Consider the following 70,099-nt stretch of genomic DNA (forward strand, 5'->3'; position numbering starts at 1 on the left):
AGACCCTTCATCGACAGCTCTCTCCATCCCACCCTTCCCCAGATGTCCATCGCTTCCAGAGAAGGAAGTGGGATCGGTCCAGCTTGAGTCACCCTGACTGCACCCATGCTGACTTGCAGTGACCACTTCCTTTTTAAAGTGCCAACAAAAGGTTTTTAAAAAAATAAGAATTGCATAGGTATATGTAAAATCTTGCCTAGAACACAGGGTACTAGTGTTAGAAATGACGGGCGGTGTCGTTAAGAAAGTAGTCAGACACTGCAAATTGTCTCGGCAAGGCAAAACCTTTACTCCGAATCAGAAGAGCGCCCTGCGGCAGTCAGAGCAGCCAGCACGTGCTACAGGGGGGTTTCTCACTTCTTATCCCTAACACAGACCTAAGGCTGTGTCTCATTCCACTGGCCGGGATTTCGACTGCACAATCTTGTTCTTACCCGACTGGCTAAGGGGTGTTGTGAAGACACAAAGGAAGAGAGGGTAGGGGGCTTTTAGTGTAATAAACGTTTAAAGTTAGTCAAGCACAGTGAGGTATGTGGAAGTGTGTCACTTCCTGACGCTTTGGCAGAAAAGATCCAGCCAAGGTTATCTCCCCCTACACTGGCCACTCTGAAGTTCATGGAATCGACCTTCTTTCCCCGTCTCTGTTTGGGAAGCTGGTTGCTGTTTGCTCGTCTTCAATATTCCACAGCTTCTCTGCTTCCCACGAGTCTGCAACAATCGTCAGTCTCTGCGGTGCATTGTCTCAGCTGCTAGCAAGGACTTCATCCAAGCCAAGGGACTGAAATGCCACCCATCTTGGCCTTTGATTTCTTCCTATCTGTGGACATTGTGCCCTCTCTAGCCTGTAGTGGACAGAGAAGGAACAAATAAAAATTGGAGACCAAATGTTCTGCTCGCTCTCTCCTGCCTGTCTGGTTAACGCTCATCTTTCGTTCATGAATTCACTCATTTATACATTCTTTTATTCTGCAAATATTTATGGAATATGCACTATGAATTGAAGACTGGAGATCCAGCCATGACGAGATGCACAGGATCTCCTCTGAGTTTAAGCAAACAGTAGGCCTTTGGCACTTCCTCAAACCAAACCAGTGCTTTCACCATCATTCATTACTTGGAAAGCAACACTGCAGAAATTTAGAGAATACTTAAGCAAAAAGACATCATCAAAAATCCTCTGTCACCCCATGATAACATTTTTAGATGTATCATCATTTTTCTCTATGCATTCTTCTAGCTTGGATTATACCAAAAACATAATAATTTTATACCCCATGGTTTGACATATTGTGAACAGCTTCATCTCATTATAAAATTCTTATATGTAATTTAAAATAATTTTTAACAAAAATGGTGTATGACTTTTAACAGAATTTTTAAGAACATTAAAGAAGAGAAAAAAGTTTGACTTTTTACCATTATTAATATTTTGATGTGTAATTTTCCAGTCATGTTTGTATATGTAATCATTGTGTGTATTATACATATACAACTAAACAAGGAATGGGGCCATATTAATGTTCTTTTCTCTAACTTGGTTTTTATAGTTTTATAATTATTTTGATTTGATAGTGGGTAGATATCAAATATGGATTAAGAATAAAGGGTAACAATACTGCAGGCATCCCCGTACCCACCGCCCCGTGTGGTCCCTTCTTCCTTAGAGTGGTCTCCGTCCTGAATATTATTTGTGTTAATATTACGCTCTTGCTTTTCGTATAGTTTCACCACATATATTTGAATCTTAATATATTTTCAGCTTTGTATACTTTTTGAACTTTATATAAATGAAATCATTGTATATATTCTTCTAAGCTTTTTTCCTCTTGCAACATTATGCTCATGAGATTTTACCCATCTTACTGTGTGTCGCTGTAGTGTATGTGCTTTGCTTTTATTCCTGGTAATATTTCAGTGTGTGAATATACAATGATTTACTTTCCATTTGCCCCCTTTTATTTGTGTTAATGCCGACACTGTTGCTGAGGCTCCCTGCACACGTTTACTGCTGTGTGCGTGCAAGGGTGGCTGGGGGCTGCACCTAGCAGTGGGAGCACCCACTCCCTGGCCAGGCACACCTTTGCCACACGAGATGGCAACAGGATTTTCCAAAGCAGGAGGACAAATTCACACTCCCTGCAGCAGTGTGTGCATATCAGTTGTTCCACATCCTCTCTCATATTAATACTTCTCAAATTTTGTATTAGTTAAATTTGGAGACAGAGAGACAGGGAGACAGAGAGACAGAGAGGGAGGAAGGGAGGAAGGAATGAAGGGAATAATGAAAACTGTATTATTTTCACAGCCAGAACCCAGAACTGGGTACTCATAGTTAATAAATATGTGCTGGTTTGATGAATTTCTTACACCGTCTGCCTTAGAACCAGCTCACGCAGCCCCAGAAATGAGTCGGTCTCTGCCACTGAAGGGAAAAGAGTCAGGGGTGGCAAGAGGCCACGTAGCTCCTCAGAACACTTAGTAAGTGACACAGTTAACAATCAACGAGGAATTCCCACATTAAGATAGCATACATACATTTAAAATAAACTTAAAGAGAGCTCAGAGTATGTCTGGAAGCAGTTTCTGAGGTCACAGGGACTGTTGCCTGTTTCGGGTCCCTGTGCCCAATCTGCTCACATCCCTAGCACTTTCCTTGCTAAGTCCAGACCGATCAGGGGTTTAATTCCAGTTGCTGATGTATTCCTGGACCCACATCTTGCTGGGGGTGGCACGGACCTTTCCTGTCTCTTATGTGGCGGAAGAAGCAATGGCAAGAGGGAGAAATATATTCAAAAGGAACAATTTGGTAGCAGAATGTCTGTAGCTTCTCTGGTCTCTCTCTGCTCAGATCTCAGAGTCAGTCTCTTTTCAGACCCAGTAATAATCCCCTAAATTCCAAAACCTAGTTTTTTTTTTAATGGCTCATGGGGTCCTTTTCAGGTCGACTTCCCTCTGCTAGCCTTTCCTTTCTTCTCTTCTGCGTGGAGGTAGCTCTTCCTCTGCTCTGGGTCTATGTGGAAAACATCCCAGGGACCTATCCCTATGTCCTGCACACCTGATGGGGGCCCAAGGGACTTGGCCTCCCAGGTTGCCCCCACCCACCTGTCCGTGCCTGTGGGGTGTGCTCTATTCCATGTCTCTTTCTTTCCCCAGGAGGGCCACACGTCCATGCACCAGGCTGAGAGCATTAGTTGCTGGTCTCTAATAGCAAATTTGTGAAGGATCTCCTGGGAAATCAGCAAGGGTTTATCAATTTTATCAGTCTTCACAAATGACCAATGTTTGACTTTGCTGATTTTCTCTTTTCTTGGTCTGTTTTCTGCTTCATGGATTACCAGTCTTACTATTTTCTTCCTTCTACTTCCTTTGAGTGTGATTTGCTCACCTTTCCTAGCCTCTTAAGTTTGAAGCTTTATTCATTTCACACCTTTCTTCTTTTCAAATACAAGCATTGGAAACTATAAATTCTCTTCTGAATGCTGCTTTATCTTCAAAATGCCACAGGTTTTTTTGTTTTGTTTTGTTTTGTTTTGAGACAGTGTCTCACTCTGTTGCCCGGACCAGAGTGCTGTGGCATCAGCCTAGCTCACAGAAACCTCAAACTCCTGGGCTCAAGTGATCCTCCTGCCTCAGCCTCCCAAGTAGCTGGGACTACAGGCATGTGCCACCATGCCTGGCTAATTTTTTGTGTATATATTTTTAGCTGTCCATATAATTTCTATTTTTAGTAGAGACGCGGTCTCGCTCTTGCTCAGGCTGGTCTCGAACTGCTGAGCTCAAACAATCCGCCTGCCTCGGCCTCCCAGAGTGCTAGGATTACAGGCGTGAGCCACAGCACCTGGCCACCACAGTTTTTTATATGACATGTTTTCATCATCATTCAGTTAAAAATATTTTGTGATTTCCTTTGTGATTTCATCTTTGTCCCACAGGTCATTTAGAATTATATTCTTTGTGAGTGGTGAGAGGTGTGGATCCTGTTTTAGTCTTCTGTTAATACATGTGGCTATCCAGTTTTCCCAGCACCACTTATTGAATAGGGATTCTTTTCCCCAGTGTACGTTTTTGTCTGCTTTATTAAGGATCATATGGCAATATGAGGATGGTTTTATATCTGGGTTCTCTGTTCTTATGCCAGTACCATGCTGTTTTGGTGACTATAGCCTTGTAGTATAGCTTGAAGTCTGGTAAATTAATGCCTCCCAATTTGTTCTTTTTGCTTAAGGTTGCTTTGGTCATATGGGGTCTTCTTTTGTTCCATATGAAGCACAGAATTATTTTTTCTAGATCTGCGAAAAATGCTTTTGGTATTTTAACAGGGATTGAATTGAATCTGTAGATCACTTTGGGTAGTACAGACATTTTAACAATGTTGATTCTGCCAATCCATGAGCATAATATGCTTTCCATCTATTTACTTTCTCTGCTATTTCCTTCCTCAGTGTTTCATAGTTCTCCCTGTAGAGGTCTTTCACCTTCTCAGTTAAATATATTCCCAGGTATTTAACTTTCTTTGTTGCTGTTGTGAAGGGTATTGAGTCTTTGATTTGGTTCACAGTTTGACTGTTGTTGGCGTATATGAATGCTACTGATTTATGTACACTGATTTTGTGACCTGAGACTTTGCTGAATTTATTTATCAATTCTAGTAGTCTCTTGGCAGAATCTTTGAGGTTCTATAGATACAAGACCATATTGTCAGCAAAGAGTGGTAGGTTGACCTCTTCTGCCCCGTTTGGATGCCCTTGATTTCCTTCTCTTGTCTGATTGCCCTGGCTAGGACTTCCAGCACTATGTTGAATAGAAATGGTGGTAGTTTGCAACCTTGATAACAGACTTAAACCTAAGGCATGAAACCATAAGAATTCTAGAGGAAAATGTCAGAAAAACTCTTTTAGACATGAGTCTAGGCAAAGAATTTATTCAGAAGACCCCCAAAGCGATCACAGAAATAACAAAAATAAATAAATGCTACCTGATCAAATTGAAAAGCTTTTGCACAGCCAAGGACGCAATCAATAGAGCAAATAGACAACCTACAGAATGGGAGAAAATATATGCATGCTATACATCCAATAAAGAGCTGATAACCAGAATCTACAAAGAACTCAAGCAAATCACCAAGAAGAAAAAAAAAATCAAACAACCACCATTAAAAAGTGGGCAAAAGACATGAACAGAAACTTTTCAAAAGAAGATAGACGAATGGCCAAAAAACATATGAAATATGTTCAACATCTCTTATCATCAGGGAAATGCAAATCAAAATCACAGTGAGATGTTACTTATCTCCAGTGAGATGGCTTTTATCAAAAAGTCCCAAAACAACAGATGCTAGTGAGGATGTGGAGAGAAAGGTACACTTACACACTGCTGGTGGGACTGCAAACTAGTACAACCTCTGTGGAAAGTGTAGAGATTCCTCAAAGAACTAAAAGTAGAACTACCATTAGATCCAGCATTCCCACTATTGGGTATTTGCCAAAGGGAAAAAAGACATTCTATAAAAAAGATACTTGCATTCGAATGTTTATGGCAGCACAATTCACAATTGCAAAGATGTGGAAACAATCCAAGTGCCCATCAATTCATGAGTGGATTAATAAAATGTGGTATATGTATACTATGGAGCACTACTCAGCCATTAAAAAAATGGTGATCTAATTTTTTATGTAACAACCTGGATGCAACTGGAGACCATTCTTCTAAATGAAGTATCACAAGAATGGAAAAACAAATACCACATGTACTTAATGTTAAATTGGAACTAATTGATCAACTCTTACGTGCACATATGGAAGTAAAACTCAACAGAAATCAAGTGGGTGGGAGTGGGGAGTAGGGGATGGATAAATTCACTCTGATGGGCACAATGCACACTACCTGGGTGATGGGCACACTTCCAACTTTGACTCAAACTGTAGAAAAGCAAATTATATAACCAAAACTTGTGTACCCCTGTAAAATTCTGAAATAAAAAAAATGTTTAGTCTGCTTCTTTAGCTATCTTCAATTTTGTCCAAATTACTTGGTTTGACATTACCAGGAATGGTACTCTTACTGCAATCAGATTTCCTTTCTTTTGGTTTTCCATGTACCCATCCTAGTTAGTACAGACCAAAGTGCCAGCTTACTTGCCATTTTTATTCTAAAGGCTACCTGACTTAGTCTAGGTGAAATTTATTTTCTTTTCTCATAGAAGGAGTATAGGGAAAGAGAACATTTTAATTTCTTGTAAATGTGAAATGTTTGCTTAATACCCATAAGTGTATTTTCCTCATTTGTTTCTTATTTATATATGAAGGATGTTCCTCTTCTGCCAATAATTTTTTTCCCAAAAATTGTGGGGAAATGGAGTGGAGCTATTCTGGGGTCCTTATTTAAGTGGCACTTTTCTGGAGTTAAAACTTCATCAATAAATATTTCTTCCCCTTTTCTCTTGAGCATTTGGCACTAAAATTGCCCTCTATCTTCCTGAAATTCTCTGTATAGTAATGGAAGATGTTGAGTGGCTTTTCATGTTGCAATTATTCTAACAATTGGGGGTATATACATTTTCCAGGGTGAATAGTCCTTGGAGAGAGTAGGACACATCCCACCCTCCCTACTCTTGACCTCTCAATTCCTCCAGTCTTTATAAGCAATGATTAGGTATAGGAAGGAGAGAACAACTGACCCTAGTATAAACTGCTGTCTCTCCTCCATCCCATGGAGCCAAGAGAGGGGCTTTATTTTGGAAAAAGAATCATGTATAATAATTTATCTGCAAAGAGACAAAGGAGACTTTCTATTCATTCTCAAGTTGGGATTTCCCCTTAGGTAGCAGACACGTTGACATGCTGCCAGCCTACTGGCAAAGGGGAGAAAACAGTTGGAGATAAATGGCTGAGTAGAGAGCCTTTGTCACTCTGGCTTGCCAAGGAAGAATGGATTTCCTCTGAATCAAGTTCTGTGCCGGGAGGTAGTGGAAGCCTGTGCCATCTTGCCATTGCTTAGAGGTTGGCTTTTGTTTGCTCAGAAGAGGCTCTCTCTTATCAGGGAATTGTGTATTTCTGCAAAATCTGTTTCCTGTGGGACACGGACAGGTTAAGAGATGCTCTCCTAGCGGCTGATTAAGAGTGTGGGACTTGCTGTGCTATGTTGGTTTGATTCCAACATTACTAGATGTCTGATCCTAAGCAAGTTTCTTAAACGCTCTGAAACTCTGTTTCCTCATATGGCAAATGGGGATCATCAGAGTATATACAACATGATATTTTGAAGACTGGATAATGCATATAAATCTCTTAGCGCAGGGTGTGGTTCATAGTAAGTCTTCAAAAACTGTTAGTCTTTATTCTTAAGAAAGCTAAATTTATGAAAAGGCATAAATATACATGAAAGAATGCCTTGCTTTGGTGTTCATTCAAGTGGCAGATTTCCTTGGTGCATATAAATGCATGTTTGTTTTTAGTACTTTGCTTCTTTATCAGACTATGAGGAATGTGTCCCTGGTGCAAAGTCTGGTGTCACTGGAATGACATTTATCCTCTCTCTTGCTTTCCCTTCCTACTTGGATGCCCCTAAGCATTCCCTCCCGTTCCTTCCAACCAATGGACGTGGTTTGTCAGGAAAACAAAAACAAAAGAATAGCCAGAAATCCAAGGTTTACTTTAGAGAGCAAAAAGAATCTTTATTATTGACATTCTTTACAGAGTAAGGGGCTCATAAAAACTCAGTAAGCATCTGTTGGTGGATTTGGTCGGAAGTCTACCTAGAGAGAGGAGCACAATCATTCACCAGCACCTGAACTCGAATCCACCACTGTATGATTGGGTGGGAAGGGGGTTAGGGACAAGAGGATGTCACACAGTTTCTCAGAGGAAACATCAAGTGGGTAAAGTGATTTACAATATTTAAGTAGCTTAACTAAGTTAAATTTAAGAAAGATTTCAGCATGTGGTTAGTGGGGAGGGGAGGTGCCCAGAGGAGAAAGGATTTCTGGTGTTGCAGGGACGTTTCCCAATCTGCCCACACCTTCAACTGGTTTCTTCTTGACCACTCAGGAGTTCTGCTCCAGGTCCCTGATGTAGTCCTGGACCCAGGCATTGCTGGGATTGGCACAGATTTGCCGGCCCCTTTTTGTGACAAAGCTGTGCAGAGGGCAGAGACATTGCACAGAGAATGAGTAAGGACATTCTTGACCACCTGTGGGCCCCGCATCTTCATCCCTGTGGGCAGCTCAGGCTAGTCCACTTTATCGATAAATCGTCCCCCAAATCTCAGGGGCCCTCAGTCCTTCTCTGAGTGAGTTACAAGGACTCCCTTGGGCCACCTCTCCTTTCTGCTATCTCTTTCTCTCCTCTCTTCCCTCTACGCCTCGGCAGGTCCTCCCTCACTCCCTGCAGGCCACAACCCACGTCAGGGGACAGCCCAGTGGCCTCTCTCAGTGCCCTGCACGCACATAGGACCGCAGAGGGCTGAGCCCTCCCGGGATGGCTCCTTGTCCGTCAGCTGGCCCACTTGCAAGCTTCTCCCCGATCTGATTCCTGCGGGTAGTGACCCCCCCACCGCCCCCAGCCATGTGAGTCTTGTGTCTCCTGGGATGGACAGGGATTGATACTTACATGATACCAGGTGTGGGACAATTGTCATTGGTCTTCTGATAGGCGACCACAGATTTGCGGGGTATCTGCCGGGAGGTGAAGGAGAAGCAGCAGGTGGCTGCGCTGGCACTGTCTGAAGGAACAGGACAAAGAGTTGCTCAGAACAGGCAAGTCTGAAAGGGTCAGAAGGAGCGGAGAGAGACAGCATAGCTCACAGCTGAGGCTTGGGGGAAAAGATAACTGGAAATAACTTGGCTTTTTGTTTGTTGGTTTATTTCACATTAATTTCCTTAGTCCTGTCTTTGGTTTTGTCTCAGCATTTTGGTCTTTATCTTACCCTACGGGGAACCAAGCTCTGAATAGTCTACTCCCTTCTCCTAACTCTCTTTGGGGACATTTTTTCCCTTATCTATTAAATCATAAGATAGCTGAGAAAAGTAAGGCCATCTCTTATGAGTCACCCAAGGGGTTGAACTCTGGGAGACCACTGAGATAATTCTAAAACTTACCAGCACCCGTGGGAACTAAACAGACTGGAATTCTACCTCCTGCTAATAACCCAATGGATTAGGCTTCGATAATCTCACCTAAAAAGTAGGATAAAATCTCTCCCGACTCCCATCCTACAGCCTAGATCAAGAGACTCCTTTTGAATCCTCTAAAGAAAACAATGATGTCAGTCTGAAACCCCATTTGAGGGTCCCTCATTTCACGTGGGGGTTCTCAGGCCCTGGCACTGGGAGATGTGGTCTGGCTTCTGGCCAGGGAGCAACCGTCAAAGGCACACGGACGACAGACTCACCCTGGGCACAGGAGCAGAGGGCCACGGTGCAGAGGAGGACGAGGAGAGCAGCCACGAGGCCCCTCATGATGCTGGACAGGCAGCCGAGTGTGAGCAGAGCGTGAAGGCTGGGAACTCGCTAGCGCTGGCCTCCTTCTGGGAGCTGAGCCGTCTTCCTTCCCTTTTATAGGCTGCCCTGGACCGCGGGAACACAGATATTGGAAGTGCCTATGGAAGCAGTTTTAAGTATAGTGGTGTCATGTGAGCTGTATAACCCAGGGTTGCCTATGGTTACTGGAAAGGTTTAGGGTACACACACGAGTGACTCAGTGGCTAGTGTGACTGGGCTGTTAGTGGGGAACTTGTGTCTCCAAATGGGTGACCAGGAATTGGCAGCACCCAGGGATTTTGCTTAGCTGTTTCCTTTTCACATGACAGATCTCTCTCTCTCTCTCTTTTTTTTTGTTTGTTTATTTTATTTCAGCTTATTATGGGGGTACAAAAGTTCAGGTTATGTATATTGCCCATGCCCTCCCATCCCCCCCGAGTCAGAGCTTCAAGCGTGTCCATTCCCCAGACAGTGCGCATCGCACTCAGACAGATCTCTCTCTGAAGCGAGTGCTCATACCCTCCTTCGACACAGCAGAATACTGGGAGGGGCTTCCACAGTTGTTATTAATTTAATTTAATTTAATTTTTTTGAGACAGAGTCTCGCTCTGTTGCCCAGGCTAGAGTGAGTGCCATGGCATCAGCCTAGCTCACAGCAACCTCAAACTCCTGGGTTCAAGCGATCCTCCTGCCTCAGCCTCCCGATAGCTGGGACTACAGGCATGCGCCACCATGCCTGGCTAATATTTTATGTATATATTTTTAGTTGTCTAGCTAATTTCTTTCTATTTTTTTAGTAGAGACGGGATCTCATTCTTGCTCAGGCTTGTCTTGAACTCCTGAGGTCAAACGATCCACCTGCCTCGGCCTCCCAGAGTGCTGGGATTACAGGCGTGAGCCACCATGCCCGGACAGTTATTAATTTTAATGTGCCCAAACACATCAATCTTTTATTTATGGTGAGAGCTTTTGTGATCTGATGAGAAATCTTCCCCTCTCCTAAGGCAATACAGATATCCTCCTAGGTTAACTTCTGAAAGCTTTATTGTTTTGGCATTGATATTTAAATTTACAATCCATCTGAAGTTGATTTTTATGTTTGGTGGGAAGAAGGGCTCAAGATTTATTTTTTGCCATGTGGATATCCAATGGACCTAGCACCTTTTATTGGAAAGACCATTGTATTAGTCAGGGTTCTCCAGAGAAACAGGACCAATTGTGTGTGTGTGTGTGTGTGTAAAATCAGAAATTGGGCTGGGCACGGTGGCTCACATCTGTAATCCTAGCACTCTGGGAGGCTGAGGCAGGAGGATTGAGCTCAGGAGTTTGAGACCAGCCTGAGCAAGAGCAAGACCCTGTTTTTACAAAAAATAGAAAAATTAGCTGGGCGTAGTGGTGCATGCCTGTAGTCCCAGCTACTCAGGAGGCTGAGGCAGGAGGATTGCTTGAGCCCAGAAGTTTGAGGTTGCAGTGAACTATGATGACACCACTGCACTCTAGCCCAGGCAACAGAGTGAGACCCTGTCTCAAAAAAAGAAAAAAAAAAAAAAAAGAAAAAAGAAAAGAAAAAGGAAGTTGGGGGAATTGGTTCGCATGATTATGAAAGCTGACAAGTCCCAAAATCTGCAGGGTGAATTGGCAAGGGAGAGACCCAGAAGAGCTGACAGTGTAGTCCTGTGGTCCCCAGGGCTGTGGATTGATACTGGTCAGTGGCCTGTTAGGAACTGGGCCACACAGCAGGAGGTGAGCGGCGGGTGAGTGAGTGAAACTTCATCTGTATTTACAGCAGCTCCTCATCACCTGCATCATTGCATAAGCTCCACCTCCGGTCAGATTAGCGGCAGCATTAGATTCTCGTAGGAGGGTGAGCCCTACCCTAAACTGCATGCGAGGGATCTAGGTTGCAGCTCCTTATGAGAATCTGATGCCTGATGATCTGAGGTGGTAATGCTAGCACTGGGGAGCAGCTGCAAATACAAATTATTGTTAGCAGAGAGGTTGGATTGCACAATACATGTAATGTGCTTGAATCATTCTGAAAGTATCCCCACCCACAACCCCAGTCCGTGGAAAAATTGTCTTCCATGAAACTGGTCCCTGGTGCCAAAAAGTTTGGGGACCACTGTCCTATAACATATTCTAATTACTTTATGCAGTCAGTCATTTAGTTTTCACTACATCTTTGCTCTTCTTAGTCTCTTAATCCTTCTGCCTCTCTGAGCTTCATCTGGAATCATTTTTCTTCTGCCTGAGGAATCTCTTTATTATTTTCTTTATTGTGGGTCTTCTGATGATGAAGTCTCCAGTTTTTGTTTTCCTGGAAGTGTCTTCATCTTACCTTACTTTTGAAGGGCATTTTCACTGGGTAACGAAGTCTACATTAGCTCCCACCTTCCCACCTCTGCCTACCTGCTCTCTGCCCCTGTCCCGTGGGTTGTCTCCTCCATGCGCCCTGTCTATCCACAGACAGGACTGGTCCCAACATGACGCCAGGGTAGAGCACTGGCTGCTGGAGTCACAATGATCATCAACAAATTTGCAATGGATCTGGGTAAATATAAGAGAGGCAGCAGGCAGTGGGGTGTCTGCCCTAGCAGTGAGGGACTGGGCATTCAGAGCCTGAGAAAAGCCAAGTCAACTTCTTCCACCTTCCGAAGGGGCCAGCAAGAAGTTGGCAGAGACGTCACTGCTCAGGGCTGTGGAGTAGGGCACAAAAGGAACCAAGGAAGCCTGGCATTTCTTCTCTACCTTGAGTTTTTATTTTAAATCTCTGTCTTTGTCTTACTCTCAATTCTTAGCTCTCTCTTCAGGGAATATAACTATTGGAACAGCTGTCCCTTGTTCCATTTCTTTTTGGGGAACTTCATCCAGTCTATGGAGACATTTCCCAGCAAGAGATCAACTTCTGTAAACCACCCTAAGAGTGAAACTGAGGGTTATCTGCCATTTGCTCACCCTAGGGACCAACGAGATCTGGAGTTTGCATCTTGTTAATGGCTGAGTTAGGCCTTAGTTTTCTCAACTAAAAGTGGGTCCCAGCCCTCCCTTGCCTTTCAGATCCAGAAACTAGATTAGACAAAAGTCCATGGAAAATAGCTCAGAACATTTTGAAACCTTTTGTGAAGTTCTTTGGTTTGACTTAAAAGAGTCTTCAGCCACAGGAATTAAGAGAGATGGTTTAGATGTCTGTCCAGAGCATTGGGGAAAAACTCTAAAATGAAGAAAGGACAAGAGTTGAGAGCGTCTCGTGGGACAGATGAGACTTGTCGGGCGAGGGCCGTGGTGAGGAGATAGTTGACAAGGGCAGCCATGGGGACCTGTTCAGTGCTGGGCAGGCGGAGGAGTGTGGACAAGGCCAAGACAGGACTCCTGTATCCTTCTGGGGCCCAAGCCGTGTCCCTGGCCCTTTCTAGGCAACTCCAGCTCCAGAGGAGCTGGAGGCTGGGGATGACCAGAGGGGAAGATGTGCATTGCGTGGTGTCAGGCTCTGAGTTGCACATGCTGGGGTCCCACAAGGGTTCAGGATGTACAGGAAGAGCTCAATTGCTCCCTTGTTGGGGCTGACTGTGTGGAAATGTTTTTGACAGTGAGAGGAGGTGAGATGTTGGTGTTAGAACCATAAGTACATGGAGAGACCTACAGATCTGATTCCACCACAGAGCACATCTCTGATGCTGTGCTACAGCTCTTCTGACCACATGGGGTGACATATATTGGGATGCCACAGCATCCTGGGCAGCAAGTCACAGTCAAACCACACATTGGGTGAACAGGACCATGACATCACGTTGACTAGAGTGTTCTTAAGAAATGGTTAACCAGTGAGGGTGAAGTCAAGAGCTGGTGTCACCAAGAGGCTCAGCTTAGCTGGCGCCTTGTACCAGGAACAGATCCAGCCATGACTAGCACCATTCTCATTCCTCCCATGGAGCAGACACGTCCAGTGTTCTTCACGGGTGTTTTGGCTGCACAGATGGGACCTATATGATGATGCCCCAGAATCTTAAGTAACCCAAGCTGTGTTTGATCCAGACCCAAATGGGCAGAATGGAATAGGGAAGGTCTGGGAATGATAAGAATCATTTTAATCACTCTTTGATTCATCAAACATTCACAGGTCCCTACAATATGCCACATTTGGGATTGACACTGGGTAACAGACCGGAATATGCACTAGATAAGTGTGTCTGTATACACCAGGATCCTTAAATGTCCTTATTTTGTTTTGACCCAGGAAGCCTACAGCTAGGAAAATATCCCATAGAAATAACCTCATTTATGGGGAAAGTTTTGGGCATAAAAGATGTTTGGTACAGTTTATAACAATCAAAAATTGGAACCAGTCCAAATGTGCTACAGCACTGTATGATAACATGAATTCACTAAGGTGACGGGTGACCAAATTAGGCAGTTCTTAAAAATACTGGAATGATTTGGAAAGTCTTCTAACATTAGTACTGTCATGTGCTGCACAGTGACGTTTCGGTCAATGACGCCACATATACGACAGTGGTCCCATTAGATTATAATACCATATCGTTACTGTACCTTTTCTATATTTGGATATGCTTAGGTACACAAACACTTACCATTGCGTTGCAGTTGCCAAAAGTATTCAGTACGGTAACATGCTGTGCAGGTTTGTAGCCTAGGAGCAATAAGCTATATGGTACACCCTAGGTTTACCAAAACACTATCTAGGTTTGCGTAAGTGCACTCCATGATGTTTGCACAACGATGAAAGACAAAGTTGTCTAATGACTATTTCTCAGATATATCCCTGATGTTAAGCAACACACAACTGTATAAATAAGAGAAATACTAAATTACTCTGTATCGTGACAACAACAATCCCCTCGCTGACACACGGTAAAAAGAAGGAAAAAACAAAGTGAGCAAACAGAACTATCATAAGCCTAGAAAAATACTACACTTAAAAGAAATAAACTAAACTATTAATATTGGTAAGTTTTGGGTAATAGAATTTTTCCTACCTTCAAGGGAAAAAATTTTTACTCAGATTATGCCTCAGAACTCATGCATGCCCCAACAGGAAAGTAAGCATGTAGAGGAAAACCCCCACATCCTTACCTCCCTTTGCCCTGCTGCCTACCCAGCTTATACATATAATGTCAGTTTTTTATATAGTCTTATATATGTAAATTAGCTTTTATTTTCTGTATTTCATATTTTAAAAATAGCTTTTGCTACTTTCGGGTGTAATCTATATTTCGCATTTTAAGTTATGTAAAAGTAATGTGAATAATAACACTAGTAACACTGTTCTTTCTGTATTCCTATAAGACCCCCTCCTACTCGCTGTTGTGAAGATGCGATGACCGAGAAGCAGCAGCCATCTTGTGACCATGAGGTGGCAAGCCCAAAGAAGAAAAGCCAACAAAATGATGGGAAAAAGGAGACGTTTTAAGAAGCCTGAGTTCTGGATAACATCACTGAGCTGCCAGACAAACTCTGGGGATGGCCATCTTGACTTTACAATAAGGAAACAGGAAATGTTCCAGGAATTTTGAGAAATGAAAACTTCCTTTTTAAATTTCTTATTACCTTCTCAGTTTTAAGTGCTAATTATTATTACAAGAGGTGAATATACCATAGTTTATTAAATTGTAGGTCACCTTTTGTTACAAACAAGCTGGGACAAACACTGTCTTCATCTTTGTGTTTGGAGCCACAGCCTAGATCCCTGGCAGAGTATTTTGCTGATCAAAGGGTAATAACACTTTAAGGCTCATCATTCATGTTAGCTCTGAGCTAACCCAGCTAACCGGGGGACTGGCATATTGTAGAGGTTCAGTGAATGTGTGATGAATGAGCCAATGTCTGAAAGGCCCACCTCAACCCTGCCCCTCCTGTAGCTGAGGCTCCCCCAGTCTTCTGTCTCCATCCAGGGCGTGGTTTTATCTTGGGTTGCACGTCTCACGACTCTCTGGCTTTTTCATCAATGGTACATCTACGCCGTTGGAACAGCTGGGGAGGCTATCAGAAGGTTCAACTCTGTGTGAGAAATGTTTTATCTACAGATCTGCTCTTGTGAGGAGGCACCAGCTAACCCCGTTTTGGGGTGACACCAGCATCTCACCTTCTCTCACTGTGGAAACCATTTCCCCATCAAGTAAGCAACTGAACCATTCTTGCAAATAGCCTGAACCCTCGTGGTGACGTAAAGTTCTCTGGGTTTGTGCAACACACAGCATGACACCAACACAATGATTAAAAATTTCCCCCTCAGACTCCCCCAGTTTACATCTTCTAATGTGCCAAGGCTTCCTATAAAGAGGAGAGAGAGTTGAGACCCCAGGGGAGGCAGCAGCTGCAAGTCCTCGAGTTCAGCCCTACTAGGCCCCCGCTTGGGCTCACACTCTGCCCAGCGCCATGCAGGTGCCCGTGGCCGCCCTCGCCGTCCTGCTCTTCACGGAGGCCCTCTACCCCCAGACCTGCTCTGCCTCGTGTGAGTCTGTCTTCTGCCCTTACACCCCTGCTCTCTGGCCATGCTTGGACCACAGTGCCAAAGTCTGTGCCTGACAAGTAGAGAATTTGGGGAGTTTTTCTTCCTAAGGGGTTCTAGTAATTCTCTTCTCTCGCTTTGGGAGACAGAGGGAGAGTGAGTGCCATTCTATGGGTGAGAAAACAGAGGCCACCTGGGATTTTGGCAAGAGAGAGAATCTGGGTCCAGCTGGTTCCCAGTGATGTGGCCTCTCCTTGTGAATTCCAGATGGAACTCCCCAAGGAGAGAGAGGACAAGAAGTAGTTTGTTCAGAAAAATAACTTTCCTATAGAGAGACATAGAGATTCAGAACCAAGACAGAGAATGAGAAACACCGGAAGAGAGAAGAAAAGGCTTGCCCTTTCTTCTGAGCAGTGACTTAAGATCTTTCTGTTCCATCTCTTACAGTTGGAGCCGGCACCCCGACCGCCTGCTGCTTCTCCTATATCTCCCGGCAGCTTCCACTCAAATTTGTGGACGACTATTCTGAGACCAGCAGCCAGTGCTCCAAGCCAGCTGTCATGTAAGGGCCAGTCTTCCTGCTCGCTCCTGGGGAGGCAGGCTGGGAAGTCTGGGGTGAGGCCCCCTCAGAGTGCTCCCCTTTCTTAGGGTGCAGGACTCTGATCTGCCTGGGGGATCCTGCAGAGTCATGAAAGACCTGCCCTGGGCAAACTGCCATCTGAGGCACTCGGGGAAGGTCCGTGAACCCCACGGTCAAGGGGAGATTTTATGAGCACGTGAACAGGCCCTGAGATGTCTGGGGCAGAGAAGGATGGAGGGGACACAGGGCTTCCCGGCTGGGCTCCTCAGTGCTTAACCCTCTCACCCTTCTCCACAGCTTCCTCACCAAGAGAGGCCGGCAGGTCTGTGCTGACCCCAATGAGGCCTGGGTCCAGGAATACGTCACCAACCTCGAGCTGAATGCCTGAGCAGCCTGGGAGCAGCCAGGAACCCAGTGACCTTGGTGGGCCCGGTGGGGAGCAGGGGCCTGAGCCAGACAGTGAGCTTACAACCCTGGCAGCCACCTCTCCTGCGGGTCCCCACCCGCCACGCCCAGCCACACGCTGGGGCCCTCCTTAACTTTAGTTTCAGTTTGTGTATTGTATTTAATTTTTGTAATTGATCTCTTGTTGCATTGTGTTATGTAGTGAGTATTTTCTCGGGCATCTTAGGACAACCTCTTAACCCTTCCTCCCCTTTCCCTTCAACATGTGGATCGATGAGTGTGATTAGCTCTCTCAGCAGAAACTGTACCATGTGTGTCAAGTGACAAATGCTTATTAAACGTTTTTGCCCAGCACTGCATTTGAAAATGTTGATGGCTCTTACATAAAAGGTAAACCAGCATTTTCCTTGTGATGACTGACTCTATTGGTTTTGTTTTCCCAACTAATCAGAATCCCAGACTGACAAGGATACTGGGAGAAGGGTGGAAAAACATAAAAAGGGGCAGAAACCACAAGAAGGGACAGGACACTTCTACAGTCACACCAGATGATTTCCTGGAGATATTTTCCTGGGGAGTTGAAATTGACATCATTATCTTATAACCCAGATCACAGTTGATGTGGCACAGAAAGATTTTCTGCTTAAAGGAATACCAATTTATGCACATAAGTTCATTTTCATAAATGAAGCTTTCCTCAGCATGATGACTAATGTTTGCCGAGGGTTTACCAAGTGCCGGGCTCTGTGCTAAGTGCTCACATTAGTGACAGTCTAGCAAACCCTGCCCACAGTCTAGCACGGACTCCTCACCTGGCAGTTGGCTAAAAGCCTTGGTCAGATTCTCTGTTGTTCTCTGCTCTGCATTTGGGGAAAAGGTTCTCCGTGGCTACCTCTGAGGAGAGGCCTGGGGTCTAGGGTGGCCACAGTTAGCAAATACAAATACTGAATGAATAACGTTTGTAGGATAAGTATGTTCTATGCAATATTTGGGACATACTTACACAAAAAAAATTATTTGTTGCTCTGAAACTCAACTGGGCATCCTGTATTGTATCTGGCCACCCTGCTAGGAATGAATACCTCTTATGGAGTTGTCTACTTCCTATTGGAGATGGGGGCCTAAGGATTGGCTTAAGTGTGAAGCAGTGTTTGTCAACCTTGAATTCACATTAGAATCATTTGCGGGAGCTTCCAAAGGGCCTTACCACCAAAGTTACGAATTTAATTGGATGTAGGTGGGGCCTGGCATCGGTAATTTTAAAACTCCCCAGGTGATGTTAATGCACAGGCAAGTTTGAGAACCACTGTTGGGGTGCAATCACGGGCTGTTCTGGGCCACCCTTGTGGTTTCAGAGGCAATGCAACGCCCTTCCGATTTTTGAAGGCTTTTGATCTAGTTGTTTTTGGTTAATTCCATTGGATGGTTAATTGTGGGGGCTGGGCGTAGAAGAAAGGAAGGAAGGATGGATGGATGGATGGAAAGAACGTGAGGAAGGTGAATGAAGGGTCAGGTGAAAACACCTGCCCGAAGCTGCTTGTTTGCTGAGTGTTTTCAGCTGACCTGTATGAAAGTTGTTAAAGAAATTAGCAAATGGCCCTGATCCTTTGCACGTGTCCTTGGAAATAAATACGGGAGGAACGTAGCTGAGGAGGCCATTTTCTCTTTCAGACTTTAGTCTCTGCTCTTTTCTCTAAAAACACTATGCCTTTTGAGTAGTTATTCATTATCGAGCTCAGGCGTGATAAGCAAGAGAAACAAGTGGTGACCCGATGTGATTCAGGAATCCGCACCTTCCGTGACCGGTGAGCATTTTTGTCGCCTGACCATCCAGACTAAGAGGGGAATCAACCCAGTAAGGGACAGTCCTGCCCGCTGCTTTGGCAAAGGGACGACGCGTGTAGTTTCAGAAGGGCACTTCTAACATGGGGCAAGAGCTGACGAAAGATCAGTGGATCTATCTGCGCATTTTGCAGCAGCTCTCAAAAGCTGCCCAGGGTTCTGTTGAACCAAAAGCCTTACAGCAGCTCTTACGTGCAATAAGGTAACATTGCCCCAGGTTCCTAGATGAGAGCACGTTAGACTTAGAACTCAGAGAGAGTAGGGAAGTTTTTTAAAGAATTTTGGGCAGGGGGTTCTTGTGCTCCTTGCCATGTCAACTACACGGAGCTTGGTGCGAACAGCACTGATTCCCTTGCATGTTCCTATGGGCTCTAATCCGTGGGAACCTCCTCCTCTGGCCCCTGCCATAAAATTCCTGAATCCAGAGCCATCCTCTCCACCATCGCCTTCTGTGACTCAACAGGAGGAGCAGCTTCTTCCTTCTCCTCCTCCTCCTCTCAAAGGGGATCTCTCTTCCTTCCCTGGTAAATGATCCGCTTTACAACATTGCCTACAGGAGGGTCAATCTCCATAGGGATGAGATTTGCTAGAACAATGGAATCTTCTAACTACCCAGCCTTTTCATTAGGGGCCACTGCTCAGGTGCATCCAATACAACCCACACCTTTACAGTGGACTAAATCACTCATCTGGATAGAGCAGTGGCCCCTTAAGCAGGATAAATTAAAACATTTAAAATCTCTTGTCCAGGACCAATTTAAAGCAGGACATATAGAACCTTCCCTGAAACTATGGAATACTCTTGTATTCATCATATCTAAAAAGAACAATAAATATCATTTACTAAAGGACCAAAGAGCTGGTCTTCCTCAGCTGTGGTTAATTCCAAGAGATTGGCCTTTGCCTGTAATTGCTTTACAAGATTGTTTTTTCACAATTCCTCTAGTGAAACAAGACCGGGGAAGATTTGCATTTTTTGTTCCCACTTATCCCATCTGGTCCACAGGTATCACTGGAAAGTCCTTCTGCAAGGAATGTTAAATGACCCCCTATCTCCAACTGCTCTTCTAGGCCAATTAACACCTTGCATCACTCCTTTGGAATGGTTACTTTTATCTGGCACTGCCCCCAAGACTTTTTCTCCCCTTCTAGATCTCTTTGCCGCTTTGATTATTAAGGGATGCTGTCCTACACAACAATTACTTGGATTAGATCCACACACCATATATATCTCCCTATTCCTAAAAACTGCTTCGAAGCAACTTTACATAATGCCTTACTTTGGCAATCGGCCCTTGCAAGTTATGTAGGTTCTCTTTCCTTCAATTACCTCTCCGACAAGCTTCTCTCCACTCTCTCCACCTCTCCCACCACCCGGATAGCATTCGTAGATGGCTTAGGATGAACATCTAAAGCAGGAATTGCATGAAAAGACAGTGATTGGAAATACTTATCCATCTCTGGTTTTCCCTCCACTCAATGAGCAGAATTAGGGGCACTTATATTAGCTTTAAAAACATTTCCATGTTCAGAACCCCTAAATATCACTGACTCCCATTATGTATTCTGTTCTCCATATTGAAAATGCTATCATTAAGGATACACCTAATCAAACTTCAGTTCCTTGTTCTACAGTGCTTATTAGATATCTGGCGATACCCCCTCTTTATTCTCTCATATTCACGCTCATACCCCTTTGCCTGGACCTCTGACAGAAGGAAATAATGCCATTGATTGTTTCATTTCCTACCATGTATATTTCACTAATGCCTCTAAAAATACCATAACGTCCCATCAGTTCTTTCACCAGAACACTCGAATGTTTACTGAACAGTTTCCCACCACCCAGAAACAAGTTCGTCACGTAATACCTGCCTGCTCAGCTTGTCGGTGAGTACAGGGTGTGCCTTTATCACTTGGGGTTAACCCTTGCGGCTTAACTCCTAACTCACTCTGGCAAGTGGACGTTACTCATTTCCCTGCCTTCGGGCGCCTTCTCTATCTACACGTAACTGTTGATACTTGGGATTGATCCACCCCACTCCATGATGGGGTGAGCGTGCCTCACATGCATCACTCGTGTGTTAAACTCCATCGCTTATCTAGGGCTTCCTCATACTGTAAAGACTGATGACGGACCCTGTTACACGCACTTGCCTTTCAGACTACTTTACTAGAACATTCTCCACATCACTGGCACTCCACATAACCCTACTGGACAGGCAGTTGATGAGCGAGTAATTCATGCCTTTCCTACAGAGCTCAGGAGTGAAAATCAGCTGCAACAATTAATCAGCAGAAAATCTATCAAATACAATGTTACTTCTAGAAATGGGTTTTGGAACATCTGTCCCAGCACAACTTTCCACCATCACACCCCCTCCCGGGTTCATTGACTTCTGTCCCTGCATTGCCCTCTGCTGGTGAAACCGTGCCACAGGCGTGGAGGGCACCGTAATTAGCTCCCTGCCTCCGACACATCCAGCTGCACCTTCCTAAGGAACAGCATTGTTGCTCCTTTTGATGGTTAATGTTATGTGTCAACTTAGCTAAGGGATGCCCAGATGGCTGGCAAAACATCAGTTCTGAGTGTGTCTGTGAGGTGTTTCTGGAAGGGACTAGCATTTGAATCAGAAGGCTAAGCAAAGATCTGCCTCCAGCAATGCAAGTGGGCATCACCCAATTCACTGAGGTCCCAAAGAGAACAAAAGCTGGAGGAAGGGCAAGTCCACTTTCTCTGTTTGAGCTGCAACATCCATCTTCTCCTGCCCTTGGATGCCAATGCTCCTGGTTCTCAGGCCTTCAGACTTGCAGCATCACTTCTCCTCCCCTCTTCTCAGGCCTTTGGACTTGGACTAGGACTTACAACAATGGCTGCCCTGGTTCTCAGGCGTTTGGACTTGACTTTGCACTGAATTATGCCACCAGCTTTCCTGGTTCTCTGGCTTGCAGGTGGCAGGGCTTCTTGGTCTCCGTAACTGTGAGCCAATTTCGGATAATATCTTTATCTCCGTATCTATATCTACATCAATGTCCATATCTATATAGAGAGCCTATTGGTCTGTTTCTCTGGAGAACCCTGACTAATACATTCATTTTATCAACAAGATAAATATTTAAAAGGAGGGATCTGGGAAGGAGGTGGTTCAGACCCAACTTTCATGTCCTGCCTAGCCTCCTGCCTTCTCATTTCTGCTGGAACTAACATCAGCCGGGAGTGGAGAACTCTGCTCATCTAGTCCTGTGAGCTCCAGACACTAGGTTTTCACTCAGCTGAGCTTGCAGGCAGCAAGCAGAAAGGGCCTCTCAAGAAAACTTTTTCCCCCCCTAATCTGCTATCAGATGAGTCAGTTTCAAAGTAAGTTAATCTCTTAATGGGCCTGATGCCGGAAGTAGTCAGTCTCCAGTATACTGAATTTCGTTTTTGATGAAACCTTGGTAGGCAGAAGGCTTTAGAATATAAAACTGGCCATGGGTGTAACCAGTTGTTTTGCTAACTAGAGGTGTCCTCATTGACCTTAGCTGCTGCCCTCAGCCAGTTCCACTTTGGGGGTCTGTTACAATGTTGCAATCTGTATCAGTTAGGGATGTTTTAAGTCATCCTATCAGAAAACTGAATCTGGCTTAAATGATAAAGCGAACTTGTTAGCTCACATAACTGAAGATTCAAGAAGTAGAATTAGCTTCAGGCAAAACTCGATCTAGTGGTCCTTAAGTATCACCATAGACCATGTTTCTTCCAGAATTTCTGATCTCCCTCTGATTTAAGAGCTTCATCCTGGGACTAGTTACTCTATTGGCAAGCTAGCTGACAGAAACTTCCAGAAGCAATGTGGAGCTGATAAGAGAACGTCTGTATCCTTTTATCTTGAGCTGACAGGGTGAGGTCCATTTTTACTGGTCTGGGTTAGGTTGGGAGCCCGTCTCTTAACCCAGGCATTAGCAAACTATGGCCTATGGCCTAAATGTGACCTATACCTGTTTTTGTATGTAAGCTAAGAAGTTTTACATGTTTAAGTGACTGAAAACAAAATATTTTTTTATTTCAGTCTATTATGGGGCTACAAATGTTTAGGTTACATATATTGCCCTTGCCCCGCCCCCCCCACCCCAGTCAGAGCTTCAAGAGTGTCCATCCCCCAGACGGTGCACTTTGCACTCATTATGTATATATATACCCATCCCCTCTTCCCTCCTCCCATCTGCCTGACACCCAATTAATGTTATTCCTATATGTGCACTTCTGTGTTGATCAGTGTAATCAATTTGATGGTGAGTACATGTGGTGCTTATTCTTCCATTCTTGGGATACTTCATTTAGTAGAATGAGTTCTAGCTCTATCCAGGAAAATACAAGAGGTGCTATATCACCATTGTTTCTTATAGCTGAGTAGTACTCCATGGTATATACATACCACGTTTTATTAATCCACTCATGTATTGATGGGCATTTGGGTTGTTTCCCCGTCTTTACAATTGTGAATTGTGCTGCTATAAACATTCGAGTGCAGGTGTCTTTTTTAGAGAATGTCTTTTGTTCTTTTGGGTAGATGCCCAGTAATGGGATTGCTGGATCAAATGGTAGATCTACTTGTATCTCTTTAAGGTATGTCCATATTGCTTTCCACAGAGGTTGCACTAGTTTGCAGTCCCACCAGCAGTGTATGAGTGCTCCTATGTCTCCACATCCACGCCAACATTTATTGTTTTGAGACTTTTTGATAAAGGCCATTCTCACTGGAAGATAAGTGATATCTCATTGTGGTTTTGATTTGCATTTCCCTGATGATTAGAGATGTTGAGCATTTTCTCATGTTTGTTGGCCATTGTTCTGTCTTCTTTTGAAAAGTTTCTGTTCATGTCCTTTGCCCACTTTTTGATAGGGTTGTTTTTTTTCTTGCTGATTTTCCTGAGTTCTAAATAGATTCTAGTTATTAGCCCTTTATCGGATGTGTAGCATGTGAAAATTTTCTCCCATTCTGTAGGTTGTCTGTTTGCTCTTGTGACAGCTTCTTTGGTTGTGCAGAAGCTTTTTAATTTGATCAGGTCCCATTTATTTATTTTTGTTTTTGCTGTGATTGCCTTTGGGGTCTTCATAAATTCTTTGCCTAGGCCAATGTCTAAGAGTTTTTTCAACATTTTCTTCTAGAATTCTAGTAGTTTCACACCTTAGGTTTAAGTCTGTTACCCACTGTGAGTTGATTTTTGTGAGAGGTGATAGGTGTGGATCCTGTTTCAGTCTTCTACATGTGGCCATTCAATTTTCCCAGCACCATTTATTAAATAAGGATTCTTTTCCCCAGTGTATGTTTTTGTCTGCTTTGTCCAAGATTAGATAGCTATATGAGGATGGTTTTATATCTGGATTCTCAGTTCTGTTCCACTGGTCAGTGTCCCTATTCTTGTGCCAGTACCATGTTTTAGTTACTATAGCCTTGTAGTATAGTTTGAAGTCTGGTAAATTGATATCTCCCATTTTGTTCTTATTGCCTGGGATTGCTTTTGCTAAACGGGGTCTTCTCTGGTTCCATACAAAGCATAAAATTATTTTCTCTACTTATGTGAAAAATGATGTTGATATTTTAATAGGCATTGCACTGTATCTGTAGATCACTTTGGGTAGTATAGACATTTTGACAATGTTGATTCTGCTGACCCATGAGCATGGTATTGTTTTCCACCTGTTCACGTCCTCTGCTATTTCCTTCCTCAGTGTTTCATAGTTCTCCCTGTAGAGGTCTTTTACCTCCTTTGTTAAATATATTCCTAGGTATTTTATTTTCTTTGTTGCTATCGTGAAGGGTACTGAGTCTTTGATTTGGTTCTGAGTTTGACTGTTGTTGGTGTATATGAATGCTACTGATTTGTGTACATTGATTTTGTGACCTGAGACTTTGCTGAATTTGTTTATCAATTCCAGGAGTCTCTTGGTTGTATCCTTGGGGTTTTCTAGATATGATATCATATCATCAGCAAACAGTGAGAGTTTGATCTCTCCTGCCCCCATTTGGACACCCTTAATTCTGCTCTCATGTCTAATTGCTCTCGCAAGGACTTCCAGCATTATATTGAATTAGAAGTAGAGATAGTCGGCAACCTTGTCTGGTTCCAGTTCTAAGTGGGAATGCTTTCAATTTTTCTGCATTCAGTATGATGTTAGCTGTGTGTTTGTCATATATGGCTTGTATGATTTTTAGGTAAGCCTCATCTATGCCTATTTTGTTAAGCATTCTTATCATAAAAGGATGTTGAATTTTGTCAAATGCTTTTTCTGCGTCTATTGATAGGATCATATGGTCTTTGTTTTTGCTTCTATTTATGTGGTGAATTACATTTATAGATTTGCGTATGTTGAACCATCCCTGCATCTCTGGGATGAGGTCCACTTTGTCATGATGGATTATTTTCTTGATAAACACCTGGATTTGGTTTGCTAGGATTTTGTTGAGAATTTTTGCATCTATATTCATAAGGGATATTGGTCTTGAGAACAAAATATTTTGAGACCTATGAAATTCAAATTTTGGTGTCCATAAAAAAGTTTTATTGGAACACAGCCAGGCTCATTTGTTTATGTGTGATCTAAGGCTATTTTCACACTACAACAGAGTTAAGTAGTTGTGACAGAGACTGTATGGCCCACAAAACCTAAAAATCAGTTACTATTTGGCCCTTTATGGAGCAAGTTTGCCAACTTCTCTCTTAGCTAATCTTTGTGGCTAGGGCAATGGATTTACTGATTTTTTTGAATTGATCAATGTCTATAAAAGGCAATGTTGATGGACTCAGAACCACACAAACTACAAGAGGGGTTGTTTCTTCCAAAGGATCATTTAAGGACAAAAGAGAAGGAAAGAAATACATGAGGACCAAACAAATATCTACCAAATGCATCTAACTTTCTTATGTTCATTTTGTCTATGTATGTGGAGACTACTAACCACTTGCCTATGACTTTTATCACACCATACATTTTCTTCCCCAAATTTGGGGCTTCAATCTGGACTCTGTGTTTTTTTTTTTTTTCTTGTTTGTTTTTTGGGACAGAGTCTCACTCTGTTGCCCAGGCTAGAGAGCTGTGGCATCATCATAGCTCACAGCAACCTCAAACTCCTGGGCTCAAGTGATCTTCCTGCCTCAGCCTCCCCGAGTAGCTGGGACTACAGGCACATATCACCACACCTGGCTAATTTCTCTATTTTTTCATAGAGACAGGGTCTAGCTCTTGCTCAGGCTGGTCTTGAACTCCTGAGCTCAAGTGGTCCTCCCCACTTGGCTTCCCAGAGTGCTAGGATTACAGGCATGAGCTACCACATCCGGGGCCTGAGATTGGAGTTTTGAACTGAAAGAATTCTCATGACTGGAAGTGACCAGAAAGTGATGGAATCTGCCCAAGACATTAAGGTGGAGCCAATGATGAGAGAAAAGCATTTTATGTTTATACTCTATGATAGGACAGGACAGGTCATACCTAGGTAACAAACAAGCCCCCAGTGGATTAACAAAATGTTTTCCATTCACACAAATTCTGATGTGGGTTAAGTTATTGGTTCACAAAATTTAGTTATATCAGAATCCCCTGGTGGACTTGTTTAAGCACAGATTCCTGGGCCCCGCCTAACAGACTCTGATTCTACAGGTCTAGGGTATGGCTAGAGGTTCTACTTTTCTAACAAGTTCTCCGCTAATGATGATGTTACTGGCTCATGCACTATTCTTTGAGTAGTTCTAACCCCAGAGCAGAGCTCCTCCAAGTGGAGACTCAGGAATTCAGGCTGCTTCCATCTTGTAGCTATAGATTCTGGAATGAGAAGACAGAAAAGGCATAACTGTTGTGGTCCAGAAGTGACACACGTCACTTAATCCTACAGTTTATTGGCCAGAATTGGCCACATGAGCCCAGTGAAACTGCAATAAAGGGGAACACATGGTTCATTTAGGGAGAACTAACTTCTCTGCTAACTTACTCTTAAAAAAGAGGTTAACCAATGAAAGAGTCCCACCCAATGTGAACTAGCAGTCTACTGGAATCTTTTGCTTTTCCTTTCTGCCTAACTATAGGCTGTCAGTTTAGTATTCATCTTACATATGAAGGATTCATGCAATATTCATGCTGTTAAGATGTGAACTGAACCCTAGAGCTATTGGAAACATTTTGAAGTTCATGGGTCAATGGCATAAGCCATCAGATGTTGAGGACCCCTTAGAAGAAGAAAGGATTGAGACTCTTTGGCCTCATCAAGGCAGAGGTTGCTGCTGCTGTCTGACTCCTGATAATGCCCTACACCTCTCCTGGCAGGTGTGCTATGGTGCTGGGCAGGAGGGGGCTATCTCAAAATGGAAAGGGATTATAAAATGTTGCTTGGGGGAAGCCCTGTGTGCAGATGTGTGTGGGTGGGTGTGGTGAAAGAGAGAGAATCCTGAGTCAAACATCTACCCTTTGGAGCTATACAGGATATATTTGTTGCTCTGATTCCTTGATACAGCGGGCAACATGACTTCAGTAAACATTCCTATGTCCTCTGAGCCAAACTGAAATCTAAAAGGCTCGTGCCCTCAATGGGGGATGTAGAGCAAGTGGTTCAAAATATCTGGAACACCACACATCACAATTGGGAGTCGGTTGTAGGGGGATGAGGTGAAAACAAAGAGAACCAAGAAGAAACCAGTTTTTAGGGAAAGCCCCCAACTTTTAAAATAGTATCTTTTGCATTAAAAATGACAAGAAAAATCACATACTTATATTTATGAAAACCAATGAAAAAATAATGGAAAATGAAAAGTAGAGCTCTCCATTTCTTAAAAATCATATTTTCCAGAGGAAATCATATTTAACAGGTTAGGATATGGCACATCAAATGTTCTTCTTATGTTTATGTACAGCTTTTACCAAAGCAAAATATTATATGTAGTTCTCTAATAGATATGTGGTGATGTAAATATTTGTGTAGAGAAACACATATGGAATGAATATATATAGTTTTATTATTGATATCATAGATACCTTTCATTTTCACATGTACATATACTTCATTCTTTGCAGTGATTTCCTATTGATTACGTGGCTATACCAGGATGTCTTAAACTATTTATCTTTTGAAGAATTTATTTCTATTTGGTTGTTTTTACAAAGACAGCTGCAAAGAACATCCATGTGCCTATATCTTTGTGTCTTTAGATAGTGTTTCTTGAAATAGATTCCTAGAAATAAGATAAATTGAAGAGCATGCAAATTTTTTAACTTTCTAGAAACTGTCATTGCCCTTCAAGAACCCTGACTACCAAAATTTCACTTCTTGATACTAAAAAATAGATTGTTTAGCTTACCAAAAAGTTAATACATTTTGCATTTCTCACAAGTAGGTGGAATGTCTCCCTCTTGCATTTTATAGCAGGGACCCTGGGCTCAGTTTAAGCTTCTTATATTTGAAAACATAATGGAGCCCAGGGGTCAGCAAACTTTTTCTATAAAGGGCCAGATAGCAAATATTTTTATCATCTTTGACCTTATAGTCTCTGTTGCAACAATGTGACTCCACCCTTGTAAAGGGAAAGCAGCCTTTGACAATATGCAAAAGAGTGGACGTGGCTGTGTTTTAACAAAACTACAAAAACAGGCAGCATGCTGGATTTTCTCTGAGGACTGTTTGCCAACCTCAATCTAGGTAATGAGTCTCAAATAATTTGACATTCACAATGGAAGTCTCACTGTGTATATTGCCTGACTATCTTTTCCTTCTCTAATGTTAGCCACTGATTTTGCAAAGCATGGATTCTAGGGAAATAATACTCGGGTAAGGTGTGTATTACCATATGCACCTTATTGAAAAGATGATTAAATTCTTATTGACTGATTCAGTAATTTTTGGTGTTTAGTCTACATGTAAATCACTTGGGGGGTTGTTAAAAATATGGATTCCCAGATCCAAAGGCAAGAAATGCTATTGTGAGCACTTTAAACAACCATCCCAGGTGATTCTGGGATGCTTGAGCAACACTGCCTAGTGTTTATTAGCTGCGTGACCACGGGCAACTTGGTTTAACTCTCTGAGCCAACATTTCCTCTTCTACCAAATGAGGACATTAATAGCACTTAGCCCTCAGTGAAACTGTCAGAATTTAAAGGACAATGGATGATTTTTAAGTAAGCTTGACTTATGAGAACAGTAAACTTAAATTTCCCCTTTTCAGATTTTCCTGCTCTTTCCACTCTGCCACTTTGTCACAAAACAAAGCCAATAGAGTCACCAAAACTTTAAGACTGATTTACTCAAAACAAATTCATTCTTTCACACAGTTGAACACAGAAGTGGTAAATAATGTTCTATAAATATTTGTTGGTTGATGGTTTTGGAACAACTTCCCCTAGAAAAGGCTAAACATGACCTACACACTGAATATGTGTCAAACACTGTGTGATTGGAGGGCTAAGGAAGTGGTGTAGAGAGTGTCGTGTGATCTCTTCCAGCAAGCAGTCGAGAACACATGGAAATATCTCACGAAAATTAAATAGTTGAAATAGATTAGAATTTAAGAGTCTCAGAGTGTGGTTGCTTGGCAACCAGCCCATAGCCGAGGTAGGTTTGGAGCCGAAGGAAGTCCCTGGGGCCGAGGGCCCTGCTTCCTAAACTCTCCACAGATGGAGCAGGTCTCTTGTTGCTTCCAGGGCACTCAGGGATTCAGCTCCAAGGTCAGTGATGCACTTGGCACCAGAACCCAGTGGGGTTGGCACAGACCTGCCAGCCTCTTCATTTGGAAGCTGTGAAAAGGGGCAGAGTTATAAAAATTGAGGAATCAGCAGAGGAATTCCTGGGCCCACGCCATCTCCCTGTCTCTGCCCGGGCAAGCTTAGGGTGCGCCCATGTTCTCAGCAGCATTTCCCCAACCTCATCCCTAGAGCTCCCCTCAGTGATCTGGGAGGTTCCTCAGGCAGCCTCTGCCTATGATCACTTCCTCCTCTCTTCCCTCACCTGGGGCAGCGCAGCGCTGGCTCTTTGCAGGCCCTAGGCCGGGCCAGGAAATACCTCTGTGGCCTTCCCCTGTGTCCTGCCACTAGCTAGGACCTCAGAGGTCTGGGCTCCCCAGGGTGGCCCTCGTCCACTGGCTGGTGCCCTGCAGGCTGCTCCCTACTCCTAGTCCCGCTGACTCTGTCCCTACACGTCCAGCCTCTCTCCCGTACCTGGCACAGGCTGTTGGTCTCATCATAGTCATCTACCATTTTGCCAGGGGTCTGCTGGGGGTCATAGAAAAAGCAGCAGATGCTTGAGGGCCTGGGCCACTCTGAGGGGGAAGGGGCAGCATGAGCCTGAGTTGTTGTTCATGGGGACAAGTGAGCAGCTCCTCCTGCCCAGGGCTGAAGTCAGAAGAAAGTAGATGGAGACAACACTGGGGGGTGAGGATTTGGGATGAGAACTGGAAGGAAGGTGGGGATTTTTTGTTTCACTCTTTCCCCTCTTTTTGTTTTTCTTAGGTTTGGTCTCTACCTCCCTCTGCAGGGAATGCGCTAATTGGACAATCTACGTCTTGTTCCCGCTCTATTAGGAGAACTTAATATGGTCTAAGAAGAGATTTTCCAGCTAGAGACCATCTCTGTAAGTCTATGAGGTGGAACTGAGATGATTTTATTACTCAGCTGACCACAGAGAAACAATGGTAACTGGATTCTGCCCCTTGTTGAAAACCTATTCAATTTCCTCATTCCCCAAATAGGACAACACCCTACCCTGCCTTCAAGATAGAATTTGAGAGCTGTATAGGATAGAAAGCTAAAACACTTTTGGAAAGCAAAGGCCCCTGAACAGGCATTTTGAAAATCTCTTGGGAAGTTCTCGGTTTCATTTGGCTACCTCTGTCCATATAGACCTTGGTGATGGGGTCTGACCCTAGTCTGAGAGTGGGGGAACAACAGCAAAAGGCGGGAGGACAGACTCATGGGAGGAGGCCCAGGAACAGGGGCCCATGGTGAGTGAGGTCAGTGGGAGCCCAAGAGTGTGGGCAGAAGAGACAGGCCTTGGGTGCTCACTGTAGCCAGCCTCCTTCTGGGGTCCAAGCTGTGTCTCCTTCTCTGAACAGGTAAGCCCTGGGCCCTGGGGAGATGGAAACTGGGGGTGATGAGAGAGGAAGTTTTTAAGCACGATGGCATCTTGTTGACTTGCATACTCAAGGGGGTCTTGGGTAACCACAGGACTCGTGATATTTGCAAGAATAGTTTTAAGTGCTCACTTGACTTGAGGCTGTTTATAGGGAAGTGGTTTCTACAGCGAGAGGAGGTGAGATCTTGGTGTGACCCCAGGACCACACTTAGTTCCTTCTCACTGAAACTCTGTAGTCATAGTTTCCCCTGGCAGAGCAGAAACTGTGTCATTCCACCGCTGTTCTAACAGCATGGACGTGACCTATGCAATGATACCAGGAGTCCTGAGTAGCACGGCCCAACTTAAAACACACCTGGGTGGATGGAGCCGTATTGGTGAAGCCTGGGCTACAGGCGGTGAGAGCCCAGCCAGATTTCAGACGCCGGCTCATTCAAGCCTCCAATGTGCACTAAGCAGAGGATGTAAAGATGTGTTTGATATGGGTGCTGATAAGCATAAAGAACCTTAAAATGTGCTTAGCCTTTGACCAAGAAAGTCCATGTCTAGGAATCTATTCCCTATATAAATCAATTCAAATGTGGAAAACAGGTCTAAGCATAAGGACAATTGGTCCCCAGCATATTTCCAGCAATTTAAAATTTAAGCGACCCATTATATGGAAATGGCTAAGAAAATTATGATATCTTCACTTGATTGGTCATTAGGGAGTGTTCACAAAAAACAAAATGCAGTGACATGAGAAATGCTCATGTTATAATGATAAGTTTAAAAAACCCAAGATGCAAATTGGCTAGTTTTTATCAGGACCCATCCAGTAGTCTGGGCATGTCATCAAAAAAATTTTTTTGTGGGTGCTGTTTCCAGGAAAGAAAGGAAATAGAAGCTGCAAGTATGAGGTGTCCCCTCTTGTCCATCCTTGGTCTATCCAGTATTGAAGGACTCCCCTTTCTTCCTAATATGGGCAATCCCTACTGATGACTCATTCTAACTGTTCTCTCATCCTCTACCTCCTCCGGCCCCTGGGCTTCGGCTTATATGAAAGAGGGTGGGCGGCTTGTGGCAGGGCCAGTTCTACCCTCTTGGCATGCTCTAGAGTGCTGTGTAGCCCCATTTTCTGGTGGTTACCTTGACATCATGAAGAGCTTAATGTCTTTTTAGCCTCGGATTTGGGCAATAGTCATTTACAGGGCAACAGGAAATAACACAAGTTAGCAGCTTTTCTTTAAAAAATTAAGTAATTCAGGAAGGTAGAAGACGAACAGTTTCTAATCTAGACAGCAAACGAGAAGAAACGTTCATCACGTGCAAAGTATTAGTGCCTTTTATGCATCACGAAAAATATCAACAGGAAAAAACAAACACATTATAGTGCGAATGTTTTTCCTGATTAGCATCTATTCCCCATCCTTCCTGATGCCAGAAACCCACATTTCCTTTGGGGAAACCACCCTTCCGCACAGTTCTCAGACTTTATGTACAACTTATCCAACCCTCAGATCCAAAGGTGTGCCTTGATTAACTTGTGCAAATCAATGAAACTCATTCTTATAACCACAGTGATTGGTTAAGAATTGGGTTCCTAAGTCCGTCAAATCCGAAAGAACCTATTGATTTTTTCCCCCCCACCAGGGACAAGACTCACTCTTATCTGCAGGAAATGAATAAGGATCCACCTAACACTAGCAGGTGCCGGCAGCCACCCTGGGCCTCTCAGATGGAAAGCAGGTCAGAAAGAGAAGCAAACAGGGCCTGGGAGGATATCACATGGGGGCTGCATCCAGCCTTGCCTGGAGCCAGAGCCCCCGCAGCACCCTACAGTTTGGAGCCACCTGGTGCATTTATTCAAGCCTCTTTGCATTAGGTTAGCTAGTTTGTTTTCCTCTTTGAAACTGCCAGCACCCCGAGACGTGCAGAGATCTGTGTCTGTGCCGAGATGCAGGGTCTGTCACAGCCCCAGACTGACCTGTGGAATTGGCTGAACTGAAAACGTAGGAGGTCATTTGGTGAGGCCCTTCTTACATGGACGTGGTTTTTAAACTTGGGTGTGCATCAGAGTTATTCAGAGGTTTGGTACAGATTTCTGGGCCCCACTGCCTAAAGGGGGAGGGAGAAGAGCTTAGAAGTTGCATTTCTAGCATGTTCCTAAGAGATGTTCACAATGCAGCATGGGCACTGACTGTCGGAGAACCACCATTGCAAGATGTAGCTGCTGGTCAGCTGTGGTCTGTCGTGTTTTGGTGCTGAGGCCCTGTGCCAAATACTAAGGCTACAGCATTAAGGAATTTGATGGGAAAGATTCGGAATCTTGGAATTCAGTAGTTACTTCTTAGTAAGGTCCTTTAAGAAACAGTTTAGGCTACTTTGAAATGGGTTCGTCTGAAATCAGAAAAGCTAAAAATTCAGCTTTGCTGAAAAAGGCCTTTCCAGCCTGCTGTTGGAGAACTCAGTAACCTGGAGTCTCAAAGGGCCATATGCAGGATTTATGACCCTAAGATAAAGTTAGTATGAGCAGAGATGGGGAGGTGAGAGACCTAACAGGAGATAAACCCTGGGGTCCAACTATTGCCCCCCCCTTCACTCTATGAAATATTATCTTCCTTACTTAAAGCAGACAATCGGCTCTTTGTGAAGGTGCAGGAGGATGTGTCTTTGGACCAAAGATCAAACATTCATCACCTCCATAGGTGGCCCTTCACCTCCATGGGGGCCAAGATGGAGACAGGGGCCTCTCACCGGGGTCTGGGAGGTGTAGGGGTGACTACAGCTTGAGGCCTGTGTTAGGATGTGTGCATTCCCAACCCCGGTAAAAATGCAAAATATATGACTAGACCACCTCTCTGCCTCTGGTTACCTAGCCCAGGGAATTGATCAGAAGCAAACAGAAAGAAGCCTGCAAGCATTAGAGGGGAGTTACATTGCCAAGGAAACCACAAGACTGGCCCCACACAGCCATCGATTGCCCAATACCTAAAGCAACCCCAGGCGAATTGACACAGACAGGAAGACAGCAGCCCCACAACACAGATCCTCCCCACTGCCCATCTCAGATGTGTCCATGGAGGACGTTCCCCCAGGGAGGAGAGCTAGCAACTGCCACAGAGGCTGAGCAAGGGTCTCAGTCAAGTCTCAGACCCTGAAAGGCCCTAGGAACTGGCCAACGATGCAGTCCCCATTCTCCCTGTTCCCTAATGGGGTTCTTTGTTCAATTTACTCTGTTCACACTTGGATTTAGGGAATGTTGGGCATGGTTCAACTTGTTACTTAGCTTTGGATTTCTGGACTTTGAGGAACAGTTCAGTGCCTACAGGTAAATTTTGTATGTCCCAAGATTTTTTTCTGAAAGCCAATAGTTTAGAAATGACAACACCTTCACTGCTTCTCTGGGGACAAAGGCTGCTCCTCCCTCTCTCCTGGTAGTACCTTCATACTTATCAGGGGTGTGGGTGGTAATGGTGGGGGAGTGGGGCCGTTTGTAATGGAAGGGGATTGTAAAATGTTGCATGGGAAAAGGGTGTGTGTGTGTGTGTGTGTGTGTGTGTGTTGGTCAAGACGACTTGTTCGTTGCTTTGCCCTCATGCTCTAAAAGCCATCGTGGGGCCGGGCGCGGTGGCTCACGCCTGTAATCCTAGCACTCTGGGAGGCCGAGGTGGGCGGATCGTTTGAGCTCAGGAGTTCGAGACCAGCCTGAGCAAGAGCGAGACCCCATCTCTACTAAAAATAGAAAGAAATTATATGGACAGCTAAAAATATATATAGAAAAAATTAGCCGGGCATGGTGGTGCATGCCTGTAGTCCCAGCTACTTGGGAGGCTGAGACAGGAGGATCGCTTGAGCTCAGGAGTTTGAGGTTGCTGTGAGCTAGGCTGACGCCACGGCACTCACTCTAGCCTGGGCAACAGAGTGAGACTCTGTCTCAAAAAAAAATAAATAAATAAATAAATAAAAAAAATAAAAGCCATCGTGGCATCACAACTCTGCAAGCCAGGCTGAGCTATGGCCCCTCTGTGTCAATTCAGAATCCCAACCAGAAAGTGGTTCCAACAGATGGAACATCACCCACCAAAGGGAAGGGGAAGATGAGACCAGAGAGGTAAGCAATGTAAGTTCACTGAAAAGTAAATCAAATTTTTTAAAGTGCAGAAAATAAAAAGGAAAAATGCCTATTCCTAAAAAAAAATAAAATTCCATTTCCGCTAAGAAACTACAGTTAGCTATTTGCTGTGTATATTTTTACATACCTGCCTATGTAAATATATATAAATAGCTTCTTAAATACAAAAATAATATTCTATACAGATCTGTGGCATATACGTAGAGCATACATGCATGTACTAAATGTAAATAGAGATGCCTTTTGCATGTAACGTTATGGACACTTTCCATAGATGTGTGTTATCCTTTTTACTGACGGCAGAATATTCAATTGATGGGCATCTTAATCCTCTACTAATTTACTCCCTGACTGATGACTGTTTCCATTTGTTTGCTTTTTTGCCAACCATGCAAAGAATATCTGTGTCTACATGTTCCTATCCTTTGGCAGTGTTTCTGTAAAATAGATTCCTAGAAATGAGATCAGGTCCATTTGTATGTGGATCAAATGGCGCGTGCATTTTTATATTTGCTGAACAGTGTTTAATTACACTTTAAAGACTTCAATCTCCACAACTCTATACAATTTTGAATACAAAAATTAGGCCATTTAAACAATGAAATCGTCATGGTTCATAAAAATTGATACATATCTGGTTTTCACACAAGTCTTTGGAATTTTTTCTCCTGCAAAAGGACCCTAGCTCAGTGTACATTTCTTGTACTTACAGCTTAAGAAATCCATCTATTAAATAACCGACCTTTCACAGTAAAACCATAATATAAACCGTCTCCTGCTCCACATCGAGGCTGGCTGTCTTTTCCTTCTCTAAAATTAGCCGGTTATTTTGTGGAGCATGGATTCTAGAGAAATAGTGTACAATATACCTGTTACCTTATACAGATATGTACCATATTTGGAAAAGAATGGTGAATCCCACTGACTAATTCAGAGGTTCTCAGTCATTAACATGCTGTGGAACACCTGATAAGCGTGGTAAAAATATTAATTCCCAGGTCCAAACCTAGAGATTCTGGTGTGAATGGCTTAGACAATCACAATCGTTGCTTATGATTTGAGTATAAGTGGATCATGTTTGGGGGAATAAGAGTTGCTAAGAGTATAGTCTGTAGTTAAATAAAAGTCTAGTTTTGAAACTCAATTGTACCATTTAACCTGCTGTTGATCTTGGCCAAGTTGCCTAGCCTTTCTGAGCCCTGGGCTTCTTTTCTGTCCAATGGGGATATCAATAGTACCTACGCTGGACTATTGTATTGCAAGATTAAATGGACAATGCCTAAAAAGCACTCAGCCTGGCGTGCTCAAAAATGTTAGCAACTGTTATTAAGAAAGCTCAATTTAGCATAAATATGCACTACAGAATACTGTGCTTAATGGCATCCATCTGAGTAGTGAATTTTCCTAGAGCATGTGCATTGGGATTTGACTTATAAAATATTCGTAGTTTCAATGTTCCGGAACTGTGCTGCAGTGTGGAGTGGAGTGACTGTGGTAGCCCCCTTCCATCTCCCCCAGTGTTCCTCCATTTCACATCCCCTCCTGTTCTTCGCCTGTTTATTCCTCTTAAACAGTGATTCTGATTCTTATTTGCAGAAAAACAAAACCAAACTCAATGCTGGCTTATTTTTTAAAATAGCATCTTTATTATTTCCCTGGGCTAATCACAGTGCTGAACAAAAGCATCCAATACATATGTCAGTTTGGTGGCTTTGGTGCCATGTCTGCCTAGGACAAGCTGATGGCAGCCACTCAATTGTCACCAACCACAGTGTGAGCAAAGGGGGAGGGGGAAGGGTGGCAAAGGAGGTGTCCCAGGATCTTTCAGAGCAAACAGTCACAAACACAGTGTGATATCAAAAATAAATTATAAAAACTAAATAATATAAATAAATTAAAATGTAAGTTAAAGAAGAGTCCCAGAGTGTGGCTGTTTGGTAACAACCAGCCTATAGGAGAGGTAGCTGTGGAGGTTACAGGGATGTTTCCGAGGCTCGGGCCCCTGCTCCCCACCGGGCCCACTGAGGTCACTGGGTTCCTCGCTGCTCCCAGGCCACTCAGGCATTCAGCTCAAGGTCATCGATGTATTCCTGGACCCAGGCCTCACTGGGGTCGGCACAGATCTGTCGGTTTCTCCTGGTTAGGAAGCTGTGGAGAAGGGCAGAAGGATTAAACACTGAGCAACCCAGCAGGGGGATCCGGGGTCCACTGTGGCCCCTTCATCCCACTCTCTGTCCTGGGCAGCTCTGGACCTGCCCACTTTCTCAGGAAGCCTCTGCCTGTCTCATTCTAAAGAGGGGGGCCCTCAGAGGATCCTGCTGCCTCCTCCTTCCCGTCCCTTCCCTTCTGGGCTGGGGCAGCCCTCTCCGACTCTATAACATCCTCTCCCCATCCCCCTAAGTTGGGTCACACCTCAGAGACCTGGGTCCTGTATACTTGACAGGTCTTTAAAAGGCTGGGACTTTCCAGGATGGCTCTTCTAGCCTGTCTCGGCCCCCAGCCTAGACCCTCCCTGGCACCCCAGAATTGGGCAGGAAGACTGGTACTTACATGACACCTGGCTTGGCGCACTGGCTGCTGGTCTCAAAATAGTCAACTACGAATTTGCGTGGAATCTGCCGGGAGGTATAGGAGAAGCAGCAGGCAGTCGGGGTGTCGGCACCAACTGTGGAGGAAAGGAATAGATGAGCCTGAGTCATAGTTCAGAAGAAAAAGCAAGCCAGCTTCTGATCCCTGAGAGGGTGAGGAAGGGAGACCAGGTCACTGGAAGACAACTAGACATTTTTGCCCAGAAATGTCCCTGTCTCTGTCTTGTTTCTGTCTCTATTCTTCTTTCCTTTGACTCTTCACAGTGGTCTCACGCTCTCTCTGTGATCTAGATATCCTGGGAGACTCTTGTTTTATCTAATCTCTCTTCAGGGAATTGTATCTTGTTCAAGAAGCCATAACCCATCAAAAGAGAATCCCCAGATACCTCCCATATGACATCCAAGGGACAGAGCTCCTGGGAGACCTAGGGTGGGCAGGTGAATGAATGGCACCACTAGGAAGCCACCAGACCTGGACTCTGCTTCTTGCTAACTCAGTTGTTCAGAATCCTGTTTTTCTGTATGTACAAAGGACTGTAACTCCCCTACCCGTGCCTTGACTCTCAGACCTGGGGACTAGGAGAGCTAAGACCCCTTATAGAGACGAATAGAGATGAAATAAAAGTCTTGAAGAGAAAGACCAAGATGTTCTGTAGCCCTGTCAGAAATTCTCTATTTTCTCATGGGGGCTCTCAGGCCACAAGAAAAGACTGATGTGGTCTAATCCTGGCCAGAGAGTGGGGACGCCCGCAACAACCACACAGACTCACATGGTGCAGAGAAGACCTGGTTGAAGAGAGCCATGGTGCAGAGGAGGACGGCGGCAGCAGCCATGGGGACCTTCATGATTCGGAGCAGATGATGGGATGTGGGCTCAAGTGTCAGCAAAGCCAAGAGCGGACTGGGCACTCGCTGCTGCCTGTGTCCTTCTGAAGTCTGAAGCCATCTCCCCTTCTCTTTATAGCCAGCTCTGGCGGATGGGGAAATCGAATCCGGGGGTGAGGAGGGAAATTTTTAAGCATAGTGATGTGGTCGTGCTGAGTGTTGCACAACTCGGGGTCCCTGGTGACCACAGGGGCTCAGGATATCCAAGAATAGCATCTCTGAGCTATAAGTCTCAGCTCTCAACTCATGACTTCTTCTGGCTTCTTGTGGGGAAATGGTTTCTCCTGTGAGTGTGAGGAAAGGGGTGTGTGTCAACCCAGGGCTATTCTTAGCTGGTCCCGTCTCATAAGAACTGATCTGTGCATGGACTCTCAAGCCCCATTCCTTCCTACAGAGCTAAAACTCTGTGCTTCCTCAGCTGCTCTAATCTCATGGACAGGATAGACTTGCTGATGCTGTGGAAGGTGGCACAAAGTCCCCCCACCCCAGATGCAAGGGACTGAATTGAGGAATTCCCGGATGGAGGAACAAAGTATGAGGTCATGTTTCATTCGTCTATTCATCAAACAGTCATGGAGTGACTAGGGCATTGGGTTAAACCCTAGTTGTGGATCATGAAGATTCTTCATAGGTGGGTGTCAATATGTCAGCAGCCTAAAAATAATTACAGCCTTTAAAACCTAGAAAAAACATTTCTAGGAAAGAGTTCTATGGAAACAATCCAAATATGGAGGCATCTCCAAACAAAGATGCCTGACTCAGTGTCATTTATAACTCTAAAATAATCAAACCTAAAATAAAATACCTAAGAATAAACTTAACCAAAGAAGTGAAAGATATCTACAATGAAAACTATAAAACATTAATGAAATAAATTGAAGAGGGCACAAAAATAAAGGAAAAATATTTCATGTTCAGGGATGGGAAGAATCAATATCATTAAAATGTCCATACTACCCAAAGCAATCTACAGATTCAAGGCAGTCTTTATCAAAATACCAATCATTCTTCACAGAAATAAACAAAATCCTAAAATTTATATGGAACCACAAAATACCCAGAATAGACAAAGCCATCCTGAGCAAAAAAGAATAAAGCTGAAGGAATCACGTTACCTGACTTCAGATTATACGACCAAGTTATAGTAACTGAAAGAACGCTGGCATAAAAATAGACACATAGATCCATGGAACAGAATAAAGAACCCAGAAATAAATTCATGCATTTACAGTCAACTCATTTTTGACAAAGGTGCCAAAAATGCTCACTGGGGAAAGGACAGTCTCTTCAATAAATGGTACTGGGAAAACTGGATATCCATGTGCAGAAGAATGAAACTAACTCCCTATCCCTCACCATATACAAAAGTTAAAATAGATTAAAGACTAAAATATGAGGCTTGACACTGAAACAACTAGGAAAAACATTGAGGAAACACTCTAGGACATTGGTCTGGGCAAAGATTTCTTGAATGAGACCTCAAAAGCATAGGCAACCAAAGCAAAAATGGACAAATGGAATCATATCAAGATAAAAAGCTTCTGCACAGCAAAGGAAACAATAACAAAGAGAAGAGACAACTCACAGAATGGGAAAAATATTTTCAAACGACCCATCTGACAAGGAATTAATAACCAGAATAAATAAGGAGCTCAAACAACTCAATAGCAAAATACAATCTGATTTAAAAGTGGGCAAAAGATCTGAATAGACATTTCACAAAAGAAGACATAAAATTGGCGAACAGGTATATAGAAAATTGCTCAACATCACTAATCATCAGAGAAATGCAAATCAAACTACAATAAAATATTATCTCACCCCAGTTAAAATGGTTATTATAAAAAAGACAGGCAATAAGGGATGCTGGCAAGGATGTGGTGAAAGGGGAACCCTCACACGCCATTGATGGGAATGTAAATTAGTACAACCACTGTGGAGAACAGTATGAAGGTTCCTCAAAAAACTAAAAATAGAACTACCGTATGATCCAGCAATCCCGCTACTGGGTATCTATCCGAAAGAAATGAAATGAGTATGTTGAAGTGATCTGCTCGCCCGTGTTTATTGCAGCATTATTCACAATAACCAAGATTTGGAATCAACCTAAGTGTCCATCAGTGAATGAATGGAAAAAGAAAATGTTGTATATATATAAAATGGAATATTATTCAGCCATAAAAAGAATGAAACCCTGTCATTTGCAACCACATGGATGGAACTGGAGGGCATTATGTTAAGTGAGATAAGTCAGGCACAAAAAGACAAATACGACATGTTTTCACTCATATGTGGGGGCCAAAGAAAAAATTGAACTTGAGGAGATAGAGAGTAGAGTGATGGTTATTAGAGGCTCAAAAGGGTAGTAGGGAGGGAGGGGATAAAGAGGGTCCGGTTATAGAGTACAAAAATAAAGCTAGATAGAAGAAATAAGATCTAGTAATCAGTAGCACAACAGGCTGACTATAGCTAACAATTTATTGTGTATTTTAAGATAACTAAAAGAGTGGAATTTTGAATGTTCCTAACACGAAGAAATGATAAATGCTTGGCTGGGGGCGGTGGCTCACGCCTGTAATCCTAGCACTCTGGGAGGCCAAGGTGGGAGGATTGCTTGAGCTCAGGAGTCTGAGACCAGCCTGCGCAAGAACGAGACCCCATCTCTACTAAAAATAGAAAGAAATTAGCTAGACAACTAAAAATAGAAAAAATTAGCCAGGCATGGTGGCGCATGCCTGTAGTCCCAGCTACCCAGGAAGCTGAGGCAGGAGGATCTCTTGAGCCCAGGAGTTTGAGGTTGCTGTGAGCTAGGCTGATGCCACGGCACTCTTGCCCAGGCAAGAGAGTGAGACTCTGTCTGGAAAAAAAAATAATAATAAATGCTTGAGGTGATGGATACCCCAATTGCCCTGATTTCATCATTACACACTGTATGCCTGTATCAAAACATCACATGTACCCTATCAATATGTACAACTGTTAGGTATCCATAATAATTGAAAATAAAAATTTATTTTACAAAAAGGCCAGGCACAGTGGCTCATGCCTGTAATCTCAGTGGTTTGGGAGGCTGAGGTGGGAGGATTGCTTGAGGCCAGGACTTTAAGACCAGCCTGGGCAACAAAGCAAAACCTCATCCCTATAAAAAAAAAAATAAGAAAAAATAAATAAGCAAACCTGAATTTTTCTCTATCAGGAAATGATAAAGTAAATTATAGTATATCCACTGGATTATTTATTATTAAGCTCTTAAAATGAAGTGGCATAAATAAACTCATAACATCAGTGGTCAAAAAACAAGATAAAAAATAGTACAAGATGAAGAATTGAACACAGACACATATTTTTTCCCATACCAAAACTAGGCATGAAAAAAAATCAAAAGCATTGGAAATAAATGCCCTAAAGAATTAATAGTGCTTATATTTGTGTGATAAGTCTATGGGGGATTAATTTTCTTATTTTCTTCTTTTTCTGAATTTTTCTCATTTTATTTAGCCAGAGTTCATTACCTTCTTGGTCAGTCCCTGAATTTATAAACAAATTTTGTTTTAAAAAATTTACAACATCACAGGTTGAAAAGTAGGCTGTTGTCAATTGGTTAATCTGAAAGCAATTTTTGATAAATATACTAAATTTTCTGTCCAATGACCTTTGCTAAAATGAAGTCTTGATTTCCCATTTCGCTCAATAATTTTAAGGATCCTATATAATACTTACATAAATAATGCCACACTCGAGGCAGATTTTTTCTCCTTATCTTCAATGTGTAATTTCAGTGGTGTGAAAGGGTCTACCTTCTCAGCTGGATCTACGCTTTTTCTTTTCTGTGCTTTACGTTTTATTATTTCACAATTAATAAGCATACCTCACATTTTATAATAAAAACAGATTTAGTGGTTTTTAATGGCGTTTGTCCTCTAGAGGAAACCAGGTTACTAGGGGCAGGTAGAGTATGTGCACCGGTAATCACAGCACTTAGCAGAAAGTACTAGGACTCCTAGGAGAGAAAGAAAGGAAAGCTCAGAACACCACGAGGGGAAGAAATGACCTCCTATGGTAGGGTCGGGGAAGGCTCCACGGAAGGGCTGGAACTCTGGTTGGTTCTGGAAAACCAGGCAGGATTTGAACACACAAAGGGGCTGGGAGGGGGAGGTCCAGCTGACACAGAGTCCCAGGTGTGACGTTGGCTCGGAGGGAGGCGGGAGCAGGTGAGTGGAGCTGCAGAGCGATGTGGGGAGTATGGATGATGAAGCTAAATTGGGGCCAACCAGGAAGGGCCTTGACTTCCCCCAAAAGGGGTTAGAGTTGATTTGTTGGATACCAGAGAAAATGGAGGACATCAGACAGAAGCAAAGCAAGACCACATCTTTGGGATTCTGTCCTTCCTAGGTGTCTGCAGGATTACTTCTTTTACGACACCCTGGGTCTGTTTCCATCCCATCCCTACGATTACTAATGTCGGTTGTGCAGGAAAAGTAGCTGAGGCAAGGTCAAGGGCAATGGTAGGTTTCACTGGGGCTTTGGCATCCAAGTATCACCCCATATTGCTACTGATTTCAAATGAAGAAGTCTCTGTCACTTGTTTCATTAGAAACTCCACATTGCGGACAATACCTCTGTCTCACTCCTTCCTCTCTGCCTCCCAGCCCTTGATTGTTACCCCAAATTGCATTCCCTCACTTTTTGGGGAACTCCCTTGCCATTCGTGATTCAGTTTCCGACAGCTGGGTTCTTGGAGGAGGATGAGAAGAGGAAATGGAAACTGCTGAGTCAGCGGCTTTGTTGATAATGGGCATTACCTACCCCTACGATGACAGCACTTCCCATGGTGGGTCATAATTAGTTATCTATGTAATTTTCTCTTCAAAAATTTACACCGTGTCCTGTTGATGACTTTATTTTTTTCCTCAAGAAATCTATAGTTTAACAAAGACAATTTGAGAAGTTGGAAATGAACTTTTATTTCATGCTAATGCTAGATTAAACAACTGTGCAAATTTTAGCTAACGACAAGTAGTATTTATTGAGTGGTCACTGTTAGGGTGGAAAGCCTAGTAGGTGCTCACAGCGGGTGGAGAATGATTTCTCACGCAGAGATTAAGATATATAAATAGAAAAATGTTTATTTTATCCTTTTAGAAGGCGAGCCAGGGGGAAGAGAGGGAGAACAGGGAGATGGAGTGGCATCCCAAAGAAAGAGAAGTGGGTGCCAGCCCTGAGGCCAAGTGGCCTGATTTTATGGGGACAAAAAGAAAGAAAAAAAAAATAGTGATTGTTGTCAGCTGAAACAGAAGCCAGACGTCAGGTTGTCCATCTTTCTCGTTTTCTCTGCTCCTAGAGACTTGGTTATCTCTGAAATGTAGTCAGGCTTATTGCAAGGGATGTGATTTTGCCCCTGAGATCTGGTTTGGGGCAGGAAACTGAGGCCTGGAGTTTGCCCCCCTGCTGTCTGTCCAGGAGCTTCTCAGGAATGCCTCAGAGGGCATAAAACAAATTCTAAAGGCAGTTTCTGGCAAATGCAAAGAGAGAGATTTACATTTCCTTCCTGTCTTTGGGCAAGGTTGCTTTCATTCCCTACTTTGTTAAAATTAAAATTTCTATTTAAAAAAATGAACTCAGGGATAATGGGTGGACGTCTTTCTTCTGTAACTGCTTCCAGCTAAGAAGGGGCGTGAGCTCTTCTAATGGAGCGAGTTCATTTGAACTATTAGAAGGGAGGGGGTTGAGCATGAACAGTCTTGAAAGCAGGATTGGGGGGGTGGGTCTCGCTGGAGAGAAATAGTTAGGACCTGAATTTGGTTCTGTATGCATGTTACCAGACTGCGGGGAATGCAGGGTTTGAAAATGAGAGCTAAAAGCAAAGCCGTTAGGGGCCCTAAGGAAAGTGTTAACCAGGAAAACCATGGCCACACGTGGAGTTTAAAATCCCACCAGTCAAATCCACCAGAAGTTGCCGGTTCTTGAAGTTTAGTTTGTATTTTTTTTCTGACTGGTTCACAAAGAAACGACGATCTTTTCCCAGCGTGGGCAAAAGGGGAATAGGTTTGGTACGTGAGTTAGGTAGAAGTATAAGGAGGACAAGAAGGGCAAGATGTCTTGCATACCACAGCATATTATCGGAGCCTGGTATCCGCGTGGGTTGGGCTTTTAGGGAGTTCCAACCCCATGGATGGAAGCAGGTTATGCAGGGTTTGTAGATTTGAGTCTGGAGAGATGAGTCTAGGACAGGATTCCCAGAAGCTCAGCTGTAGTGGTGGAAGCAGTGAGAATTATTTAAAAGGACCTTTTTAAATGTTGAAGGCGGGCCAGTTTATTCTGGGAAATCCTTGAGTAAAATCTAGTCTCTAGGTTGTAAACGCTGTGGTCCCTTTAAGAAGTCATCAAGTGAGTTTTTACTGTGGGCAGGTAGGCGCCAGGTGAGGGTGGAGAAAAAGACAACAGGGGAACCACAGGGAACTTACTAATTCCATTTCTTGAAATCAGTTCTTATAATTTTATACACCTGTCCCTTTTGGGATAGTCCTTAGGCCTAGAGAGGAGGAATAAGGTTGGGCCAGGGGGAATTTCATAGTTTTAAATCTTGGAGATAACTTTGTTATTCACCTAATGATTTAATGGCTTGTGGAAAACAAAGCAGGAGAATTAGTAATGTTTTAAATAAAAGTCATAAAAATATTTTAGTTCTTTCCATGCCATTTTTAAAGAAGTAAATTTTGGACTACGGCTGATTATAAACTGTTGTTTAAGAAAGAATCAAAGTAAAACAATAACCGTGGATGATAAAGATCTCACAACAGTCAAGATTACAGATGTAAAGGAAATTTGGTTATTTCTGTGCCAATTTTAGTATATATAGTTATTATTGATATATATCAAGGCCCACTAGAACTTTAGGAATCTCACACAGCCTTGGGGCAGATATTTACAATATATTTATATAATGTAACCCAAAGAAAGTTAAACATCATTTCATATTTGACAATGCTTTCCTGTAGAGTTTAACACACCAGTAAGCCTAATAAGTTTTTTTCTTGGGCTTGTAGTGTCTTTACTATTAAAAGCTAGTTTGAGGTTAAAAAATGAATCTAGAATTTTGTTCTTCGAAAGCCTGTCAAACATTACAGGTCTAAAACATTTGTCTAAATAGAATCACAGTTCACTGAAAAACAATAGTTTTCATTTAACCAAAAGTGATAGTCATTCAAAGACTTTCAAGGCAATGCACAAGTTATTTGGGTGTAAACTTTTACCCTCAAAGTTTAGTTTATTCTGGATAGTCAAAACCCAACAAAAATAACACAGGGATTATTTTGACAAAGCATAAAATCCTTGTCTCTTTCAGGCCAGCCACCAAAGAGGCAAAGGAAATTCTCTATAGTATGACAACAGAAATTATCGGTGGCCACCTCAATGTAGCTACTTTCATTGATGTGTTAATTATGATCTTAAAACATTTAAACTTTAATAACAATTTTAAAACTAGTTTCATTTATCAAAGGTTACCAAGGTCACGTGAACTAAAAGGCATTTGAGTTCTTATGTTCTTAATATTTGATGTAAGTGCTCACTTTTTCTTTAAGCCAATTAATGAGAGCTCTTTTATATATTTTGGTAGTGAAACGTCACATACACATAACATATATGGACACGCAAACACACAGACATGTAGAAGTGGACAGTTTTAGGTGAAACAAGGCAGAAAGTTTATAGTTTGAAAGTTCAGAGCATGCCAGGGGAAGGAAACAATTGCATGTAAAGTTCTAGGTAAGCTTTTTCTAGAGGTCGGAGCAAGGAAGCCATCAGATTTTTCCAGTGAGGGTAATTGGGAAGCACTAAAAGGGGTGGGCAAAGGCTGTATCTCCCAGCAGCCAGAGAAGCTGTGGAACACACAGGGGGGTTGTATTTTAACTTTCACTCTGATGACGGGGGTAGGAGAGGGAAACTGAGGCCTGGAAAATTCAGGAAGAGGAGAGGATGTGGCTCTAGTGTTTGTTCTTACCTGTGTCAGAGAGAATTACCTAAGGCTCGGCCGTCCTGGTGTGATGGAGTTGAGTCGGTTCCAAAGCCGGACGTGTCCATCAGACTGAAGCCGATTCAGAGGGTCCGTGGCTACGCAGGACGCCCGTTCAGGATGGGGCAGCCAGGTCCGGAATGCAAGTGCGATCTCCCATTTTAGGAAGAGGGCGCTGGCCCTTCCAGTGTCCCCCTTTTTGAGGGGCCCTGGTCCTGGCAGAGCCCGCTGCCTGGGGCATTTTCACTCCAGGGACCCGGAGCTGTAGAGGAGACAGGGCTCAGTTCCCTGGAAGGGTATGGTGTCGTCGTCTTCTGGCCTGAGCCCTTTTTGAGTAGCTCCGACTCTGGAAAAACTCTTTTATAGAGGCACCCACTATTGGAAAAACTTTTTCTGCTTTCAGGGCTGCTGTCAGTCCCACTCTCTTTTTCCTCTCGCCTCTCCCCATCTTGGTTATCAAAGACCTTGAAGGCCAGGTTTGAAGTTCCGCTTGTGGAATCTGAAGCCCCTTTTCATGTTTTGGGGGTTTATGTCGAATACTGGGGCCGACTGGGGGATGAAGTATATTGCTAAGATGGATCGTCCTTCCCTAGTGTCAGGATCTAAATTAGTAAAGAGGCCAAAGACTTCAGACAGGAAAAGGGCTGGGATATCATCCTGCTCAGAGTGATTTATTAATACGATGCCTTGTGAGTCCGCAGCCGGCAGCGAGTGCCGCTGGGTGGGAGAGGTGGCAAAGGGGAGGAGGAAGGGGAGGGGAAATGGGGGAGCCGAAAGAGAAACCTCGTCTGGAAAGTGAAGACTGGGAGAGAGATGCAGGTGTAACATGTAACAGGAGGCAGGCAGCGTGAAGACCAGAATGTCCAGCCAGTTTGAAGATAGCTTGAAAGTAGAGGACTGCAGGCTGTCTGCCAACCGGCGGCAATAGAAGGTCGAGTAGCAGAGCATTAGCTAAGAGATCCATTGTGGGGCTCGATTTTATTTAACACAATGTTGCCCGTGATGGCAACTAGGAAAAAAGAAAAGGATGTTTTAAGGATGGTCATATGTGGAAGTAAAACAAGTCTGAGAGGGCATCCCCGACTCAAATAGCCATTGAAAGTCTGGTAAGACATCGGTTGGCCCCAAAATCTGAGTCAGACTGAAACCTTGTGATCTGGCCGGAGAATGGGCGCCCCTGAGTTCTGACTCAGACTGAAACCTTGAGGTCTTCCCCATGGCCAGGCGTCCCTGGGTCTGGGTGAAGACTGACAGGGGAAGTCCCCCGCTGGGAAAGAGTGTTTTGGAAGTGTCCCTCCCTGCCACCTTCCCGAGTGGCAGACCCAGTGCTGGGTTTCCCTTGACCAAACAAAGCTGCCACTCCCCACCTTGTGCATATGACCATTCCCACGGTTTCAAGAGACCGAAAGCCTCACCGAATTCTGAATAATTTGAAGGCACTGAGAGAGCAGAGGAGGGAGCAGTTTCGAGACTGAAGCAGAAAAGCGAGCTCCTCACATAGAGGTAGAGAAGTGACTCAGTTTCTCTTCCCGATGTGGGCCACCAGATGTTAGGGTGGACAGCCTAGTAGGTGCGCTCGGCGTAGGTGGAGAAAGATTTCTCACACAGAAATTAAGATGTATAACTGGAAAAAAGTTTATTCTTTTAGAAGGAGAGAGAGAATGAGAGAGGGAAAGCAGGGAGATGACATGGCACCCCAAAGAAAGGTGGGGTGCCAGCCCTAAGGCCAAGTGGCCTGCTGAATTTATGGGGACAAAGAGAAAGAAAGAAATAGTGATTGCTGTCAGCCGAAACAGAAGCAGCCGTGGAGTAATTAGCAGGGGGCCAGACGATCAGGTTGTCAGTCTTTCCTGTGTTCTCTGCTCCTGGAAACTTGGATGTGATTTTGCCCCTGAGATCTCGTTTTGGGCAGGACACTAAGGCCTGGAGTTTGCCCCCCTGCTGTCTGTCCGGGAGCCTCTCAGGAACTCCTTGAGGCTATAAAACAAATTCTAAAGGCAGTTTCTGGCCAATGTAAAGAGAAAGATTCACATTTCCTTTCTGTCTTTGGGCTCTTTTCAGATGTTGGTGAAAACAGTCCCTGCAAAGTGCCAGCTGGGGAGAGAAAGAGCAGAGAGCAGGGAGAGCTCATGAAGGCTCTTTAGCTGTTCTTTAGGAAATTGTGGGGTTAGATACTTTCCTGTTAGTTCAGCAAAGTCACCCCTTTCAATCACCATGTACCAATTTCTGTAACAGGGATTTACATGTTCTAACTCTGAATCTTCAAAACAACTCTACGATTTAGTTACAATTATACTTTCACAGTCTGACAGATGAAAAAAGCGGGATAAGTAGAGGTTAACCGATTTTCCCAAGGCCAGAAAGCTGAGGACTAGCGGAGCAAGGATCCCAATCCAGGTGGTCTCCATCTAGGTGCTGCAGGCTATACTTCCTCTACCACGAATCATCATATTTTATCCTCGCAACTCCATGGTGATTCATTTTTAGAATGTCTGCTCAGATTTTAAACCAAATTCCGACCATGTCTTGTTGGTGGATTTAAACCAAATCCTAGCCCATGATGGCTATAACATGATGGCTGTCCTGACCTAGTCTTTATTTCTTATAATTTTACTCTTTTTGGTAATGGTGATTTACTGAATGTGTAATTCTATCTTAGTGTTTATGTATTTGTAAGACTTTCCCTATCAATCCCCAAACCAGGAAATAGCTCTTTGTCTTTGTGTTTTTACTTGGGTTGGAAAATAACATACTTGTAAGCTTCAAGGGTGCTTAATATACATATGTTGGATGAACAATGTGAGGGAGCCTTAGGCTGGTTGAGTTGGAAGGATCTTAGACATTTCCTAGGGGATGCATTAATGTTTCCAGGTGAAATGACTTGCCTAGCGTCACCCAGATGGAATTCATCAGTTTTATATGTCACTATCTGTGTTATTTACCAGTGTATCTCCAATAATAACCACAAGGCCTGATGCATAGTGAAGTTTCATAAATAGTTGGTGAATGAGTAAGTCACTGATTTGACTAACAACGTGTTAGAACTATAGTCTCGTTGTGGAGAGTTGAAATATGAATGGGAAGGGAAGGGTAAGAACCTCGATGGTGTCCCAGGCTTGATCTTTGGGAGATCTCTTAGGTGGTGGTAACAGAAAGTAGGCAGCAGTCAACACTGCGGGTCTTCCAGCATGGAAGGGCTTGGTTTGTGTCCCACTCTTCTGGCTCCAGCAGAGCACCCTGGCCCCGAGTCCAGGCAATCCTGGCAGAACAGCACATGCTCTTCAGCATCATCACCTCACCCTGCTTGGCTTCCCTCCCCGCTGTGTGCTGCTCCCCTTGCTCCCACACTGCTGCACTGGTTTCCTTCCAGTTTCTGGCCCTGCGGCTCCATTTCCCAGGTGTCACCCTCGGCTCGCTCCTTTGGCAGCAGGGGCCGATGGGCTTACTGGTGATGATGCCCTTGTCTGGCCCAGCCTCGGCCTCCTTTTCTCAGGGGTGGTCCCTGTGCTCAGGTTGCGGCAGGTGTGGCCCCACCTTTCGTGTAGGCAGAAACAGCACCCTAGAGCCCTCTTCTAGCATCCTAGACATCAGTGGATCATTGCAGCAGCCCCTGCTTTCTGCAGCCAACCCCTTGTTTCCTGTCTCAAGTCCTTCTTGTCATTTTCTCTGGCCATTTCTTGTGCATGTGCAGATCAGGGCATAGGTCTTAGTACGGGATTAGATCCTTGCCCGTACCCTTTGCCCCTCTGTCCAGATTCTCTACCCAATAAAAAGCGCCCCTTCCTATTAACCTTCCGAGCCAGAGTTGCTCTTGACTCCTCTCCCCCTCACCTCCTGCATCTATCCAATCACCAGCTCTAGCCTGTATTCAAAATGAAGTGTACCTACCCCTCGCCATCCCCACTGCCACCTTCTTAGGTCAGGCCCTTACGGTTTCTCACCTTGACAACTGTAGGAAGGTCATAGTAACTGTTTTTTCTTCCACTTTTGCCTCTTTTAAATCTATTCTACTGTACAGAATCCAATGTGATTTTGTTAAATCTCAAATCAGTCTCTGTCTCTGCCTTATAAACATTTTGCATTATTTCTGGCATGAAACAGAAGCTTCACTGTGACCTGACCCCTGCCTACCTCTTTGGCTTGGTTGCTGCCATGTTCGCACCTCAAAAACCAAGACTCAGCCTTCCTGAACTACCTGTGTTTCCTTAAAAGTGCAACTCTCTTCCCTCTTTTGATGAATGTGGTGTCGACTTGGCAAAGTACAATTGCCCCTTCTTATAAACCACAGGGCAGAGTGAAACACGGTAAGCGGGCGCGTATCCCATGACAGCTGCAGGGAGTGATATTTAGAACAAATAAGGAAAGCCACCATTGAATTCCCCGAGTATGCTAAGAAAAAGAAATCCATGGATTTTGCTGTTCAAAGACATGCAAAATGCAAAACTGAAAGATTTGACATCATAATAACAATCTTTGGCAGTTAAGCTTTTCACATAAATTTATAATGCAAAATATTTTCCTTTCTGATTTACTTGTGCTCTAGAGCCAGACTTCTTAATTTCATTTCCAAATCTGTTGTGCATCAGCTGTGTGTCCTTCCGTAGGTTATTGACCTCTCTGTGCTTCAGTTTCCTCATGTGTAAAAGGGGATAATAATAGTACCTGCCTCAGGGCTGCTGTGAAATTAGATACATTAATATCTATGAAAGGCTTAGAATGCTACTGGCTCATAGTGTTGTGTTAAATGCCAGCTACTATTATCATTATTACCATTTTGATTATTACTGAAATATTTTAAGAAATCTATTTTATATCAAAAAAATTGTGGGTCTCTTATTCTTTGCCTGAGTAAGCCCACCCCACATTCTTTGCCTGGCGAATCATCCTTCACATCTCAGCTCACTCTACAATAGAGAAAAGTTAAGACAACCCTAATGGACTGGCCCAAATAGCAGAATGGCTAAATGCAAGTTTTGGTATACCCACACGCTGAAATATCATGCATATATTCATGCCATTTGCAAGTCATCTTTGAGTTTTTAATGACATGGAAGAATATTAAGTAACAATAGTAAGACATACTTGTTCAAGAAAGGATATTGAGTACCAATAGTAGATACGGAACCAGGCACAGAATGATAGGGCAATTTTTGCTTTCTTATTTATACTTCCCTATATTTTCTAAATTTTGTATGATGACCATGTATATTTTCTATGAAAGAAAAACTAATATAAATTTTAAAGAAAGTCATGCCTCCCATTTTTTGAGTCCCTTTCTTGAGACTTCACTGTCACCATCTAAAGCACATGTCCCCAATATCTGACACACTGCCTGTCACATAGTAGGGACTCAATAAAGCTTTGTTGAATTATTTTCTTTTCGTGCTGGAATATTCCCTGTGACCTGAGTGGAAAGAGGCCAGAAACAAGTATGAAAGCACTGTCTGAAGGAAGAGGCTTCATAAGGAATACTGGGGGTTTCTTGATCACACCGTACTGGTGAGGCTTTTACCCCTCTCTCTCTGGAGTTCAGCGTGCCAAAGGCCCTGCCCTCCACCCTTGACAGCCAAAGAGCAGGTGGTGGCAGGTGACGGAGGTCCATTTCCACTGTGAGGAGAGTGGGGCAGGCTGGCACATTGGTCAGCGTGTGGCAGTCCCTATTCCCTACTCATTATTCATAGTCCCCAAGCTATTTCATCCAGCTCCCTGTCCTACAGATTCCATCCTGAAGAGCCCTGCGCCCCACATCCTCGTGTACTTGTGTCTTCAACCCACAATTCAACTGCTACTCCCATTTCCCCAAAGTGACTTGAATACCGTACTGGCAAAACGATGGGATTAACCTCTTCTTGGTTTCTTATCTCAGCAAAATGATCCTATGTTCCAGCTCACCTGGGCTTTCCAGTCTCAACCTTTGCCTTCAGGGAATTCTGTAGTTGCAGGCATTTTCCTCCAAGAGGCTCGCACTCTTGGCCTCGACCCCAGTGGTCTCCCTGACACTTGTGAATCTCAGCACTGTCCTAGGAGAGGCTGGGATGTCCAGATTGCCTACCTCCCTTTCCTGCTCCTCGTTGGTTTGTAATCTCTTCTGCTAGTCTGTTATCATCAGAGAGTACCTCCCTCCGTGTGTAATCTCACAGGTCACACCTGTCAAGGAAGTCTGGTGATTTCTGAAATGGGAGTTGAAGACCTTGGGTCTTGACACAAGCCCTGGGTGCCTTTGATCTGGCCTTTTAACTCCCGTGGGTGTTGCTTTCCTAATCTGTGCAATGGCAAGATGGGTGGGGGTCAGATAAGACCACGGGCTGAGGATATGCTGAGGGATAAGTACCAGGACCTTTGCAAGGTCACGTTACTGCTGTGGCTGCTGGTCCTGCCCGCAGCCTGGAGAGGTTGAGGACAACATGACAAGACAGATGTGACAATGCCCACCTCGGAGCTGTGAAAACAGTGGCAGTCAAGGGTGTGGAAGGGGAGAAACCTCTGTATGACCACGAGTGAGGGGAAATGAAGGGCTTCCCTGCTCGGGAGTGAGGGGCGACCCTTCAAAAGCATGTGCAGCTCCCTGGAACCATGGTTGACCTTTGATGACACTTCTCGCACCCCTGAGCTGGAAAGAGTTGAGTCCAAGAATAGCATCCATATGACAAAGCCACTGGGCGTGTGGGTGGAGAGCGGGGGAGGAGGGGACTTGCCACCCTGTCAGGGCTAAGGAATCACATTTCGGTGGAATGTCAGAGCACCTGCCTCATTCTTCCTTGGTTTGCTCATTTGGCTAAACAGGGGTTCACATCTTGAGTCCGTGTTACCTGTCACACCCCCTTCCGCCCAACTGGTAGTTTGAGCTGCCTCTGGGCACTTATTAAACATGCATTTATTGGACACCTGTTGTATACACAGAGATAAGCATACCACAGTTTCTGCATCAAGGAGCATACTTTCTAGTGGGAGAGACGATAAATAGATATGTGATAGGTGATATGGTGGAAGTAGCTTGGGAGGCAATAGGATCACAGAAGAGGAAGCAGAGTCTACTTGGGAGAGAAGTCAGGGAAGTTTCTCTGGAAAGATAAGCACCTGTTTTGTCATGTATTTGAAAATCATTTGTTATTCTCTATTGGCTATTACTTAGAAATGGTATCAGTGCATAAATCTTGGGGGCAAGTAATTTGGCTAAACAAATTGATACAAGTCCCTTTTACTCTTGGTGTGAAATTTTACTGGTGCAAACACAGTGTCATTGCTGGGACCCTCATGCACAAAACATTTTACCTCCATAAGCCAAAGATCAAATCAAGGCTAGGAAGCAAAAGTCAACAGACAAACTCATTGTGGGGCTCAGTGCAGACTAACCACCCATGTTACCTATCATCATTCTCCTGAAGCCCCAGAGCAGGTATCTTCCTAATGCCCCCACCAGAGTGAAGAGCAGCCCAGCCCGCTCATAGAGACAGAGGCTCCTGCTGAGCACAGAGTGGGATTTAGACTTACCCTGGAACTCTACTCACCTGCAGCTGAGGGGTAACCTTCTCCATCCTCAGGCTGCCCGGCACTGTGTCTCCTCCTTGGTCCTGACACTTAGCTTATTCCCTCACCACCACTAGACTAAGAACTCTCTGAGGGCAGCAGTGGGGCTTCGTTCAGCTCTGTCCGCCCTCACAAACAGCAGATGAATAGCAAGTTGGGTTGAATTGCAATGCCCTGGATGATGAAGTCTGTGTGGATCCAGAGAACACAAGACACATCCTCCTGCCCTTAAAGCAAGATCTTTGATGCATGAAGATGAAACTGCATCATCAAGGAGAGACCATGAGAGACACTAGCACATGTGATATCAGGGAACACAGATCATCAGAGCTGGGGGTAAGGGTCTTGGTGAAGGTTGGGACATTTGAAGCAAGAGCCATAGACAGAAAAGGGAGAGGACAGAAAGAACAGAGGAAGGAAGGAAGTACAGCTTGTGTTGGAGGCAGGGGTAAGGGGGGAGTGCTGAGGTAGGATGAACTTGGACTTTATTTAATGACCCTGAAGTACCCCAGCATGCTGCTCCGACTCCTCCTATGGCTCCCAGATACTCTGGCTTCCTCTTTTTGCACTTCTTTTTGCTTTCTCAGAGCACAGCAGGCAGCCTTGTGGGATTAGAGGTGAGCAGGTGGGTAGAGATCTCATTGCAATCATTCTCATTCCCTGCATTTGCCCTACTTCACAGACTCCTATATTCTGGGCCTTCGTAAGCTTCACCTTCTATACAGGTCCCCGGCCAGGGCTTTGCATGAACCAAGGCATCCCCTATGGACTGGATGGGAGACACCCACGTGCTTAGATTGCACAGTTTCTCTGTGACATAGATAAACTCATTGGTAGGTATCTAGGACCATTTTTATACTAGAGGAACATTCTTTATTGGGATCTTCCAAACTGGATTCTTACTGATTTCTTTCTCCTGTCCTCTTGTCAGTCCAATAAAATATCCTGAAATCTTTCTTTCTTTCCATCCCCTCCTTGTTCTGGGACAGACTAACCCAATTCTTTTCTTGAATGAAGTCCTAAGATGAATCTGTGTGTGGAATAGCCCCTGGTGCTCCATGTGGTCACATTCTATGCTTGTTCTGGAGACCACGGCATGGAAATAAAATAGATTTTAGAGTCAGATTAATCTCAGTTCAAATCTCAGAAGTGCCCCTTACCAGCACTGAGCTCATCGGTGAAGTGCTCTCTGATCCTCAGTTGCCCTGTCTGTAAAATGGGATTAATCACACTCCCACACAGGGTTATAGCAGGATTAGATATGTGTAAGGCAGCTTTCCCAGTGCCTGGCACACAAAAAATGGCCAATAAGAAGTTATAAACGATCCTGAGTCACCCTGCTGGGTCCCTCTGCACCTCCAGTGCTGGACTCTTTCTGCCCAAGGAAGCACACAGGGCACTCAAATCCCTCAGCCCAGCAGAAGGAGGCACAGGAATGGGACAGGGGAATCCTGGCTCCCCCTTTTCTTCTTGGGGTCAGGCTTGTCGCCCAACCTGGAAAGACTGATGTGAAGCCTCCAGCGCCTGGAGGGGCCACCCGCCCGCCAAGAGCAGAATGGTTCTTGTCTCTAAGACACTTCTAGCAGGTGTGAACGCTTCATCTTTTCCTCTGGGGTTTGCAAACCTCTCCCCAGTCTCGGTTATTGCTTTTGGTTGTACCACTTCCCTCTAGCATGCCGCTCTCGACCTCCCTCATCTTTCCTCTGTGGTGACATCACCCTGGGGAAGAGAAGCTGAGAGCAACTCCTCACTCAGCTAGCTTCAGTTTCCTTAGAGGTGCTGTGACATCATCTTTACCCTGGAAATTCCACTCATCTTCTTGTGCCCCCACATTCGGCCCAGGCCACAGCGTCCCTATAAAGAGAGCTTCTCAACCCAACATCAGCACAGAACACAGCCGGGTTCTGCAGCTCCTGACTCCTGCACTCTCAGCTCTGGGGAAACCTCTCCGCCACCAAGACCATGAAGTTCTGCGTGACTGCCCTCTCTCTCCTCGTGCTAGCGGCTGCCTTCTGCTCCCCAGCGCGCTCGGCACCAAGTAAGTTGACTCTTCCAGCTGTTCCTTTAGAGTCAAGATGTAGTCAGAGTCCACTTTTCTAGTTGGGGCTAGTGGGATCTGGGAATGGGACAAAAGGGAGCTGGGAAGAATTCTAAGTATTTTGCTGTTAAATGTAGAGTCTCATAGATATTCAATGACATTCAAGTTCCTGTCCTGTTTTCTTAAGAACTAGCAAGCAGTAGAGGAAAAGGATGGGTTAGAAATGAGACTGTTGAGTTGGCTCTGCCGCCAATGACTCGTCTAAGTAAGCCCCTGTTCCCCTCTGAGCCTGGTTTCCTCATCTGTAATATAAAGGGAGCGAGATGTGTTCCGAGATTCAATCCAGTTCCAATCCTATAGAATTCTTTCTTGCTCTTCTCTGAGGATCCACTATTGAGAATAAGACTCCCACTCAGGGTAGGTGAGAAAGGATACAAGGGACCATATTTGGGGTTCTGGTAGGTTCCCAGGGATGCTCGACGAATATTTATAACTAGAAGCCAAAATGAACAGCTCCCATAGAGAGCTTCCACCTCACCCCAGCCTTTCCTTCCAGTGGGCTCAGACCCTCCCACCGCCTGCTGCTTCTCTTACACCCTGCGAAAGCTTCCTCGAAATTTTGTGACGGATTACTTCGAGACCAGCAGCCTCTGCTCCAAGCCAGCCGTGGTGTGAGTATCCACCTGGGCTGCCCCGGGAGGCAAGGGGCAGAGCGGGATGGAAAAGGGGACCCCCGTTTGGGGCGACCAAGCAGTGGGGAGGCAGTTCTCAGGGCTGAAGCCCTCTCTGGGGGCTGTAAGGAAACAGGTCGTGAAGTCACTTTTTGAATGACTGGGGGAAAGTGGCTGGGTGGCAGCCAAAGCAGAAGATGGGGATTCCTGGAAAGGAAGTTATCCAGAGGCCAGGAACCCAACTAAAGTCAACACGGTCACATGCGATAGGAGCCGATTTCTTAAACCATGCTAGAAAAACACGTGGGAAAGTCATTTCTAGAGTGGGTAGGGAATGGGAGATCTATTTATGTCGATTGCAACACCCAGCAGTTCCTAATTTGGGCAAGCCCTGGGGCCGCAGCTAAAACCAGTGGGTGGAAGTTCCAGGGAGTCTGGTTCCAGTGCCACCCCAGCCACCACACTTAAGTGGAGCAAGATGCCTACCACAGGCTAGGGATAGTCCCACATGCTCTCAAAGGTCCCACGGAATTCTAATCTGTTCCCTCCTTCATCTACAGATTCCAGACCAAAAGGGGCAGGCAAGTCTGCGCCAACCCCAGTGAGCCCTGGGTCCAGGAGTACATGGATGACTTGGAGCTGAACTGAGCTGTTCTGGGTTCAGGGGACAGAAGTCTTCAGGGAAGGTCACCCGAGCCTGGATGCTTCTCAGTGAGACGCACCTTCTCCACACTCGCGACTCCTCTCAGTAGTGCCTGTCCCTTCTCTTACTTTAATCTTTATCATGTGCTATGTTATTATATTGGGTGTTATTTCCATTATTTATGTTTGTTTTGCCAAGGGACACATGTCCCCCATGGGGACGGCCCACCATTACTGCTTCTCCGCTATTGTGGGTACATGGATGAGGCAGTTGATTCCGTGTATTTTCATAATAAAACTTTTTAAACAAAGGTAGACCACTGCTTTGTCCTTTTAATTTAACTTCGGGTGAAAGAAATTGCCTGGCACCATTAGGAGGGACAAACTACAGTTTCCAAAAACAATAGGAAGGAAAAATGACTGAGTCCTTCATACATGCTCGGGCTAAACCCTCTCGTGATCCTACTTCACACTCTCAACAAGGATCTTAGCACTCTCGTGAGGTAGGGGCTGTTGCCTCCGGTTTCACAGATGAGGAAACAGGCACAGAGAGGCGAGGGGACTCGCCGAGGCTTGTGGGTCTGCTCGGGGAGCTCCACGGAGGGATGGTCTGAAGGATAACAGTGCGGTGAAGGGTTGGCGTTTCCACACCTCATGGCAAGTGGTAAACAAAGGAAGCAACATGGGACGGGGGAAGCGGAAGTAGTTCAGAGTCAGAAAAGTGACTTCATCATCTCATTAGCAACAGAACAGTAGGACAGTCATCTTGCCTTACTGGACCTCAATTTTTATACCTGTAAAGGGGGATAATATTAATCACATTGAAGAGCTGTTGTGAGGCGATGTGTAAAGCACCCGTCGTGGGGCCGGGCACCTGGAAGATTCTCCCCTTCCCTCTCTGAGCTTCAGCCTTTTTACTTGGAACAGGCACAGCTTCTAGAGTGGCTGTTACAAGGACCAGGTTAGTTAGATAACGGATCAGTACTCTAAAGCCCAAAGCAGATGTGAGCTGTCATCGTCAGGATAGAAGGATGCAATGTCTGGTTTGGTTCGGAAATGTTGCAGGAGTAACTGAAAGTCACATCAACTTAGTAACCCTTCAGTCCCCAAAAGAGGACCTACTGGGTAAGAAGGATAGGCAGAGACTACCTTGAAGATTGTTTGAATGTTCTTAGTCCTTAGCAAAAGCGGAATTGGGGCCGTGCACCCCTCAGGGGCCAACAGACACAATGCCCTTCCTGTCCTGCCCGTAGCCAGCCCCATCATCCCAGAGCCCCAGGAGAAACCTCCTTCAGATTCTAGAGGGACTGAGAGGAGGAGGTTGGGGCAGAGCTGATCCAAAACAGGTGTGAGGAGAGACTAGCAGCAAAGAGCCTGCCTGGCCTTACCTTCTGCTTTCGTCTGCCTAGATCTGAGCTGCCCAGTATGTTAGCCACTGGCCGGAGTGGCTATTTAAATGTCAATTAAATCTAATTAAAATTAAATAACATCTCAAATTCAGTTCCTGAGCCACACTAGCCACATTTAGAGTGCTCCATGGCCACGTGTGCCTTGTGTCTACCCTGATGGATGTCACAGATTTAGAACTGTTCATCATTGCAGAAAGTTCCTGCATGGAGCCATCCTGGAATGCTCTCGGGGCCTAAAGAAAGAGAAGGGAGGGGGAGTTGGGCAGCCCGGAAGGTTAAAGTGTGGATTTAGAGAGAGATGCAATGCTCTTCTGAGCAGGTGGGGTGGGAGAGAGAATGAATGGTCCTCAGACTCGAGACAAAGTAAGTTCACTGCGGTAGCTGAATAATGGTCCCCCAGATGCCCACATGATAACCCCCCAGAACCTGTGAATGTCACCTTATCTGGAAAAAGGGACTTTGCCGATGTGTCCCCTAAGGATCTTGAGATGGGGAGATTACCCTGGGTGATGTGGTCAGGCCCTGAGTGGCCTTAGAAGAGTGAGGCAGAGGGAGATTTGAGGACAGAAGAGAAGCAATGTGTCGACCGAAGCAAGGTGCTGTGCTGCTGGCTTTGCAGGTGGAGGCAGAGGCCATGAGCCAAGAGACGCTCGAATGCAGCTCTGGAAGCTGGCAGAGGCCAGGGAATTGTTCCCTTCCTCCAGCCTCGGAGGGAGGGCAGCCCAGCGAAACCGGCCTCCAGGACTGTAGGAGAATAAATGTGTGCTGTTTCAAGACACCGAGTTTGTGGTAACTTGTTACAGGAGCAATAGGAAACTAACACAACCACCAACTGAACAATCTCTGATAATGACCCCCTACAGCTTAGCACAGAAGGGAACGGAACATTCTAGAGCGTGAGCCAAACTTCCCTACAGGAGAAACCCGGGGTGAGGTGGACCCGTTCCTGGGAGATGAACCGCAGTGAGGAGAGGAGGTTCTGCTTCAGCAGCAGAGGACGCGGGCTGAGGCGCTAGCTCAGTACAGGACCCACAGGAAGTGTGCCTCTTCTCGACACTTCTGCGGTGCTCGGAGGGGCCTTGGGCTCCTATCCAGAAAAGATCCCATCCTCTCACTTGTCAGATGAAGTGCAGAGCGAAGCCATGACCTGTGTGCGTTTGGTTCCTGGTGAGAGGGCAGGGTTAGGGCCAGAACCTGGGTCTCCTCCCTCGCCACGGAACCCTCTCCCCAGGCCTCCTGCCCCTCAGCAGATCCAAAGGGAAGGGCTCAGTTCCAGGAAGCGGCTCTCCAGGAAGGCCGCGGGAGGCCCGCACAGCCTCGTGGAGAAATGCTTCACCCGGAGGTACAAATGACAGCATGGAATCCTCGGAGTGGGGCAATGTGGGACTTCACCTGTTGCATAACATGAGACTTTGTTTTTTCCTCTCTCCTCTTTTCATACAACTTCCCTTTTTTATCCTGGGGCCAGACAGCTGGTATCTGCTTACTTGACTTTCCAGCTGTTTCTCTAGGTTTCTGGGTGGGGGCCAGAGCCAGAGTAGATGAACAGGTGAAGGGGGCTATGGTTTACGGAGTGACTTCTAGATCCCAGGGCTGTTTTTCTACTCTCATGCAGCATCTGCCTCCCCCATTTCACTCTCCAGGTGAGAGGGAATCTGTTTCCTCATGTACCAGTTCATGCAGAGCTGTCCTTCTTCCCCAACCCTACCTCAATCCAGAACCTTCCATAACACTCCCATTGACGTGGGTATTTTCCTCCTAGGAGTTCAACGGCCAAGCAAGCAGAGCCCGGGATCAAGGAAGCAAGTTGAGCCAAGGGGGTGAAAAAACCCACAGTTCTTCCTGGTGGCTGGGGACGCGACCAAGTCCCGGTCCTGAGCTACAGTCCACACTCACCCTTCACAGACCCGGGCACTTGTCTCCACCTGCTCTCCCTTCCAAACTCCTTTCCTCTTGGGTTCCCGCTGAGTTTAGCAGACAGGAAAGTGGAAAAAGATGTGGGAATTGAGAGACAAATTTGTGATTGCATTTTTTTGCTTTTTAAATAGTTTCATTTTTAGACACAGTAAGTTCCTCTGTATCCATGGGTTCCACATCCGCAGACTCAACCAACCACAGATGGAAAATACTTGGGGAAAAGAAAACAATAAAAAATAACAGTGCAACAATAAAAAACAACATCAAAAATAATATAGTTTAACAATTATGTACATAGCATTTACATTGTATTAGGTATTGTAAGTAATCTAGAGATGATTTAAAGTATATGGGAGGATGTGCATAAGTTATACACAAATGCTGCCCGTCTGATAGTGGGGACTTGAGCATCTGTGGATTTTGGTATCCATAGGGGACCCTGAAACTAATCCCCTGAAGATATCGAGGGATGACTGTATATTGGTATAGAAAATATACACATTCAGAAAAAAAAAAATAAAATAAAAAAATTTTTCAGGGAAGACAGGCTTGATCCTAACAGGCTGGTTGGAGGATTTCCCCCTTCTATGGAAACACTCCCAAAAGGGGAATAGCGCAGTCACGGGGAAATCATTTCTTTAGGCTGTGTTAGTTCCTTCTAAATCTTAGGACCCGTGCTCCTGGGTTCCTCAAAGAGACATTAATACAATGACTTCTGATTCATCTCCTTAAGGGGTCTTCTCTTCTTTCTGCTAGGGGCTGGAAGGAGAGGGCTAGTTCATTAATGTGCCAGGTGCTATATTACATGAGTTTCATGTAGAGTATCCTTTAATCCTTGCAAAAACTTAGGTAGATATCATTATTCCCATTTTAAAGATGAGAAAACTGAGGCTCCGAGAGATCAAGAGGTTGATCCACAGTGTGGGGACACTGGTTTTGTTTTATCCTTTTCATTTGTGATCTCTGCAGACCAATTTGATTCGTGTTCGCTCTTTGTTCTATAACCTTCCTACATATGTCTAACTTAAAATTGTAAACCTCTCTCCCTTCCATTCTGCCTTTCTATGTCTTCTCAATTTGGGAGGTTGAAAGAGCTTGCCTTCTTCTCCCCCTTTATTTCTTGAAAAGAGTGAATCCCTGCATCTTCCAGGAGGAGGCTGCTGTATCTAGGATTCAAGATGGAGTCTGGGGATTCAAGTCCCTAACCAATCACTAGACTCACTAGGAGTTTATTATCATGCACTTAATGGTCTTAAAATTAATAATTTTCAAACAGTGAACATTATATAAAATTCAAAAGGCATAAAAAGACATCCAACCAAAAAGTAAGGCTTCTTCCTAGTTCTGTCACCTAAGTATCCAGTTCCCTTCCCTGGAAGTGGTAAATGACCGTACCACTCTTTTATGAACCGTTCAGAGGTTCAACAGCCTTTTAAAAGTGTCAGGAAATGGAACAACAAAAGCAATAGTTAGGATTGCCCAAACCATCAGGGCCTTGAGTTTCTAGCCTTTGTTCTGAAGCTGCTTTAAACCTCTCCTTCTACAGGCCTAGACTTACAAAGCTCTTGGCAGTTGTGCCCTGGGATAAATGTAATTCGGACATAAAACACTTTCTTAAGATTGGAAAATGCTACCTTCTTTCCCCTTTACTCAATCCCCTAGACAAGGGGTTGTTGGAAATATCCTTGTTAACTTTCATAAGACTGCTTATTTCGTGTGATGCTTATACATTTCACAGTCACCAACTTTGTTGTGCAAAACTGTAACTTTCTTTTTTCTACAATTGAATCCAGCTCTCCAGTCTCAATTTCTTTTGGTGGCAGAAAATTTAATGTGGCCAACAAGGTAAACACAGTTGCTTCTTGATGTTTTCCTCTGGTTACAAATCCTCTGTCTCCCATCCTTCTTCTTCTATGTTCCTTCTCCCATTCTTCCCATCCTTCTCTCTGTTCTGGAGGCTGCTGTGTGATTGGGCTGTTAGGGGACAACAGGAGCAAGACCCCTGCTGGCATCTGATGAGGTGCGTCTGAGTCCCTCTGGTCACTGGGCATGAGCCCTGCAGCTGGGTCCTATCATGGCCTCCTGGGTCAGGGCTGTGGCTCCGTCCTGTGTGTCCCAGCCTAAGCTCCTCTGGGCCCACCAGCCCTGGGGCTGCTTGGAAAGATGGGTGGTCTTCCTGTGCACACCTCCCTCCTGCTCCCCTGTGCCTATAGTCCACGCTCTTCCCCAGCAGGGCTGAAGCCCTAGTAGGGTCATTCTCAGATGTCTGACTTTCTGACTCACAGATTTCACTTTATTCTCCTGCCAGTGTCTATCTGATTTTCTCTCAATGTATGGGAAATTAGCTCTCAAAATCATCAAGAATTTTAAAAATACATATATTATTAACAACATTGACCCTGTTCCCAGTTTCTTTGGGGTCTTAACCTTAGGAACACCCTCCCCCTCCCAGTTTAAATCCTCTTCTTGCAAAAAACCCAGATTTTGAAATGTGTTTCCAGAACTATTACGTCTGTTATGAATTTTAAGAAAGACGTGTTGAGGAACTCAATTGACTCATTTTTTGTTTTTTCTTTTAACTGCATTTACCCTTCCCTGAAGGCAGTGAGTATAGATTACAATTGATTGCCGGCAAAACAGGGGAATGGTAGCAAGCGTAAGAAAGTTGGGGACTGGGGACATTTCTGCTGCCAGGGCCTTGTCTGAGCAGTGACACCAGTTGTGGCTTCCACAGGGGGAATTCACATTCACCTGCAGAATGGGATTCTGCTTTGCCGAAGAAACACTTTTATGGGTGTCATTAGTAATTCTGCCAAAGGGGAAAAAACCCTCTCTTGGTGGGAATCAAATCAAAAAGGCTTCTCTGGGGAATAATGAGAAATGTAATTTTTCTGATGTGATGTGGAAGCACCTAACATTTGCTATGCCGCTTATAGAAATGATTATTTAAATCTCAAACTCTTGGGGAGATTCTCAGCCCTAATTTTGAAATGATGGGATTGGGAAACAAGTTTCACAGCATGAAGTCCGGGCTGCCCTGGTGGCCTGTGTCATTGTCTCCTTGGAGCGGGGCTCTGCAGACGTGGATCAGGAGCTGGAAGGCAGCTGGGTGGCCGCGGAGAGAGGCACCATGCAGTTGGACAAGAATGAGTTCCAGGGAGAGCTGGAAACACGACAAGGCAGCTCAGCAAAATCCAGTCCAGCCATAGCTCTCAGCTGGAGAGTATCGACAAGCCGTACCAGCTTGAAAAGGCGGCTTTAGGGATCAATGTCACCACAGGTGACAGGTGCATCAGAGTCCTGCACGACAGTTAAAGGCCCTGCAGAGGAACTATGGCAAGTGGCAGCAGGATGTCCTCCAGTTTCAGAAGAGCCTGACCAGCCTAGAGAGGACGTTCTCCTGTGACCTCAGCCAATGCATCAATCGAATGAAAGAAGCAAAGGCGCAATGTGAGAAGCGAATAGGTCACCGAAAAGGGAAATGAAACTGTAGCTTCTGGAGCGAAGGAAAAGACCAGAGTTAAAAGCTCCGAGCCCTCAGGGAGCCCTTCAGCCCAGGCCACAGGACGCAGACCTGCCGTGGGCACAGGTGCCACTGTGCCTAGCCACGGAGAGTCCCAGACACCAGCCCCCAGTTCCGAGGTGGCTTTAGATTTGAAGAGAGGAGGTGAGAAAGAGGAAACCAGTGCTGCATATAATGCATATAACTTTATTTCTGCAAAAACTATATATTTGCATGTACGCACATTTGCCTGTAAAAGCATAGGAAAAGGCCTTAGAAAAACACACTGCAAACTGTTAATATTGATGACCTTCCAGAAGGTTACTCTGCGTAGGCACTAGGAAAACCGGTGCCAAGTTGGGATGTGTGACAATGAACAAAGTGCTAAACTGTGTCCCTGAATGTCTCATGTTTGGCCTTTGCAGCTACCAGAAGCACGACTGTGGTCAGAGAGAAGCCCGTTGTGAAATACAGCAGAGGATCAGAGCACCTGGCTGCGCGCCCCAGAGAGCTCGCCTTTGTATGTACTTCCTGCCCCCCGGCCTCCCACCCTCCTTTCTGGTGACACCCAGGGGACAAATTGTTCCCTGTGTGGGCAGCACAGCAAACACCAGCATGAAGACAGGCACACGGTCTTCCTTTTGGTGGCTTTTGTCACCGTGGGGATGGCGATGGCCTCCTTTCGGCAGTGATGGGCGCAGAGAAGGCTACGAGCCCAGCCCTGGACCTGGGAGCGGTCTGGCGCAGGGGCAGGCAGTGTGCCCGTGGCATCCAGCCGACCGCTTTCCTTTCCTTTGAGCCACAGGAGCGATCACCCTGCAGTTCTCATCCTTCTTATCAGAGTGGGTGGGTCTGATGGAAAGTGGCGGGAGAGAGTAGGGTCACTCCTCTAGTTAGGACATGTGCCCTGGATGTGGGACCCCAAAGGGTCATAGCTCCGGGGTGAACACAGGGTATGTGTGGGCGGGCAGACGGCTGTCTGTGGTCAGAGCTTTTATAATATCTTCTTGTGAGGTGGAAAGAAGGGGGTTATGGCAGTGCTGAGACTCCATGGACTTCGGAACAGGGAGAGCATTCTCCCAAGGGCCACACTGTGCAAGTGGGAGCCTAAGAGAAAAGCAGGGCTGATGAAGCTGAGGGAGGAGAGGCTGGAGTCCTGCCAGCCATGAGGGCTTCAGACCTCCAGCAGCCCTGTCCTAGTGACCGCTCCAGGCTCCACAAAGACCATTGTGTATTTCAGGGCACAAACCCCTGGAGTGGCTGGAAATGCCCTACGGGACTTGTGGGGTTTGTCTTGCAAAGTGCTCAGGAGTTGCATGGTGTCCCTAGCGAATGAAATGTGGCAGCAGAGGGTGTGGTCATGTCTGCAAATCTCCTCTTGACAAAGTGAGCATAAACCCCTCACTAGCTGTCCACGGGGATGGGCAAGCTCCCAGGGGACTTGGCTATGGCAGACTGAGCCCTCGTGTGCACTGCACACAGGAGCGTGGCTCACTCGCAGAGAATGGCTGGAGATCAGAAGGACACCTGGCTGCATTATCTAAGGCCCTCCCCTAGAAGTGGAGCCCTGTCCAAAGACAGCCCTGAGGGTCTCAAGTGAGCCATGACCCTGGATTCCCATGGTCATTATTAACCAAGGGTTCTCACCCTCCTTCCCCTCCCCCACCAAAGCGGCTTAACTCTTCCTGGAAAATAGGTGATCCCTGGAGGAAGAAGGGAAGGAAAGGGAACTCCAGTTTTTTGGGTCCATCCTGTGCCTGGAAGGAGTCGGCTGGAGTTGAGATTAAAAGGTAATCTGGAAACAGACCCTGTGCTTTGTACAGATTTCTACTACATTCTGTGGGAGCAAAGAGAGGAATCCTGGGCTTTGCCTGGGGAAGCTGGGAAAGTTGTCAGAGAGTGGAGAACATTTAAGGAAGAGATTAAATGGAGCATAAAGTTGGCCAGACGTGGAAGGGCAGTTCATTCATGGGAGAAATGTGAGCCCCCTCTGGAGATGGGCAGCGATTGTCACAGGTAGCTGTTGCAGGGTCTCAGGAGCACAGCAGAGGCTCATCCAAGCCAGGGTCCAAAGAGCAGTGAGCTGCCTGTCATAGTGTTTGTCTGGTAAACTGCTGGAGGTTTCTAAGCCAGAAGGTTTCTCATGAATCCATGAATCCCACACTTGGTGTCACAGCAATACTCTCCCACTATCCATTCCTAGCTACTCTGTATCCCTGGAATTGCAGCCCTAGAAGATGAATATCTATAGTGATGGGGTGACCACTTTCTAAAAAGCTAGTGTCCAAAATAAGCTGTATCTGTGGATTATTCAGGCTGAGTTGTTGTCCCCGTGTAGACGTTCCATGCACCCTCTGGCCTAGCAGGACAGTCCCTTTGCCCTGCAGGGAGGCCCGTGAATACAGGCAATCAGGGTACCAGCGGGTCAGAGACTGGTCCTCCTACGTGATTCCTTTCCTCCTTCCATGTCTACATCTCCAGACTGGGCGAAGGGCGTAAGAATATTTTCTTGGACATTCTGGGAATGTAATTTTGGTGAAGCAAACAAACCTAAATGAGCGTGCTGCACAGAGCAGGCCTGCTGGAGCAGCCTTTGTCAGGGGAAGACTCGGAAAGAGCAGGAGTGGGGGTGGGGTTGGCCTGTGCTAAGGTAGCACACTGACCTCAAGGAGACCCTGACCCTCAGGATGTGGGGCTCTAAGGGGCATGAGTTGGAGGCGTCAGCTCCTGCCCTGGAATGATTAGCTCAGGAACTGAGGCCCTGTTTTTCCAGCTCAGCATTGATGGCTGGGAAGCACCACTGCCCCTCCCCTGGCCTTATCTTCTGGCTGAGGTCCAAGCCTTGGCCTGTATTGATTGCCTGAAGCTCTCAGAATGGCTGCTTTATATGGAGGAGGTCAGCAGACAAGAGGCTCAGTCTTGGATAAGTAAGCCCTTACTTCTCAGGGGAAAATCCAACCAGGAAACACTTGATCTCAGGCTTGACCTATAAACATCAGATACTGCACTCCAGGGTGGAGCCTTTGACTCAGACTTTGACTGGGCCAGAGAAGCCCTGCCAAACTGACAGTCTGGGCCGACCACTCCAAGCTGCATCTCGCCGAGATCTGTCCGCTTCTGCTGCCTGTCCACCCCGATCCCCCGCTTAGCCTGCTGGGCTTTGGTCTCCCACACCTGCTGTCCCTGTCCTAACACGGCTCTTGCTTCTCATGTAGAACATCTTATAATCCAATGTCCTATACCTTTCTCTATTTGGTTCATTAAATCTGCTTCATCTAGAATGTATCGTTAAGTTGGTACCTTTCTTTTACATCAGTTACGATCCTCAGATGTCTTGGATTTGTATTTTCCCTGGGAGCTCGTATTTCCCTGGAGATATCAGCTTTTGTGGCTGTTCAAGTATACTTTAGGGGGAAGGGCTGAAACCAGTCATGTCCTTACTTGTGCCCTTCCTGGTGATTTTGGAGGGGAACGGGGCATACATACCACAGAACAGAGTGATGTTATAATCTTGGCGTATCTACTCCCAACCTGCCAACCACCTTGCCTCCAGCAGCTGACTTTGTATCTCGGGGGACCTCTAGGACACTGTGTCAGTCAGGGTTCCGCCAAAGAAACAGAAGCAGCCCTGATGCATGACAGATACATGCTAAGAGTGCAAGGAATCGGCTTATGTGATCGTGGGCAGGCAAGGCAAGCCGGACGTCCGGGCAGCAGGCTGTCAGCAGGGGCAGGTTGGAACCCTCAGGTGCCAAGTGAAGGAAGCTGTGGAATTTCTGCTTCACCAGGGAAGCTTCAGCTTAAGGCCTCTCAACTGATTGACTCCGTCCTGTGCAAATTGTGCAGGATGACCTCCTTCACTTAAAGTCAAGGATTATGGGCTTTAATCACATTTGCAAAATACCTTCACAGAAACACCTAGATTAGTGTTTGAATAGCTGAGGACTATAGCCAAGTTGGCCCACAAAAGTGACCATGGCAGTACCTGTGTCCTGGGCACATCTATTTCTCAAGAGCTGTCCTCTTTGGTTGCTAAATTAGCTAATCTTTAGGGTTGAGGAATGGGGAGGTGGCAGAGGTTCCAGTGGATTAGCCTGCTCCTATGGCTGCATCTCCAGCCCATGATGATGTCATCTCAATCTTCTGACCACGCCAGGACTGGCACCGTTGCTGCCTTCCTGACAGCCACAGGATTCGTGGGACAAAGCGAGGGGAAGACAGAGCACAGCCAAAAAGCCTTCCTCTAGCCTAGCTTCTGCATGTGGTGCCTGGTCCTCTTCTGCTCTAGCCTGCGGTACCCCAACCCCCCCTCCCCCCGCAACACAAACACACTGATTTTTCCCCAAGATTTCTCATGGTCTTTACATCCATTGTTTGGGAGTCCAGGGGATACCCAAAGAAGCTATGAGTAACCTCACAAAGATAAAAGTAGAGTTGCCTTGCTAACTGTTGACCTTCTTCCCCAGGAAGGATGGCCACACCTGTGGTTGACCCTAGGTTTAACAGCTAAGAGAACAAACACAGGCACACCTCACTTTATAGCACCTCACTCGATTGCACTTCACAGATAGCGTGTTTGGTACAAATTGAGGGTTTGCGGCAACCCTGCATCAGGCCAGTCTATCAGTGGCATTTTTCCAACAGCCTGTGCTCACTTCTTGTCTCTGTGTCGTATTTTGGTAATTCTCGCAATATTTCAAACTTTTCATTACTATTATCTGTTATGGTGATCTCTGACCAGGGATCTTTAAAGTTACTATTGTAGTTGTTTTGGGGCGGCATGAACTGTACCTATATAAGACAGTGAACTTAATAAACATGGGTGTTCTGACAGCTCCACTGACTGGCTGTTCCTCTATCTCTCTCTTTCTCCTCAGGCCTCCTTATTCCTTGAGACACAGCAATACTGAAATCAGGCCAAGTAATAACCCTACGTTGGTCTCTAAGTATTCAAGTGAAAGGAAGAGTCACGCATCTTCCCTTTAAATCCAAAGTTAGAAACGATAAAGGTTAATGAGGAAGGCAAGTCAAGAAAGCCTAGATAGCCAAAAACTTGGCCTCTTGTGCCAAACAGTTGTGAATACAAAGGGAAAGTTCTTGAAGGAAGTTAAAAGTGTGGCTCCAGTGAACATAGGAATAATATGAAAGCAAAACAACCTTATTGTTGTTACGGAGAAAGTTTGAGTGGTCTGGATAGGAGATGAAGCCAGACACAATGTTCCCTTAAACCAAAGCCTAATCCAGAGCAAGGCCCTATCTCTCCTAATTTTATGAGGCTAAGAGAAGTTAGGAAGCTGCAGAAGAAAAATTGGAAGCTGGCAGAGATTGGTTCATGATGTTTAAGAAAAGAAGATACCTCCAGAGCATAAAAGTGCAGGGTGAAGCAGCAAATGCTGATGTAGAAGCTACAGCAAGTTATCCTGACAGTCTAGCAAAGATGATTGATGAAGGTGACTACACTGAACAACAGATTTCAATGTAAATGAAACACCCTTCTATTGGCAGAAGATGCCATCTAGGACTTTCATAGCTAGAGAGAAGTCAATGCCTGGCTTCAAAAGCTTCGAAGCTTTAATGGACAGGCTGACTCTCATGCTGGGGGCTAATGCAGCTGGTGACTTTACGTTGAAGCCAATGCTCACTTACCATTCCAAAAATCCTAAGGCCCTTAGTAATTACACTAAATCTACTCTGCCTGTGCTCTATAAATGGAACAGCAAAGCCTAGATGACAGAACCTCTGTTTACAGCATGGTTTACTGAATATTTTAAGTTCACTGTTGAGACCTACTGCTCAGAAAAAAAAGATTTCTCTCAAAATATTACTTCTCACTGACAATATACTTGGTCATCCAAGAGCTTTGATGGAGATGTACAAAGAGATTAATGTTGTTTTCATGCCTGCTAACACAACATCCGCTCTGTAGCCCATG

General features: G+C 45.0%; 4 protein-coding genes across 5 annotated transcripts; 2 read left to right on the plus strand and 2 right to left on the minus strand.

The window, feature by feature from the left end:
• Positions 1 to 8,023: 8,023 nt before the first annotated feature.
• CCL18 (C-C motif chemokine ligand 18) lies at positions 8,024 to 9,556 on the minus strand. The gene is made up of 3 exons (XM_069482301.1): positions 9,388 to 9,556; positions 8,607 to 8,718; positions 8,024 to 8,132 (listed from the first exon to the last, which is right to left on the minus strand). Exons 1-3 carry the CDS (start codon positions 9,452 to 9,454, stop codon positions 8,042 to 8,044), a joined length of 270 nt encoding a protein of 89 aa, XP_069338402.1. The 5' UTR covers positions 9,455 to 9,556; the 3' UTR covers positions 8,024 to 8,041.
• A 5,596-nt stretch (positions 9,557 to 15,152) lies between these two features.
• LOC138391383 (C-C motif chemokine 3-like) lies at positions 15,153 to 17,259 on the plus strand. Its single transcript, XM_069481042.1, has 4 exons — positions 15,153 to 15,608; positions 15,726 to 15,944; positions 16,389 to 16,503; positions 16,819 to 17,259. Exons 2-4 carry the CDS (start codon positions 15,869 to 15,871, stop codon positions 16,907 to 16,909), a joined length of 282 nt encoding a protein of 93 aa, XP_069337143.1. The 5' UTR covers positions 15,153 to 15,608; positions 15,726 to 15,868; the 3' UTR covers positions 16,910 to 17,259.
• Positions 17,260 to 36,974: 19,715 nt separating this feature from the next.
• Positions 36,975 to 38,507, minus strand: LOC138391384 (C-C motif chemokine 3-like). Its single transcript, XM_069481043.1, has 3 exons — positions 38,333 to 38,507; positions 37,525 to 37,639; positions 36,975 to 37,122 (listed from the first exon to the last, which is right to left on the minus strand). The coding sequence occupies exons 1-3, from the start codon at positions 38,406 to 38,408 to the stop codon at positions 37,032 to 37,034; spliced, it is 282 nt and encodes a 93-aa protein (XP_069337144.1). The 5' UTR covers positions 38,409 to 38,507; the 3' UTR covers positions 36,975 to 37,031.
• A 17,167-nt stretch (positions 38,508 to 55,674) lies between these two features.
• On the plus strand, positions 55,675 to 57,615 carry CCL4 (C-C motif chemokine ligand 4). 2 transcript variants are annotated; one of them, XM_069481044.1, is made up of 3 exons: positions 55,675 to 56,026; positions 56,583 to 56,697; positions 57,258 to 57,615. In XM_069481044.1, exons 1-3 carry the CDS (start codon positions 55,951 to 55,953, stop codon positions 57,343 to 57,345), a joined length of 279 nt encoding a protein of 92 aa, XP_069337145.1. In that variant the 5' UTR covers positions 55,675 to 55,950; the 3' UTR covers positions 57,346 to 57,615. The 2 variants fall into 2 exon arrangements, with proteins under 2 accessions (XP_069337145.1, XP_069337146.1); XM_069481045.1 differs by having other exon boundaries at positions 57,273 to 57,615.
• Positions 57,616 to 70,099: the final 12,484 nt, after the last annotated feature.

The sequence above is a fragment of the Eulemur rufifrons genome, chromosome 9 (assembly GCF_041146395.1).
Source record: "Eulemur rufifrons isolate Redbay chromosome 9, OSU_ERuf_1, whole genome shotgun sequence".
NCBI classification, from domain to species: Eukaryota; Metazoa; Chordata; class Mammalia; order Primates; family Lemuridae; genus Eulemur; species Eulemur rufifrons.

Coding starts and splice junctions, on each gene's coding strand:
- CCL18 (XM_069482301.1), bottom strand. CDS start 9,454: ATGAGGGGCCTCGTGGCTGCTCTCCTCGTCCTCCTCTGCACCGTGGCC. Junction 8,719..9,387: donor CCTCTGCTCCTGTGCCCAGG/GTGAGTCTGTCG, acceptor CTGTTCCTTCAG/ACAGTGCCAGCGCAGCCACC. Junction 8,133..8,606: donor TGTCCCACACCTGGTATCAT/GTAAGTATCAAT, acceptor CCCTCTGCACAG/CTTTGTCACAAAAAGGGGCC.
- LOC138391383 (XM_069481042.1), top strand. CDS start 15,869: ATGCAGGTGCCCGTGGCCGCCCTCGCCGTCCTGCTCTTCACGGAGGCC. Junction 15,945..16,388: donor CCAGACCTGCTCTGCCTCGT/GTGAGTCTGTCT, acceptor CATCTCTTACAG/TTGGAGCCGGCACCCCGACC. Junction 16,504..16,818: donor TGCTCCAAGCCAGCTGTCAT/GTAAGGGCCAGT, acceptor CCTTCTCCACAG/CTTCCTCACCAAGAGAGGCC.
- LOC138391384 (XM_069481043.1), bottom strand. CDS start 38,408: ATGAAGGTCCCCATGGCTGCTGCCGCCGTCCTCCTCTGCACCATGGCT. Junction 37,640..38,332: donor CCAGGTCTTCTCTGCACCAT/GTGAGTCTGTGT, acceptor TTTCCTCCACAG/TTGGTGCCGACACCCCGACT. Junction 37,123..37,524: donor TGCGCCAAGCCAGGTGTCAT/GTAAGTACCAGT, acceptor CCTTCTCCACAG/CTTCCTAACCAGGAGAAACC.
- CCL4 (XM_069481044.1), top strand. CDS start 55,951: ATGAAGTTCTGCGTGACTGCCCTCTCTCTCCTCGTGCTAGCGGCTGCC. Junction 56,027..56,582: donor CCCAGCGCGCTCGGCACCAA/GTAAGTTGACTC, acceptor CTTTCCTTCCAG/TGGGCTCAGACCCTCCCACC. Junction 56,698..57,257: donor TGCTCCAAGCCAGCCGTGGT/GTGAGTATCCAC, acceptor CTTCATCTACAG/ATTCCAGACCAAAAGGGGCA.